A 72,089-nucleotide genomic window follows, 5' to 3' on the forward strand; every position below is an offset into this window, starting at 1 on the left:
TAAGATATGGAACCAACCTAGATGCCCCTCAGTAGATGAATGGATCAACAAAATGTGGTATATATACAGAATGGAATTCTATGCCTCCATCAGAAAGAATGACATTGCCTCATTTGTTAGGAAATGGAAAGACTTGGAAAAAATTATATTAAGTGAAGTAAGCCAAGCCCAAAGAAACAAAGGTCCCATGGTTTCCCTCATTTGCAATAGTTAGTATATGTATGAGTCAAGCAGAAAAGGTCAGATAAGGTGATGTTAGGAAAACGAACCCTAAGATATCTATTTAAATGTTTTTTTTTTCATGCATTTGTTTCTGACGCATTTATATGATTATTTCTTTGTTGCTTGGTATGTCCCTCCCCCACAGTATAACCCCTGCTTTCACTGTATTTGATGTCGGTATAATTTGTGGAGGGGAAGGGGAAAAACAAGTCATTTAAATAAGGATACAGGTGGACCCGTTGCAACAATGAGAAGTACAAGTTGTCATGTCGAAAACGAACTTTACGACTTTGGTGGGGGGGTGGGGGGAGGGTTGAGGGGGCGGAGGCTTGGAAGGGATGGGAAGGGGAAACAAAGGAGGAGGCTACAATGCTTGATAAGAAATCTACTCATTATCTTCCCCATGTAATTGTAACCCCTCTGTACAGTATTTTCACAATAAAAAATAAATAAGAATTAAATTAAAAAATAAAAAATATGGGGAGGTGTCATTCTTTTTAAGGGAGGCATAGAATTCCATTGTATAAATATACCACATTTTCTTGATCCACTGGGTTGGTTCCATATCTTAGCTATGGTGAATAATGCTGTGATAAACACAGTTGTGCTGGTAGCTTTAGTAAAGCCTTGTTTGTGATCATTTGGGAAAATGCCCAGAAGTGGGATTGCTGGGTCATAGGGGAGCTCTATGTGGAGTCTTTTGAGGAACCTCTATACTGTTTTCCAAAGTGGTTAAACAAGTTTACATGCCCACCAACAATGCAGTAGGGTTCCCTTTTGGCCATATCCCCTCCAGCATCTGTTGTTATTAGATTTCTTGATTATAGCCATTCTAACTGGGGTGAGGTGGAATTTCAATGTTGTTTTGATTTGCCTTTCTTTTATAGCTAGAGAAGTTAAGCATTTCTTCATGTGTCTATTGGCCATTCTTATTTCCTCTTCAGAGAAGTCTCTCTTTAAATCTTTAGCCTATTTATTAATCAAGTGGTTGTTCCTTTGAGAATTTGTTGTTGGGAAATTTAATCATTTGAGGTCTAAGTATATTTTAGAGGTTTTTGCTTTGTTGCTATTGTTTTTAATGTACTATGTGATTGTTTTGTTTCTTTTGTATCTTCTTCCCCCATGGTATAACCTCTATCTCACTGTATTTGATTCTGGTGCCCTGCATCTTGTATATACATTTTTCTAATTTGGAGTGGGGAAGGGAAATAACAAAATGCTGAAACAAGGATACAGGTTGACCTTTTGTAACAATGAGATATACAAGACACTATGTTGAAAATGAACTTTACAACTTTGGGTGCAAGGGGATGGTGGGGTAGATGGAGGAGTTGGGGAGGTGGGAAGGGAAGGGATAGTAGCAGAAAAACAAAGAAGGTGGTAACAATGCTTGGTAGGAAATATACTCATTATTTTACTCATGTCAATATAGCCCTTCTGTACAGTATCTTTATAATAAAAAATACTGAGAAAAAGAATATATATATATATAAGTATCATTTTGTCTATTCCAAGATTACTACTTAAGTTAAACACATATTAACAATAAATCTTTACACTCCATCCACTAGAGGGCAATCAATACATTAGACACAGACACCCTCCCCCCCCCCCCCCCCCCCCCAGCACCTCAACTGGGAACCTAGTAAGTTAGAGGATCACATAGATACAAAGAGAGGGAGGTGTAAAAGCAATTCATCTCATCCCAATCACTATTGTAGTCTCACTTTCTTGAATAAGGAGACTTAAAAAGGGCAAATAAAAACAAGCTAGACCCTTTTTTTGCCATTAGAGCATAAAGTCTCTTCCTGATACTTGTAAGAGTGAACAAGTAGATAAGCATACCATCTAAGATAAATGAAATTTAATTCTAAATAAAACACCATTTGAGTTTGTCACACAATTAACTCTACTGCTGATTTTACCAAGAGGAAATCATAATACACATACAGATAAAATGCTTGTCAAGCCATCCTGGTGATTGGACTGTTTCTCTTCTGATTGCATTTTCTACTAGAAAATCTACTAGATGTTGCTAAGGCTGTCATTGTGAATGCAAACATAGTTGACACAAGAGAATTTTAACTTTTTGGTAACTTGATAAAATACTGGAAGACCTTAGAATCAGAAAAAAAGCACATGACCTGATATTATTACAGGGAGTAATCACATCAACCACACAGTTGTCCCTGCGAGAAGTTATTCTGGAATTTACTAGCTATTTTCTACTGAATCATTGTAATGGTGTAGTTCTTAACAGGTTATTTATCCCTTCTCTGTGAATGATTCCAGTAATATTTTTCCATATCATCCATAGGCTATATAAAATTGTCACAAGTCTCCACATACTTCAAGTTCCATAAGAATGTGATATCCTTCTGATTTGGCTATGAAGCCATATACACATTAAAATTTTACTTCATGACATATTCAGTTGTATATGTGTTTCTTCACAAACAAGATACATTTTTACATAGTAAAAGCTTCCTTATGAATTTAGCAAATCTTTTCAATAGATGTATTCAAACCATATTGGACATGATTAGGGGTAACAATGCTTGACAAGAAATGTACTCATTGCCTTACTCATGTAACTGTAACCCCTCTGTACAGCACCTTTACAATAAAATAAAAAAAACATTAGATTTACTACAATTCTCAAAATATTTTGCAGAAAGTGCTAGAATACATGGAAATTTCATTGTGAGACTAGTTTTCATGATGAAACTAGTTCTTAATTGTTTCTTTATTTGATGATAATATTCATTCAGCCAGAGGCTCTTCATACTTCCTGAGATACCGTAGGAATCATTTCCTTGGAAACAGTTGATGAATTTAATACAAGGACCTAGTTTCCTTGTTTTCATTGATATAATGTAAATTTCTAACCTTTGAACTTTTCCAGATTTAGAATTACAGGTGTGTACTAACACATTTTGTTTTCACCCATTTCTGACTTCCTCTATGTTTGTAGTTTTAGTTCCTGAAGTAATCCTTCTAATTTTATTTCTAAGATAAGTGACTATATTATTTTTGACATTTCTATTACAATGTGTATATAATGATTTCCGTCTACTTTCAGGCTCCCAATTTAACGTAAAGGCTGCAATTTTTTTTTGTCTGTCATAGGGCTTGAACCCTGGGCCTGAACGTTTTTCCTACAGCTCTTCAGTTAAAGGTGAGCAGTCTACCATTTGAGTCAAAGCACCACTTCTGATTTTCTTGTGGCTAATTGGAGATAAGAGCCTCATGGAATTTCCTGCCCTGGCTGGCTTTGAACTGAGATCTTCAGAGCTCAGCCTCTTAAGTAGGTAGGATAACAGACGTGAGTTACCAGCACCAATCAAGATTGCAAATTTTTTTAACAAAAGTCATTTATGATACATGGAAAGGAATACTGGCATTGTGATCAATCATAATTTTGACTCAGCACTATAGTCTTCTTAATGAAGTTGGGTAAGCATGTAACCCTTCTGGTCCTCTAGCTTCTCATTTAACAACAAGGGAATCTGTGATGGGGACTGAATCCAAATAATATCAATAAAACAATAGATTCTGCCTCTTTACTAAATCTATATATGCAAACATTTTAAAATTGTTTTAACTCTCAGTCCTTCCCTACCTCCACGTTTACTGTCTCATAATTATTGAAACAACATTTTACCCACATTTTGTTAATGTATATTAATTGCACTGTGGGAGTTTTAGTGTGATTTTTTCATACATACATATGATATACTTTAATCATTTTTAATTACTGACTGCTTGCTTTTTCAAAACGTGAAAGAACATGTTATTGGCTGACAGAAAAATGAGCAAATGGCTACAACATAGAAAATCAATCCTTTATTTTTATTTAACTTCTTATTATCAGAATTTAATCATGTATAGTTTATTGTTTGTGACTGATAAACACTGTGCTAGGCTCAGAAGGAAAACAAGTAATTTTGTTTGCTCTTTGCAGGAACTCCTGATCTACAGAGGAAAGCTATCTTATCTCATGACTGTTTCAAGGTAGATTGGAGTAAGCAATACCACATGGGTACAAATAAAGTATTTTCATCCGTATTAATTTTTAGTGATAAAAGTATAAGGAGAATCAAGAAGCCAGGCTTTTTCTGAATAAGACCTAGGAATTAATGTGATTTGTTAGTGATTAAGCACTTTGTGTAACAATTAAAATGGTCTATGAAGTATAATATTATTATAGTGTTATACACTACTCTGTTGCTTTCAGTACAAGGCAGATTCCCTACTATATTCCTCTGAATGTCTCACACTACATTGTTTTCTTCTCTCTTGGTCTGCTGTTGGTGGTACAGAAAACCCATGCAGAAAATTGGTGCTGTCACACATTCCTATCTGGCCCCATAGTCACCATTCTTAGAGAGGGGCAATCCCTGGTGCAAAAAGATGGGATGGCCTTAGGGACACTTGAGGGAGAAAGTCATCAAATCTGAGCAGAAATCCGGTGAGCAGTAGTAGGTGATACTGAGGCTGCTAAAGGCTGTCAGCTACTTATGCTGCATTGGCAACCTCTAGAATTGGCCTGGATTCTATGAGATCCAGAGAATTGAAGTTCTTTTTAGTATTCACAAGTTCTTTCATGCTACACTAAAGAAAATGGTTAAGTTCAGGTGTTTGGTGGATTTATCCATTACCTTCATGTATTGATGTTCCACTGTTTTGAATCTTCTTAGAATGAAGTGTATTTAGAGATTTTGTATTACTTTGTGTTGTATTTTAAACCATGAGTAAAGTGGAAAAAAATCAAAAATAGAGATTTATAATAAAGCATTTAACATATAGCACTTCCAATGAAGTGAAAGCTGTTGTATTGTTGCTTAAAGAATTTGAACAATATGACTTTTATCTTAAGATATTGCTAAGTATAGCATGTCTCTGAAAAATATAAATGTTCATTGGTGCATAAATGTGTATTCCCACATGAACTTGAAAATACTGGTATAAGTTTTTTTCTTCTCAAATTAGATAGAATATCAATAATATATACCAGTTTTGGAAGAAGTTACCTGGATTCTACCAGGGGTTTCTTTGCAACTGGTGATGTAGGCCTGTCAGTAGTAATTTTTTGGTTTACCTACTTGATTTGATGCTTCTGAAGATCAGGTAAGTAATGCTTGTGAAAATATTCCTATAAATGTAAAACTCTGCAATAAATAATAACCTTATGCTAAATAATTATATTTTCCACCTTGCACAACAAATCCTTTAAAGTAAACATTGTTACTTCATTCACAGCAATAAAATTATTTAACTAGTACACAATTCCAATGCTAGGTAACCTTGCTTCTTGGAAACCAAAACAAATTGCTTTTGAAGAGAAAAGTAAACACTACTTTCTTAGTGATCATTACTAAATTTTAGCTTCTCTGGTTGTTTTTGAAAGTAGTACAGCAGAGTGCAGATATGGGTTGGTTTTCTAATCATTTGAATGAAAATTTAGGTTAGAGAATAATATGACTGTAAAATGTCTGTAAATTTAGATTAAAATAGACACATTAAAACATGAATAAACAGCAATTTTACACTTCATTCATAGAGGAATAATGAAATATAATATAATTCTATCAGTATATCCATTTAAGAATCTTCTTTCCTTTTGAAAATATAATTTTTAAAAATTTCACACATACATGGGTTTTAAATGTATGTTTGAGGTTGTCTTAAAACAATGACCAATACTATAAGCAACAAAAACAAGCTTTTTCATATGTATTGTTCTTCTTGATGTTAATGTAGGTACAATAATTATAAGCATGCATTCATGAAAAGTGTGTCATATCCACATTGACAGTATCATAGCAATACTAAAGCACAGTAACAGTGTGTTCTCAACATTAGCAAACTACATTCAAAAATGCTCCTAAATATATATGCATGTTGTCAAAGAGTAGGATATCAGGGAAGCCAAAGATGAAGGATTTTAAAAAGCAACAGAAAAATGCTTATTTTCCAGAGTGCTAAATCCAAGTTGAAAATTCTGTAATTTTCAAATATATGAATCAAATATATGATGACACTAGTGTTAATTCACAAAAGGGTCTCCATGTGCTTGTTGGAGACTTTAAATGAGCTGGTTTTTCACTTAAGTGAGGAATAAGCACGTAGAGTGAACATCATTCTTCAGCATTTCACTTCATCAGAATGCAATAGAGCAGATCTGAAGGTTTCATTATTCTTTAAGACTACATTAATAAAACCACCACACACTTAATTTTAATACTGTGTATGAATTATTCTGACAGTCAGTTGAAAAGCCAACATATCAATCCTGAAATTAAAAATGTAGTAGAACAAATTAGTATGTTCCAATCACCACAGGCCAAACTGAACAGTTTCTGCTTGAAACTCAGAACAGAGCTATACTGCAGATAAAAATGACAGTTACCAAGAAAGTGGCAGCAAGCTTAGGCCCAATTGACATTGAAATAAACACAATTCCTTTCTACATATCAAAGATTGTTTGTCCTGAGACTTGCCAGTCATTGGCTTACTATATTTTTCACAAATACCCTCCAAGGATCAAACTTGTTGCCATATCATTTAGATTTCCAGTGTCCATTTATGAAAATCCTGCCACATTACCTACAACTCAGATAGTATATAGAACTGGCAATGGTAATCTTTATTTGCCATCTCATTTACCTCTGTGCATATATGACAAACCATATTAAAAATATTTGGAATCAATGTGTGTTGCTAACTCCTTGCTCCATGAAGTAACGCACTGCTCTAGGTTGCATCAGTTCTCTAGGTCTAATCTAGCTTTCCCCTGTGGGCCCAGGGACCCAGGAGACAGATACTGTATCTGTTCCATTTATGAGTAGAAAGATAAATGGTTTTGCCCTTAATAAATTCAGAGGACTAGATGAAGAGCTCAGGACAACTACTTTTTACTCCCTTAAGCAGTAAGACCTTTTTAATCCTCCTCTTTCCCTCCACTAATTTTGCATGAAGTATGCTGTTAGCCACAAAAGATGATAAATGCTTGAAATAGTACAGTAAGGCTGAACTAATGAGAATGTTGTCATTAAATCTGTGCACTATAGCTAAGAGGCAAGACTCAAACTTCTAAGGACACTTAAGTTTTCAACCAGTGCTGCTGATAGAGCACTTATATATTTAGTCTTCATCATTGGGGCTCTCTTATACACAGAAAGATTCTTTGTTATCTGATGTTAGGAAGTTTTTGACTGCCCTTAGGGTTTCAGTTATCTCCTTTGTGCTACAGGCCTCTCAGTGTTCCCTGAGCAGCTGCTGTGTGCCAAGCCTGTCCTACAATATCACACCATGCACTATGAATGCTAACAACTTTTTTGCTGTGACTCTTTTTACAAGATGTTACATTTCTTCAGATAGAGAAGATTAGATTGAAGGGAAAGTCATGACAGTAAAGTGCTTTATATCTTGTGAGGGAAAATCATGTGATTTCCAGAGGAAAAAAATAAGTTTTAATCCATTGAAACAGCTAAAAATATAATACACTAAACTTGACCAACAGTAATTATGATAATCAATTATATTGGTTTTTATATTTTTTATGAATTTGTAAAAGGTACCGATCATTCTACACCCTTTGGGCACAATTAATGACATTAATTAAAAGTTTGGTGTAGTAGAGAGTTAACTTCTTCAACTTAAATACATCCTTCTAGTTTGAAGTCCTATTAGTGTCAGAGTTTAACACTAAGTTCAAATGTTTACTATATCGCTCATCTTTTCTTTTTAAAGTTGACTTGTGGGAAGTTAACTATACCTCTATTCACTCTTTCCTGTTTAATCTGATCTTCTTCCCTTGTCCCAACAAACTTATTAGAGTATTACAGAAACAATGAATGTAAGCTGGAGTCTAAAATTATTCTGATTTTACACCTCACAATATATCAACATTAAGAAAGTGTGTGGGCAAATATATACAGCCATTTAATTGGAAAAATTGAGAGTTCTCTGAAATATTAAAAAAAAAACACTGCTTATTGTTATGTTTTGAATTGAGGAGAGAGTGGAACATGGGAGGGAAGAGAGAATGATAGAAATAAAGAAGGAGAAATAAAGATACCAGGGAAGGAAAAGAGAAAAAGCCCAAAGTAAAATTTCATCATAGAGAATTAAGACATTCAGATGATCACATCAAGGTAACTTGATCTATTAATAATATTAAGATTTTATTATTTGATGTGTTAAATCCTTAAATCTAACAATTTTAAAATAATTTCTTCTTTCCTTTCCCCTCTTCTAGTTGTCTCTTTTACATGACACTTTAAAAGATACTTTGTATGACATCACTACTTCAAGTTTGATTGAAGAAATATGCCAGTATTCATAGATTTCTCGAGACACACAGGAATCTTCTACTGTTTTGCTTTTGGTGAGGGGATATTCATGGGATAAAGGCAGAAATAGAAGAATATGGCCAATTACTCAATTTTTATTACAATAGGTCATTCTTGAATTGAAATTATTAAGGTGGACAACTAATGAAAGCTAGTATAACTACAAAAATGACCATACCATTTTTTGGCAATTATATTAGCATTTATAGACTTAATGATAGCTACATTATATAAATGTTGTCTGAAGTCTAGAGTAAGAAAAGAAAATATTTGAATGTTGGAAGGGTAAAAATTTGAAGTTGAGGAAAGGGCTTCTGTTAATTACCAGTTCTTTGATTTTATTTCCAAACTTCTAATTCATTTCAAATTAACTGACCTATTTAAAATCATATTTGTCATAATAGTCATAATATCAATGAAGATAAATTTTCATGGTCCAGTTATCTAGTTGTCTTTTCATTTTGCCAATTTATTTCAAAACATGAGCAACTGGACATATGATAATTTGTCCTGAATATTTAACACTGTGGTTCACAACATATGTACATGTCTTTGACAAGAGTCCATCAAACCGACAGGAAAATCAAATAGGATAGCACCTCAGCATTCTATGGGACAACAGATGTCATCAGTCTAGATGTTCAGGATTTTTGTAAGTTAAAATATGTCTCAAGTACTTCAGTCTTGGTATTCTGGTAAAGATCTTTTTAAATATTATTCATCTATTCATATTTTCTCTAAGAGAATAAGTAATTCAATTCAAGTATTTATTTCTTATTTACATAACAGAGAAGAACCATTAACAAAAACCAAAACAACATAATCTTTGGATTTCAAATTACGTAGTCATTCCAGACCCTGTTTTAACTGATGTCAATCTTACCTCAAATTATTGACTGCCTCACCAGGTCTGTCAACAGCCATTCATTTCAGTGATAATTTGAAATAATTGGTCTTAGAATGAGTTGTCCTTAGATTCCAATTAATACTTACCCAAGTGGCACCACTTATATACATATAAAATATATTCTAGATGTTATACTCAAGCTGTTTTTATAAATAAAAATTAAATAAAACCAATCATTCTAGTATTTTTAGACACTTGAGGCCATAAATACAATCACATCCAGACTTTATTCATTAATATAAATGAATTGTTTTAAGCAGAAAATGGCCCCATAGTTGAATATGAAGCTTACTAGAATGTAGAGAGGCTGATGAGTGGGCACTAAGTTGTATCTACCTTGATGGTTTACTATTGCACAATAGGATGACTATATATAGTGATAAGATAATATAATAATATAATATAATGTTCTATGTATAAAATATATGTATTCTATATATAAAAACATAGAATATATATACATATATATATATAAAACAGAAGATTGTAAATTTAGTGTTTCATCATTAAGGATGATATATGTGTAAGTAAATAAATGTATTTAGCTGGAATTAAATATTACACATTGTACATATATTTTGAAAAAATCACTTTGAACATCATTAATATGTACAATTTTACTTTTTTATGTATAAGTTCAAACTCATTTGAATCAATACTAATATATCATACCAGAAAATAATAAATCCAAAGAAAATTAAAAACTATGTGTAAAATAGTTTTATCTTTCATAAATTTCATTACATGACATACAATACAAAAATGTCAACAGACATAATTTGCATTGTATTCACTTCAGTTACTGTTTGTATAAACTCTCCAACAAGAATTATGAATGCCAGAAACCAATGGCTCATGCCTATTATCCTAGCTGCTCAAGAGCCTGAGATGTGAGGATTGTAGTTCAAGGCCAACCTGGGCAGAAAAGTCTATGAGTCTCTTATATCTAATAAACTCAGAAAGAGCCTGAAGTGGTCCTGTGGCTGAAGTGGTAGCTCATCCTGAGCAAAAGAAGCTCAGGGACAGAGCCCAGGCCCAGAATTCAAGTCTCAGAAACAACAAAAATTATGAATAAACAAGTTTTTAGCTAATGATATGTATTTCATATGCTCTGAAATATATCTGCTTTTCTAGACCAAATTACTATGATGTCTTCTGTGATATCATAAATTTTTATGCATATTCAAAAATAGGGTGTTATTTCTATTGGTGGTGATGGTGTTGGTGGTGGCGGTGGTGATGCTAGTGATGCTGGTATATATGAAGATTTAATTAGAGTTTGTTTATTTCAAATTCAAGTGAATTGAAATGTGTGTTTCTATGATCAATTATCCTGCATTTATTAGAATATCAACTAGCAGGTTATGTAGTTGAGTGAATTAAAATTAGATTTGGTAACACATACAGTTTTTTTATATAATCAACAAGAATTATAAATGCATCGATGGCTAAACCTGTACCAATAATTAAACTGAGTTTATTTCAGTGAATCGTTAGTCTCATTCTCAGAACTGATGTAGTGCACCTAAAATGATACACTAATGAGAGAAAAGAAACTTGCTTTAGAGAGCTAATTATTTTTGTCTGTAAATATTATATCACTGAAGAAACAGAAACAAGTTCAGTGTTGGTTTCTGTAAGACCAAACATTCTTTTAACAAGGCTCTGAAATCTAAAATTAAAGTGATCACAATCACCACTACAACTTTTTTATTGGAAGAATCTATTCTGAAGACAAAAAAAATTAGAGAAAAGCACTTAGTTTTACAAATGAACTCCTGTCCTTGATAACTACAACAGAACAAAAGTAAACCGGATATAATATTAGAAATTCAAATGTATAAAACATACAGTGACATGGGCTGGGAAGGTGGCTCAGTGGTAGAGCACTTGCCTTGCATGCCTGAGGCCTTGGGTTCGATTCCTCAGCACCACATAAGCAAAAAGAAAAAAGCCAGCAGTGGTGCTGTGGCTCCAGTGGTAGAGCACTAGCCTTGAGCTGAAGAGCTGAGGGACAGCGCCCAGGCCCAGAGTTCAGGCCCCACGACCGGACCCCCCCCCAAAAAAAAATACAGTGAAAAATTTTAAACCTCAGCATGCTGATGACATCTTAGTGTTATTTTATAGGAAAATTCCCTTGGCCCACTAGTATTTGCAGTCAGGTGATTCATTCTAACTTTTTACCAAGTTCCCAAGGTGGATTTAATGTCTTATCTTTCTTTTATATAACCACAGCAGTTGAAAATTCTTCAGTTAAACCCCAACTACAATAAAGATAATTGTTTGGAAAGTCTTGACTTTATATTCTAATTCTGATTTTGTTTTTCATTCCATTATTTAGCAAATTAAAACTAATATTTACAGAACTATTATTCAGTTTATCTAACACTTCTGATTAAGACTAAGGACAAGTAGAAAAAAGTTCTACTATTATTTTCAAGTTGTTAATTATTCAACTATTCTCAGAGCTTGTTTTTTTCTAGATATGCTGGAAAAGTGGAGGTATAAGGGCATGAGAAATCCACAAATATAAATTGAATTAGTGGGAAGAAATTCCAAGTAGGTAAACTGGAAGACATTTTTATTCTTTATATGTGGAATCAATTTGGAGCAATTACTCAAGACAAACACATTGTATTTTTTTATTTTTTCTATTGTCAAGGTGATTTACAGAGGGGTTATGGTTAGATAAGTATGGTAATGAGTGGAAACACATTGTATTTTAACTTTCTTTTTCCTTTGCCAAACTCACTAGTCAATATCATTGCATTGGTGTGATAATCAATGTTTATCACCATTATTAAACCAAGACTAATAAGGGACCTACTCAAGAAATTAGCATTTCATTGTTTCCCTCAAACATTCAACAGGATATTGACAAGCGCATGTAAGTAAGGAAAATACCATTCTCACATAAGTATATGGACTGTTCCCACCAAGGAGTCTAGAAAACCTTATGAGTCACAAGGAATTGAATATAGTACATATTAATCATGCTTCAATAGTGGGTAATAATTAAAACTGGGTTGAGTACTGCTGCAGTCTCACCTAAAATATCGTTAAGGCAACACCAGAAGGAATCAGACCATTTTCAAATAACTTTAACTGCATTCTAAAATCAAGCTCAGGATTATTTAATATGAAAGACAAGATCATCTGAATTTTCAGAATTCAGAATTCAGAATTTTTAGAATTCAATGGGAACTAAAGTGTAGGACCACTTATTTACAAAGCAAATTAAATTATACTTTAACTGATCATAAGGATTTTTTCTTTCCTTACTATCTTTTTTCATGGTGTTTTCAATCTGCTATTTAATATCTAAGTAAAGAAAAAATAAAGATTTTAATTATTTGCCAGATTTTTACTATTCATATTTATATTATACAATGATATTGTAAATGCAAATATAAGAACATTCAACTCATATACAGAGCCTTAAAATCATGTGATTACTCCTTATGCCAGTGAAAGCAGCAAATGCATGCCAAACTCAAGAATATTAGAAACATGCAGGGTTCTCACAAGCATAATGTTAGTCCAAGGAAGTATTATCTTGAAAACTATGTACCATTGTGTATAGGCATCTTCTCTTAGGCACTTGAAGGCCATGCTATCTGACTTGAGACATGCCTACTCACTTGAGCCTGATACATTCTGAGTTTTTTTTTCTTCTTTCAACTGTCAAGATTATGTGCTTCAGTAGCCCCTAGAGAAGAATAAGTATATCCTTTTCCCACAGGTTGCTATTCCAATTCACAGGGCATGGGTGACTTCTGAGAGTTTAAACTTTGTACTCATGGGATGTGCCAGGCAAAGATTTAGGATTAGGTGAATGTTTTACCCATCTTAGACACAATTCTTGCGGAAATCTTTCTAGACAAAATGTAATACTATCAGCCAAGCATGAGGATGACTGATGCCCTGCCTTTCATACAAGAACCAAAGGATATATATAGTTTATCTCTCCTGAGCCCATTCCCAGAGTCCCATTTCTTCAAATAAAATTTTGAAAAGATATATATACATTTTAGGAAGGGAGGAGAATTCAGTCATAAAACTCTACACAAATACTACAAAATTAATAAAATTGAGGGAGAGGTGACTTTGGAGGGATGGGGAAAATGATGAAACTTCTTTGTTTGTGGTCATTTGGGTAAATGCCCAGGAGTGGATTGCTGAGTCATAGGGGAGCTCTATGTTTAGTCTTTTGAGGAACATCCATATTGCTTTCTAGACTCATTGAACAAGTTTACATTCCCACCAAGACTATAGTAATATTCCCTTTAGGACACATTCCCACCATCATCTGTTATAATTAGTATTCTTGATAATGGATGATGGGATCTCAATGTTGTTCTGATTTGCATTTCTTTTAAAATTTTTATTGTAAAGGTGATATACAGAGGGGTTACAGTTACATTGGTAACTGAACAATGTTATCAACACCGTTATTTTCACTCACCCCCCAATTCCCCTCCTGCCCCCTAAAATTATAAAGTTCATTTCAAACATAATATCTACTGAGTATCACTGTTGCATTGGTTCACCCTTTGTCCACCATTTCTGTGATTCTTTTTCCCTTCCCTAAATCAGATAAACACTACATAAAAGAGAAAGGGTACAGAAATAAAAAACAGTAACAACATGAAACCAAAGGAACAAAGGAAAAGTAAAAACTATAACCAAACAGTATACCATAAAAGAAAAAAAAACCCTCCTGATTTCGTTTCTTGGAGTTCATTTCAATAAGCATCATTTTATACAGTCATATACACAAAGCTATTGAGCTATTTTAAACCTCTGTTAACAATATCCTAGATATATTCTAGTTATTTCAAATGAGGGAAACGATGTAGCCTATGTTTCTTCGGGCCTTTTATGGCCAGAGATATTGCATATTTCTACATTTCTTCATGTGTCTATTGGCCATTCTTATTTCTTCTTTGGAGAAATCTCTATAAGTTTTTAGCCCACACTAAAGCAACCAACACAACCATGTTCATTGCAGCACTATTTACCATAGCTAAGATATGGAATCAACCCAGATGCTCATCAGTAGACGAATGGATCAATAAAATGTGATGCACACATACACACACACACACATATACACACAATGGAATTGTATGCTTCCATCAGAAAGAATTACATTGCTCCATTCATAAGGAAATGTTAATACTTGGAAAACATATATTAAGTGAAATAAGCCAGAACCAAAGAGATATAGGTTGCATGGTTTCCCTCACTTGTAATAACTAGATATGTCTAGGATATTCTCAAGAGAGAATCACAATAGCTCAATAGCTATGTGAATATGGCCATATGAAATGATGCTTATTAAAATGAACTCCAAGAAATGAATACAAGAGGTTCTTTTAGTGTACTGTTTGCAGCTATTCGTTTTTTCTTTCTTTGTTTCTCTTTGGTTTATTTCCTGTTGTCACTGTTTTTGATTTCTCTCAGCTTTCTCTTGTATATAAGTTTATCTGATTGGGGAAGGGAAGAGGAACCACAGAAATGGTGGGTCAAAGGGTGAACTAATGAACTAATGCAACAGTGATACTCAGTAGACATTATGTTGGAAATGAATTTTACAACGTGGGGTGATAGGGCAGTCAGAAGGGAAAGTGGGAAAAATGAGGAAGGGAGTATCAATGTTCAAAAAGAAATGTACTCAGTATCTTACTTATGTAACTATAACCTCTCTGTTCATTACATTTATAGTAAAATTTAAATATGAAAATGTATTGGCTGTAGTAAAGAAGAATGAATTTAAGTATAGGCAAAAAAAATAGACATAAATGATAACCTTCACCTAAGGACTAATTGAGAAAACTTAACTGTCATTCTCAAAAATAAAATTTGAGAATTAAAAAGCAGGAGTAAAGTCAAATTAAAAAAATAGAGGATAAGAGCAGTCATTATCTGAGTGAATTGAAACAATTATAAGCAGTGAGTATCTAATTCCCTTCTCAAGTGTGTTCATTGTTAATGTATAGAAAAGCTACTTCTTTTTGTATATAGATTTTGTAGTTAGCTACTTTGCTGAGATGAGACCTAAGTGTTTTAGGGAGAGATTTTAAGGCCCTTTAGGTATAAGATAGCAAACCGATTCTCAAAATATTGCATTACTTCTTTCCATATTTGAGTAAAAATCCAACAACAATTTAAAAAATTTAATTAATTTCTGTGATAAGTATACATAAAAATTCTCAATAAAATACTTCAAACCAAAGCCAGGAGCTGGTGGCTCACACCTGTAATCTTACCTAACAAGGAGGCTGAGATCTGAGGTTTGGGGTTCAAAGCCAGCCTGGGTGGAAAAGTACATGAGACTCTTATCTTCAATAAAACAACTCAGAAAAAGTCAGAGGTGGTGCTGTGGCTTAAGCAATAGAGCTCTAGCCTTGAGCAAGAAGCTTAGGGACAGCGTTCAGCCCAAAATTTCAAGCCCCAGGATCAACAAAACAATAAAATACTGCAAACTGAATTCAACAAGGCATTAAAATTATCACACCATGATCAAATTAGCTTCATTCTAGAGGTGAGAAGACAGTGTAATGTAAGCAAATCAATTAAAACAAGCCTTTGACAAGAATTAAATAGCATTATATAATAAAAATTCTGAAGATAGTAGGAATAGAAGGAACATACCTCAACACAAAAATTCTACTTCCAGTAAACCTATAACAAACATTATAATAAAAGGAGTTAAGCTGGAGCCATTTTGTCTAAAATCAGAAATGAAACAATGTGGCCACTCTTTCCACTCTTATTCAACATAATGCTTGACTTCCTAGCAGAGCTTTAAGGCGAGAGAAAAACAGGACTCAAACAAGGAAGAAAGAAATCAAATTTTTCCTATGTTCTTTTAATTCTGAAAATTTGAAAATCATGCTTCAAAACTTCCTCAGATGAAATTTACAGTTTACAAGCCTACTACCCTTTTCTAGGTCACAAACTTTGTTCCAGTCCTCCAGAATATTTACTTTCATTTGCAATTAAACATTCATTAATATACTTAAAATTTTATTATAAAGGCGAGATTCAGAGGGGTTACAGTTATATGATTCATGTAATGAGTACATTTCCTTTAAAACAGTGTTACCACCCTCCCTCCATCTCTATCATTTTTCCCCTCCTGACTTACCCCATCCAAAATTGGATAGTTCATTTCAACAAAGAGATATATCAGAGACTAAAGAAACTAAAATTGTGTCATTCTTCATAAAGTGTAAAAAAGTAACCAGAGAAAGGTTATTCCCCTTTTTTATTTCTACAGATATTGTAATTTACTGCATAATACAAAAAAGAAATAGTCTAAGGAGCATCTTGCTTCTTCCACAGAACCTTCAGAAAGCTAAAACGCTCACTCGCTCAAACTTTCCCTTCATCAGTGAAATTGCCATGTTGGATTTTGTCTTTGTGGAAGTCATCCTTTTATAGATATAACTTATTTTTAGGGACATTGGTAGCAATATATTTTATCATGAAAACTGAGCCTAAATAAAATAGACTTAGACTACCTTCTCCCTAAGTCTATATTACATATTCTCTCCTTGATACTATTATTATCTACCATGTATATGTACCCAGAATTTGATGGAACACTAGTGTTAGGGAAATGAATTTTGTTTCTATTGGGTGTATCTTTTTTTTCTTTTAGTATGAAACTATTTAGGAACATTTTATAAAACACTTTTGATAAAATGGCTCTAATAGCTTATTTAGAATCATCATGGGCCATTAAGTCTCAATGCTTCTCACATAATAAAGTAACACTTTTCTTTCCAATTGTGTAATCTCTTGTTGCTTTATGGTTTACAGAATGGCTTCAGAATACTGAAGATTTGTTTTTTTTTATTATTGAACCAACACAAACTGTAGAGTGAGATTTTCAGGATAGTAGTACAAATAACACTTCCACTTGTATCCTTGTAGACTGACAATTTAGGCAATAGTAGATGCATTGATGTTCTAGAGCTCAGATTGCCTAAGCTCAAAAGTTGGCTCTATGATTTATTATTATTAATAAGGTAACCTTGGGGAAGTTGCTTAAAAACTCTCTACCTTAATTTTTCATCTATAAAATAAAGCATACCAATACTCTTTTTTTTTTTTTGGTTGGTCGTGGGGCTTGAAATCTTTGGGCTTAGGCACTATCCCAGCACTCGTCAGCTCAAGGCATGTGCTCTACCACTTGAGCCACAGCACCACTTCCAGTTTTCTAGTGGTTAATTGAAGATAAGAGTCTCACAGACTTTTCTGTCTGGGCTGACTTTGAACTGTGATCCTCAGATCTCAGCCTCCTGAGTAGCTAGGATTACAAGCATGAGCCACCAGCACCCGGCATACCAATACTCTTGATATCCTAGTTTGACTTAGTGAATATTCCATAAATTAATACATTTTTTTTAAGTTTGGGAAGTGATTGATACAAAGCAAGATACCAGTAAGCTAATTGTATGTAAGTTGGTGACTAGACTTAACAGAAATTTTAATAAATGGACTGAAATTATGGTGGTTGTGTAAAACAGGAAATTCTATAATATATTTGATGAGCTTCTTGCTATCTACTCTCAGATACACAATATTAACCTAAGATTTAGGAGAATGTATTAGTTGAAGCATCTAATTTGGTATAAACCACATATCTTCTTTGCATTTTATTTTGTTCTTCCTTCAGGCTTGCAAATTATATGTCTTCTTTAAATACGTATTGGGAAAATAACATGAAATAATATTCATGATAATACTGCCTAATGTAAGCTGTATACAACTCTGAGGTGCAATTAGCAAAATGACCATAAACTCAATTACTCAAAGTATAGAAGCATCCCATGGATGACCATATGTACATGCCTTTCATTGCACCATCAGTTTAGAATACTTACTGGCATTGAACTGACATTGTTTGTGAAAATTCTCTTTGTTGATATACCACTGCTTAGCTGCACAACTTAAAAAAGTCACAGTCCTTTTTGTGATTCAGTTTCTTTATGTAAAGTGAATACCTGGATTTCTCTGATACCCAAAGAGTTTTCTAATGCTGTCATTCAAGAATATCAATTAATCCATTAGCATAATTTTATGAGAGGAGGCAATTTTTATCTGTGATGCTTCTAATACCGGTAATGAAAGTACATTTCAACTGAAGTTCTTAAGTTCTATAAATATCGATAGCCAAAACTTATGCATGAAATCAATTCAAATATCCTCTCATTAGCTGTTCTTTCAGGCTTTGATTATACCCCAAGATTTGGCCAGTGCTTAAGTAAGAGAGCCATTCTAATAAGTCTTCAACAAGTTTTATGTATTAAAAGAAGACTTATTTGTGGCCTTGTACAGATGTGTAGTCCCCTTGATGCTTTTCTTGTGGAATTAAATCCAACTCTTATTTAGAACTACTCAAGTTATATCCATGGGAATTCATTATGTGCTGTTCCCCATAGAACAGTATTTCTGTCTGAGCCTTCAGGTGATAGGTAAGTAACTTGAATGAGAAAGTTAAATATTGCTGGCTACCCTGCTTAAGCTGAGCTTAAGAACTATATGAGGTAAGTCATTCAGGGACTTTATAATCTCAGTCGTCCTCTTATAGTAGTTGGAGCAATTACTTTAGTGGCAAATATGGACTAATCATTTTGAAATTTCAGTTTAAGTCCATAGCCCTTTTGAGCAAGAGAACTACTAAAATGACCACAAGAGATTCATGTCTCAAGGTCTAGTGACAGCCCACATCCCAACACTGCTGGCAAATCTTTCAGCACCATAAATGTGTAAACATACTTTCCTTTACTTTCACACTCCAAAAGCACATTGCCAGAGATCCAAGCTGCTTTTCTGGTAGAAAACTATACAGTTCCAGAAATTAAAGAGTTACTGAAGACTAGAAAATAATATCCCTATTCCTGATTAGTTATTAATAGAAAATTGATAGCCAGGCACATTAGTTAGCTCTGATAAGATTCATCACTCATGACTCATTTGATTCATTAACTTATCAGTGAGTTCTACATCTAGAAAAATAACTTCAGGAACATGTGTTATAATACTGTTTTGTCAAGGTTAATTCAATATAAACAATACAATTATGGAGTTCCCCTTATTCAACTAGGAAATGTCATAATAAGTGTGATTTACATGAGGAAGTCTTCCAGGAATAAACATACTTGTAGTTTAACTGCATTTCTATTTGCTGTCTGGAAGAGAATACTTCTGGCCTTAATCATTAAAACAGAAACTGGGGAGTTGTCTTAAAATTCTCTGTCTTTGACTGAAGAATTCCAAGGCGAGGCTATCAAGTGAACAATAGCCTGGACTTAGGATGAGGGCCACTGAAAACTCATTTTCCAGCTCTAGAGCACTGTTTTTGGTTTTATTTATTTTTGTACGTTTTTATTGTAAAAAAAAATGCTGTACAGAGGGGTTACAGTTACACGAGCAAGGTAATGACTACATTTCGTATTGAGCATTGTTGCCTCCTCCTTTGATTTCCCCCTAACATCCCTTCCCACTACCATCCTCCCTGCAGCTGAATTTGTAAAATTCGTTTTCAAAATAGTGTTTTCTACATCTCATTGTCACAGTGGGTCAACACATATCCTTAGTTAAGCATTTTGTTTTTCCCTTCCCCTCCCCGAATTAGAGAAGTGTATACACAAGATGCGTGGTACCGACATCAAATACAGTGAAAACAGGGATTATACCGTGGGGGAGGAACATACAAAGAAACAAAAAAAATCACATGGTACATTATAAATATGTTAGAAACAATAGCAAGAAAGAAAAAAAGATATTTGTGATCCTATCTTGGTATTCATTTCACTTAACATCATCTTACATGGTTACATGTACATAGCTTTTAACCATTTCTGCTTGTCATACACATATACTTGTTATTGCAAATAAGGGAAACCATAGGACCTATGTTTCTTTGGGCCTGACTTACTTCATTTAATATAATTTTTCCCAATTCTTTCCATTTCCTAACAATGTCATTCTTCCTGATGGAGGCATAGAATACCATTGTATATATATACCACATTTTCTTGATCCATTCATCTACTGAGGGGCACCTAGGTTGGTTCCATACCTTAGCTATGGTAAATAATGCTGTCATAAACATTATTGTGCTGATAGCCATAGTATGGCCTTGTTTGTGATTGTTTGGGTAAACGGAAGAAACCCTAGGTCTCCTTCACACAGGCCCAAATTTTCTTAATAGACACCCAGAAACACAACAAATCAAAGAAAGTTGGACAAATGGGGTTGAATGAAGCTCCAGAGCTTCTGCATGGCAAAGGACATAGCTAGCAAGATCAATAGAAAGCCCACGGATTGGGAGAAGATCTTCACTAGCCATACAACAGACAAGGCTCTAATATCTAATATATACTTGGAACACAAAAAATAAATCCCCCAACAACAAATCCTCAAAGAAACAACTGCCCAATAATTAAGTGGAATAAAGTCTTAAAGAGAAACTTCTCTGAGGAGGAAATAAGAATGGCTAATAGACACATGAAGAAATGCTCAACCTCTCTAGCCACGAAAGAAATCCAAATCAAAACAACATTGAGATCCACCTCACTCCAGTTAGAATGGCTATAATCAAGAACTCTAATAACAACAGATGCTGGAGAGGATGTGGCCCGAAGGGAACCCTACTGAATTGTTGCTGGGAGTGCAAACTTGTTCAACCACTTTGGAAAGTAGTATGGAGGTTCCTCAAAAGACTCCACATAGAACTCCCTTATTTTTGTTTTTTTAACAGAAACACTACTGACAGGTAAGCATGAAAACATGCTTTGTATAACCATAGCTAAGTCCCATTTCTATTACTCAAACTTATTTAAAAACATAGTGTTTGTTGAGGAATTTTTTCGTGAAGTACACAAATACTTGTAACCAGAGAACACACCATCTTTTCCTGGGACTTTAGTTTTTGAAGTGCCAGTCTCATTCTCTGGCATATTTTAGGTGCTCAGTAAATCTTTTCTGAGTGACTGCCTTTTTTTCCATACATATAAATTCAGAACTATACCTAATTAGATAGCCTAGAGAGTTAAACTAATTTGGAAATGCTAATTTCTGTGCCAATTCTTATTCACATTTGGATTTTTTTTATACTGCCTCCTCAGAAGAGAAAAACATAACTGCTTCTTTCTGGGGTCATTTGATTTCACAATCTGCTTCTTTCTGAATTGGAGCTTTATTTTCTTCAATCTCAGTTTTCCTAAATGCTAAAACCTTGCATACAATTGTACTTAATATGAAACATTTCTTCTGGAGAGGTTGTTATTATTCTAACTCTGCTAAGGGGTGCAAGATCAAGTTCCTAGATCAGTTAGAATACCTGAAGGCATTCTGTTACTGGCTGGATCTCCATGTCTGAGGTTTAATGGCAAAGTGAAAGTCATCCAGTTCACAAGCTTCTAATCATGACCGGCTGGTGTTTACAGGTCTTTTGCCAATAAATGCATCCAAAAATGACAAATGTAACTGGATCCGAGAGCTTTTGGCTCTGATGCACTGTCAATTAGAAATAAAATGATAGATTCCAGATCTTAGCTTTTTTCCCTTAAGTTGGTTATGTATATCAAATTTCTTCCCTTAAACAATCTCTCAAAATGCAGCAAGAAGGGTCCCATTTGAAAACTTACTCATCATAAAGAGAAAAAAACTGTTTTTTCACCTTTTAAGATTTTCAAGTGATTCCTGCTTTTGCACTCTTACTTTCCAAGTCTTAACATTGCTTTCATAATGAAAATAGACTTGACTGACACAAAGAGAAAATGTTGTATTTTAACTTAATTTCCAGATACCAAAATAACAAGAAGAGAAATGAATAAGCAGATGAGCTTGGTATGATCCATAACAACAAGGCTCAATCTTGTCATCATGATGACTTTTGTATCACTACCAGGCTAAAATTTAGTGTTATATTTAATTGTATTCTTATTGATAAATATAGCCCTAGGTAGCTTTAGTATGGCTACCTGCAAAACTATGTTTATCACAGTATTATTTATCAGAACTTAGATTTGGAACCAACCCAGATACCCCTCAGTAGATGGATGGATCAAGAAAATGTGGTATATATACACATTGGAAATCTGTGCTTCCATCAGAAAGAATGACATGGCCCCATTTGTAAGGAAATGGAAAGACTTGTAAAAGATCATATTAAGTGAAAGCCAGACCCAAAGAAACATAGGTCCCATGCTTTCTCTCATTTGTAATAATTAGTATATATCTAGGATTATCCTAGCAGATGAGCAGAATAGCTCAGTAGCTATGTACTTATGACCATATAAGATGATGCTAAGTGAAATGAACTTCAACACAAGAGGCTTTACTTTGGTGTGATTGTTTTTAATATACTATGTGCTTTCTTGTTTCTTTTGTATTTTGCCCCTATGGTTTATCCCATGTTGTCACTGTATTTGATTTTGGTACCCTGGGTAGTGTGTGTGTGTGTGTGTGTGTGTGTGTGTGTGTGTGTGTGTGTGTGTGTGTGTATAATTTATCAGAATTAGGGAAGAGAAAGTGAACAACAAAATGGTGAGGCAAAGGACAAAGGGAGAACCAATGCAACAGTGATATACACAAGACAATAAGTTAGAAATGACCTATAAAACTGGGGTGGGAGACTGAGGAGGGAAAGTGGGAGAAAAATAAGGAAGGAGGTAAAAAGTTTGAAAATAAAAGTACTCACTACCTTACTTATGTAACTGCAACCCCTCTGTTCATCACGTTGACAATAAAATTTAAAAAGTATAACCCTAAGTGATGTAAAAGGGCAGTTAAAATCTTTATAGGTTATATATCAGAAGAACGAATGAAAACACATTTAATAATATTCAATGGATACCAGTATAAATGGAAGTAGGAAATCTGATGAAATTTTTGGGATGGGAGAGGTAAGGGGTTGAAAATGATGAAAGTGCTGACTCTAAGATAACATTGCATACATAAATGGATATATTACGTTGAAAGTCCCTTGTAAAAGTATTTGAAAATAATAAAATGCATTAAAACATTTAAAAGATAAACTTCAAGTTAAATAGAAAGCCCACAGAAGGGGACAAAATTTTTACAAGCCCTATATGAGACAAGGCCTAATACCCCAAATATACTACGAACTCAAAAAGATAAACCACCCAAAATTAAACCCTCCAAGAAACAACAATAAAATTAATAAATAGGCTAAGCACTTAGAAAATACTTACGAGAAGTAAAAATTGCCAACAGACAAAAGAAGAAATGTTAAAATCTCTGGCCATAAAGGAAATGCAAATCACAACAACATTGATATTCCACCTCACCCCATTTAGAATGGATAATCTTAAGAAAACTAACAATAGCAAATGCTGATGTGCATGTGGCCAAAAGGAACTCTATTATAGATGGGAATGTAAACTTGTTCAACCACTCTGTGGAGTACAATATGGAGATTCTTAAAAAAAAAAAAAAAACTAAACATAGAACTACCCTATGCTCTAGTAATTCCACTCCTGAGAATTTGTCCAATAGATCACAAACAAGGCCACAGTGAAGTTACCAGCACAGTCATGTTCATTGCATCATTATTTACCATAGCCAAAATATGCAATCAGCACAGGTGCCCCTCAATGCACAAATGGATCAAGAAAATGTGGTATATAGACACAAGAGAATTCTCATCTATGAAAAAGAACAATATTGTACCATTTGTACAGAAATGGAAAAACTTGGAAAACATTACACTAAATGAAGCAAGACAGATCAAAAGAAACATGTTGCATGGTTTCCCTCATTTGTGTTACCAGGAATATGCCTAGAAATCTACAAGTAAACACACTGGGTGGTAAGCAAGTGGTTAAAATGAATTAACTGACGTGGAATATACCCTATGGAGAGTTCAAATAGTATAATTCTTTAAAAATTATTAAGTCAAAACCCAACAAAATAAGTACTGGGAAGTGGACTCACATGACGGTAGGGTAGGGCCAATGGGAGAAGGATAGCAAGAATGAAGTAGGAAAGAGGGGAGAATGCAGGCAAGAATTCAGTGATTAAAAAAATAGCAGAAGTAAAACCAGATTTAAAAATTCCATTTCTTCACTAAGATTACATTCAAGTGAGCAGAAAGAAAAAATAAAAATAAAAAGCTAAAACACTTAAGTAACCAGATGGTGATAAGTTCTGTGCTGCAAAAACATTAAAGGGACATGGAGAGTATCAGAAGGGAAGGGTTACAATAAAAATATAAATTATCACAAGAGACGTGAAATGTGAGAAAAGACTTGGAAGAGCTGTAGAAGCAAGACTTGCAGCTATCTAGGTTAAGTGTATTCACATGCAATGGGACATTCAAGTTCAAAACCTTTCTGGGAGAAGCTCTTTTAATGTAGAACCAGCAAGGAGCCAGTGTGGTTGGAGACTCATTTATATTATATATATATATAATTTCCATCACACTCTCTCCATATTCTTTTTAGTTCTTTGGCATTCAACATCCATCCCCAAGCTTAGCACTTGCTATGAACTGAGCAATTCGTTATCTTTTCATGAACTGTATTAAGTAGAACCAGGGCATAATACAGTATCTTGAACATGCTTTCTCTTATTTGAAAATGGAATTTTAAACTCATTTATATTGTTGTATGTGACTCAGAAACATCTTCCTTCTTGTCCATTGTTGAGTAATACTTCTGTACATACATACACAAATTTATTTATATATTCACATTGTGAAATACTATTCAGTTTTTTTATATATTTTCCTATGATAAATGAAGTATTTGTTTTAAATTATAAAACTAATGAGCATAATGTTCACATTCTTATTTTAGTCTATAAAATATAGTTTTGTTGATCCATGAAAACATTAATAATGAGTTATTTGTTTTCATTTTGGGTTATCAACTTCATTGATTTTTTTAAATTATGTTTAAATAATTGTATAAGTGAGTTGCCATTTAACAATGCAGTTTATGAATACAGTATGTCATGATCAATGTTACCCTTTTCAATATTTCACTCATCCCTCCCAAACCCTTTCCTCACTCTTCTTCATTTTGTAGGATATATATTGGATTCCTGTCTGCATATATTCTCCCCCTTCTCCTTTTTGTTTGCCCATCCCTTTCCCGTTGACCATTCATTTTGAATATCTGCTTCCTGGAGTTTCATTCTGCTGAACTTTAATTTTGCTTGTCTAAGAAATTAGACTATTTGTGATCGCCCTTTTTTCTACCGTATTTCACTTAACACATATGTAAACACATACTACTCAATGAATTTACTTATAAGCTTCCACATATAAGAGAAAACACTGATCCTTTGTTGCTATGGACTTGACTTACTCATTTAATGAATCTTTCCCATATCTTTCCATTTCTTTTTATAATATAATATGAAACTTTCAAATGAATGAGTAAATTTTTATTGTGTATATATACCATATTTTCTTGATCCATTCATTCATTCAGAGCTTCTAATTTGTTCTGTTATCTTTTTTGTTTTATTCTTTCTCATTCCTCTGCATTTATTTTGGCTTTAAGTTTTCTTTCCACAGCCACTTTCATGTATACTGAGTATTATTAATGCCATACTATCTTTACGGTAGACGGTATATATTTTCAAGTGTTTTTTTTTAATTACCAATGTAGAAACTTTGTCATTAAAGTAACTAAGAGAAAATTTGTCTATGTGAAAGTACCAATGTAGAAACTTTGTCATTAAAGTAACTAAGAGAAAATTTGTCTATGTGAAAGTACTTTGCCTGAAGTTTAGTTCTACTTAATACTCGAGCAATCTTTGTTTCTTCTTTCCCATTTTATTCCAAACTTTTGCTCCTTAAATTACTCAATTAAATCAAAAAAGAGCAGGATGAACTTTTATTTGGTATAGGAAGAATCAGGCTAACCAAGCTCTCACATTCACAAGTTCATGAAATATTATATGTATATAAGGATATAGTTTCAATATTAATGTGGTTTGTTCTTATAAATCATCTTTATGATACATAAAACCGTTTAGTTACTTAGAAGGAGGGTTAATATTCTTTACTTGTATTTTAATTTTTTATTTTAAAAATAATGTACAGAGAGGTTACAGTTACATAAGTCAAGTAATGAGTACATTTACTTGTGAACAGTGTCACCCCCTCCCTCATTTTCTCCTGGTCTTTCCCAGCCAGATCCCCTTCCCTCTTAAGTTGTACAGTTCATTCCCAACATGGTGTCTGAGGGTCACTGCTGAATTGGTTCACCCTTTGTCCCACCATTTCTGTGCTTCCCATTCCCCTCCCCCATTTATATACACATTTTATATGATGAAATGCACAGAGTTATTGTGCCCTTGTCAACATCTCCTAAGAATGAACTCCTTTGTTCTCACTGTGTGAATGCTTAGAGTTCTGTTTAATTAATCATGTCTAGTATCTTTTACTGTCCACTAGGTTTATTTGGGAAAACATGCAACCTATGTTTCTTTGGGTCTGGCTTTACTTAAAATAACTCTTTCCAAGTAATTCCATTGCCTTGTGAAGTGGCCAATGTCATTCTTTCTGATGGAAGTATAGAATTCCATTGTGTAGATATACCACATTTTCTTGATCCATTCATCCACTGAAGGGCATCTGGGTTGATTCCACATATTGGCTATAGTGAACAATGCTACAATAAATACGGTTGTGCTGGTGGCTTTGGTGTAGCCTGGTTTATGGTCAATTGTATAAATGCCCAGGAATGGGATTGCTGGTTCATAGGGAAGTTCTATGTTTAGTCTTTTGAGGGACCTCCATACTGATTTCCAGAGTGATTGAATAAGTTTACATTGCCACCAACAGTGTAGTAGCATTCCCTTTTGGCCACATCCCTGCCAGCATCTGTTATTGGGGTAAGATGGAACCTCAATATTTTTTTTGATTAGCATTTCTTTATGCCCAGAGATATTGAACATTTCTTCATGTATCTATTGGCTATTTTCATTTCTTCTTCAGATAACTCTCTGTAAGCCTTTAGACCATGTATTAGTTGGGTGATTGTTTCTTTGAAGATTTGGTTGTGTGGGGTTTATGTTTTGAGCTCTATGAATATTTTACATATGAGGCCCTTGTCTGATGCATAGGTAATAAAGATCTCCCATTCTGCAGGCATTCTATTTATCTTGCCAGCTTTGTCATGTAGAAACTCTTCAGTTTGATGTAATCCAATCTTTCTTTGATTTGTTGTGATTCTGTATCTTTACTCAGAAGTTTTGACCTGGGCCAGGAGCCTTAGTGTTTCCCATATCTCTTCCAGTAATATTTTCTGGATATCTTGTTTTAAATTGGGTTTTTTAATCCATTTGGAATTGAGTCTGGTGGAGATAATATGTAAGGACCTAGTTTCTACTTTTTGTGCATGTATAGCCAATTTGGCAAGCACCATTTGTTGAACAGGCTGTCTCTTTCCAGCCTGTGTTTTTGGCTCCCTTACCAAATATTAGGTGCCTATAGGTCTGAAGGTGGATTTCTGGGTCTTCCATTCATCCTCATGCCTATGGTGGACCAGTACCAAGCTGGTTTTATTGCTATGGCTTTGTAATAAAGTTTGAAGTTTGGAATTGCTATTCCTCGAGTACTATTTTTTCTGCTAAGGATTGTTTTTGCTTTTCAGGGTTTTCTATGATTACATATGATTTTATTTATTTAATTAATTTTGTTGGTGGTGGGGCTGAACTCTGGGCCTGCGTTATCCCTCAGCTCTTCAGCTCAAGGCTAGTGCCCTACCACTTGAGCCAAAGCACCACTTCTGACTTTTTTCTGCTTATATGATGCTGAGGAATCAAACCCAGGGCCTCATGCATGCAAAGCAAGCACTCTACCTCTGAGCCAACTTCCTAACCCTCCATATGACTTTTTAAATTGCCTCATCTATATCATCAAAGAATATTGATGGCATTTTGATGGGAATCACATTGAATTTGTAGACATTTGGGCAGTATTATCATCTTCATGATTAATCTTTCTAATTCAGGAACAAGAAGGTTTTTCTGCTTCCTTAAATCTGTTTAATTTCCTTTTTCAGGTTTTTAAATGTTTTATTAACGAGTTCTTTCACATTTATGACTAATTCCTACATCTTTGAGCCTATTACAAAAGATTTTGCTTTGCTCTACTCATTGTAGATTTCAGCTTTGCTCTACCCATTCTTGGCATATAGAAAAGCTACTGATTTTTGTGGGTTAATTTTTATACCTGAAACTTTGCTGAAGTTTCAAATCAGCTCAAGTAACTTGGGAGAAAAATCTGTCTTTAAATACGGGAAGGATCATGTCATCTGTAAAGAAGGAGAGTTTTACTTCTTTATTCTGTATTTGGATTCTCTTTAAGTTTGTCTGTAGCCTTATTAATAGCTCTGGCTAGGAATTCCAGTAATATATTGAGGAGGTGTAGAGAAATTGGACATCTTTGTTTTATTCCTGATTTTGGAGAAAATGGTTTTAACTTTTCACCATTGAGAAAAATACTGGCTGTAGCTTTGTCATATACAATCTTTGTTACATTGAGGAGTTTAATAAGGATTCCAAGCTTTTTCAGAGCTTTTATCATAAAGGGATGTTGGATCATGTCAAATGCGTTTCCTGAATTTATTAAGATGACCGCATGATTCTTGTCCTTGCTCCTCTTGATGTGTTGAATTAAAATATTTGACTTGCAAGCCGGGCGCTGGTGGCTCACGCCTGTAATCCTAGCTACTCAGGAGGCTGAGATCTGAGGATCGCGGTTCAAAGCCAGCCCGGGCAGGAGAGACCGTGAGACTCTTATCTCCAATAAACCACCAGAAAACCGGAAGTGGCGCTGTAGCTCAAGTGGTAGAGCGCTCGCCTTGAGCTGAAGAGCTGAGGGACAGCGCCCAGGCCCAGAGTTCAAGACCCATGACCGACAAAAAAATAAATAAATAAATAAATAAAATATTTGACTTGCATATATTGAACCAGCTTTGCAACCCTGGAATGAATCCTATCTGATCATAGCATATGATTATTTTTCTTAGTTGTTTAATTCTGTTGGCCAGAATTTTATTGAGAAGTTTTGCACTGATATTCATCAAAGAGATAGGTCTAGAGTTCTCATTCTTTGATGAGTCCCTATCTGGTTTGGGGATGAGTGTTATGTTGGCTTCATAGAATGAATTTGGTAGTAATATTTCATTTTAAATATCATTGAAAGTTTGAGGAGTATTGGAGAGAATTCTCCTCTGAAGACCTTATGGAGTGTGGCTGTGAATCCACCTGGTTCTGGGATTTTCTTGGATGGGAGATCTTTTATTACCATTTATATTTCATTACTTGTTATTGGTCTATTTAGTTGTTTTAAATGTTCTTAATTTGTATATATCAATATTTGCTAGGTCTTCTTCCATTTCTTCCAGATTTCCAATTTATTAGCATAAAAGTTTGTAAATTAGTTCCTTATAATGTTCTGAATCTTGCTTGTTTCTGTTGTGAGTTTCCCATTTTTGCCTCTAATTTTATCTGCATGTGTTATTGTCATTTTTAGTCATATTGCTAAAAGTCTGTCAATTTTATTAATTTTTTTCAAAAACATCTTTGTTTGTTGATTCTATGTCTTTAATCTCTAAATCATTTATTTCTGTTTTAATTTTGATTATTTGTTTCCATCTACTGGCCTGGGGTTTGGGTCGTCCCCTTTTTCAAGTAGCTTAAGGTGCAATATTAAATTGTTGATTTGAGATTTCTCCAATGTGTTGATATGGACACTCAGAGTTGTAAATTTTCCTGAGTACTGCCTTTGCTGTGTCCCAGATGAACTGATAGATAACGTGTTGATTTTTGTTAAATACCATGAATGTTTGAATTTCCATTCTGTTTTCTTCAATTCACACTGGTCCTTTCACTATGTGTTGTTCAGTCTCCATGAGTTAGAGAATTTTCTGTGATGGCTTTTGGTGTTAAGCTCTAATTTTATTCTATTGTGGTCTGTCAGATTATAGGGAATAATTTCAGTATTTCTGAACTTGCATAGATATAATTTGTGACCTAATTATGATGTATTTGGGAGAATGTTCCATGTGTTGCTAAGAAGAACATATGTTCTTATGCTGTTAGGTGGCATAATCTGTAGACATTTGTTAAATCTAGTATGTCAATGCAATTTTTTTAGTTCTGAGGGTTTTTCTGTTGAGTTTTTGCCAAGTTGACCTGAGGCAATAGTGGTGTGTTAAAGTCACCAACATTCAATGTGTTTGGATCTTTGAGTGTTTATAAGTTAAATAGTATTTTTATGATGAATTTAGGTGCCACAACATTTAGTGTATAGATATTTAGAATTGTTAGGAGAGATCCTTTTATTAGTTTGTAATGTCTTCCGTTGTCTACTTTCACTAATTTTAATTTGAAGTCTATGTTTCTTAAACTAGCATTGCTACTCCAGACTATTTCTGGGGGTCGTTTGTTTGATAGATTTTATTCCAGCCTTTCCCTTTCAGATTATGTTCTGCATGTATTTCTACATGCATTCCTTTTTAAAACAATGTATTTTTTTATTGTGAAAATACCGAACAGAGGGTTTACAATTACAAAGGCAAGGTAATGGGTACATTTCTTACCAAGCATTGTTGCCTCCTCATTTGTTTCCCCTTCCCATCTCTTCTCATTTCCTGCTGCCCCCCCCCATTCCCTCCTTCCACGGCCCCCCCACCCAAGTTGTAAAGTTTTTCAAAATAACGTCTTGTACATCTCAATGCTGCAATGGGTCCACCTGTTTCACTATTTAAACTATTTGTTTTTTCCCTTCCCCTCTACAAATTATACCAACATCAAATACAGTGAAAGCAGGGGTTATACCGTGGGGGAGGAACATACAAAGCAACAAAGAAATCATCTTATAAATATGTTAGAAACAATTGCAAAAAAGAAAAAAAAAACATTTGAATCCTTATCTTGGAGTTAATTTCGCTAACATCAACTTATCTAAACTTTTCTGCTTGTCTCAGACATATACTAGTTATTGCAAATAAGGGAAACCATGGGACCTATGTTTCTTTGTGCCTGGCTTAATATAATTTTTTCCAAGTTTTTCCATTTCCTACCAAATGTGGCAAGGTCATTCTTTTTGATAGAGGCATAGAATTCCATTGTGTATATGTACCACCGTTTCTTGATCCATTCATCTACTGAGGGGCATCTGAATTGGTTCCATATCTTACCTATGGTAAATAATGCTGCAATAAACATAGTTGTGCTGGTAGCACAACTTGGTCTTGTTTGTGATTCTTTGGGTAAATGTTCAAAAGTGGGATTGCTGGGTCATAAGGGAACTCTATGTGGAGTCTTTTGAGGAACCTCCATACTGTTCTCCAAAGTTGTTGAACAAGTTTAGACTCCCACCAACAATGTGGTAGGGTTCCCTCTGTTTACATCCCCTCCAGCATCTGTTGTTATTAGAGTTCTTGGTTAGAGCCATTCTAACTGGGGTGAGGTAGAATCTCAATGTTGTTTTGGTTTGCATTTCTTTTATGTCTAGAGAGGTTGACCATTTCTTCATGTGTCTAAGGGCCAAAATAGGGACATAAATATCTTTTCTCTTTCTTGCTATTGTTTCTAAAGTATTTATAATGTACCATGTGATTTTTTCTGTTTCTTTTTATGTTCCTCCCCTACGGTATAACCCCTGTTTTCACTGTATTTAATGTCGGTGCCCTGCATATTGTATATACAATTGTCTAATTCGGGGAGGAGAGGGAAAAAACAAAATGCCTAAATAAGGATACAGCAGCTTGACCCATTGTAACAATGAGATTTACAAAACACTATGTTGAAAAAGAACTTTACAACATTGGCTGGGGTTGCAGGGGGGGTGAGGAATAGTTGTGAAGGTGGGAGGGAAGGGATGGTAGGGGGAAAACAAAGGAGGAGGCAACAATGCTCAATAGGAAATATAGTCATTGTAGCCTCCTCCTTTGTTCACACTTCCCATCCCTTCCCAGCCTCCCCCCCCTACCCAATCCTCCCCACCCCCCCCACCAAAGTTGTAAAGTTCATTTTCAACATGACAACTTGTACTTCTCATTGTTGCAATGGGTCCACCATTATCCTTAACCGACTTGTTTTTCCCCTTCTCCTCCACAAATTATATCGACATCAAATATAGTGAAAGCAGGGGTTATACTGTGGGGGAGGGACATACAAAGCAATAAAGAAATAACCTTATAAATGCGTTAGAAACAAATGCATGAAAGAAAGAAAAACATTTAAATACATATCTAAGTGTTGATTTTCCTAACATCACATTATCTGACCTTTTCTTCTTGACTCATCCCCCAACAATAAATCCTCAAAGAAACAACTGCCCAATAAATAATGGGCTAAAGACTTAAAGAGAAACTTCTCTGAAGAAGAAAGAAGGATGGCCAATAGACACATGAAGAAATGCTCAACCTCCCTAGCCATAAAAGAAATGCAAATCAAAACAACATTGAGATACCACTTCACCCCAGTTAGAATGGCTATAATCAAGAACTCTAACAACAACAGATGCTGGAGGGGATGTGGACAGAAGGGAACCTTACTTCATTGTTGGTAGGAGTGAAAACTTCTTCAATCAATTTGGAAAGCAGTATGGAGGTTCCTGAAAAGACTTCACATAGAGCTCCCCTATGACCCAGCAATCCCACTTTTGGGCATTTACCCAAATGTTTACAAACAAGACCACACTAAAGCTACCAGCACAACTATGTTTATTGCAGCATTATTTACCATAGCTAAGATATGGAACCAACCCAGATGCCCCTCAGTAGATGAATGGATCAAGAAAATGTGGTATATATACACAATGGAATTCTATGCCTCCATCAGAAAGAATGACACTGCCCCATTTGTTAGGAAATGGAAAAACTTGGAAAAAATTATATTAAGTGAAGTAAGCCAGGCCCAAAGAAACGAAGGTCCCATGGTTTCCCTTATTTGCAATATCTAGTATATGTATGAGTCAAGCGGAAAAGGCCAGATTATGTGATGTTAGGAAAATGAACCCTTAGATATGTATTTTAATGCTTTTTTATTTCATGCATTTGTTTCTAACGCATTTATAAGGTTATCTCTTTGTTGCTTTGTATGTCCCTCCCCCACAGTATAACCCCTGCTTTCACTATATTTGATGTCTGTATAACTTGTGGAGGAGATGGGGAAAAACAAGTCGTTTAAGGATACAGGTGGACCTGTTGCAACAATGAGAAGTACAAGGTCATGTCGAAAATGAGCTTTACAACGTTGGTGCGTGGGTGGGGGTGGGGGGAGGGGGAAAGATTGGGTGGAGGGATAGGGGGGAGGCTGGGAAGGGATGTGAAGGGTAAACAAAGGAGGAGGCTGCAATGCTTGATAAGAAATGTAAGCATTATCCTGCCCATGTACTTGTAACCCCTCTGTACAGTATGTTCACAAAAAAAATTAAATTAAATTTTAAAAAAGTTTACTTTGTAAACTAGGCAGTATAAGGTATTAACAATAATTAATAATGAAACAGAACAATGATAATATATTATGAAAAGACTTTTAAACATATTATTTATTTCTTGAATTTCCAGTTAATATTTTCAAGCTACAGTTAACCATGGGTTATTGAAGCCATAGAACAGGGAATCATGGAAAATATATTCTAGTGCATTCTGTACCCATCTAGCAGCTAACATTACTGAGGAGATATCTACAGCTGTCTTGATACATATTTCTCTGGAGTTCATCTTCTTTTCATTTATTTGAAACTGTGAAAACATTTAGAATTTTCCATTTAATTTTAGTGTCATGAAATTATATTAGGAAGCTCCTATAAAGGACTTTTTTCATTCACTCTAAATGGTATGTTATAAACCTAAAATTTGAAAGTTTAATCTCTCCCATCAGCTTTGGGATATACATTTCCACTATTTATTCTCTTATTTTTGTTTTACTATTTGGGATTATTTCTAAGAAATTTACTTTCCACTTTCATTTTGTATCTCTCAATTATGTGATTTGCTTGGAAAGCATAACAAGTTTGACAAGAAATGTATTATTACTTTACTTATTTAACTTAGTTTACTTATTTATCTGTAACCCCCTGTACATTACCTTGACAATACATATATGTAAAGGGCTGAAAAAAAAGAATTCCTCAACTATATTTTTCAGACCATAAGAAACTGCCACAATTCCCTGAGGAAAAAGTAGAACTCAAATTAGAGTAGTGATTACTAAAATGAAATATAATTGATAAATCTGAGACTGAGTTTGAGATGTAACTCTCAGTACACCCATATTTTAAAATGGCAGATAGAGCAACTTAAATGTAAAAATTGAAGCATGTGTAGATAAAACAAAAATATAGATTCAGATAAGCAAATTATTCTCTATCTTCTACATATATTTCCTACAAAGCATAAAAATAAGATAAATCAACACTATCAAAAATATATAAATGCAACAAGTGTCTGCCTTACTTTAAAGCAAATTTATAATATAAAAACAATACGTGAAACTTGTAGCCCAGACCCCCTATTATAAACAAATTAAAGCAAATTACAACATAAAAGCAATACATTTAATTTGCAGGCCAGACCCCTATTATAAAGATAATACTTAGAAATCAGTAGGAAAAATATAGATAAGGAAAAAATGTAAAAGGAAACCAAAACTAGCATGCATGTAACCGGATGATGTCATGTTCACTTTTGTAGATATTGAAATAAAAGCAAGTCTGCTGTGTATAAGGCAATGTTTAATATTTTGACCTGATGAAAATTATGTTTAAAGGAAAACAGAGTTAAATTGATTTTGAGCACACTGAAGTCTAGATTTCTGCTAATGTGGTTCTTACTGCTTCATTAAAATTTAGATTGTATTTAGATCGTGAAAAGGACTTTACATATTTGAGGAAAAATATTATGGAAAATATATACTCATTTTCAATTCTGTATAGATTATTTTCTTTTGACTATGAGAATCTCCCACAAGCTATGTTTTAGCAAGTGGAGACTACCTAGAAGACCTGTGTCTTAATGTGTGTGTTCATAGTAAGTGTATCTTGTCCTTGACCTCTTCTCCATCTCTCTGATTCTTGGCCATCATTAAATCAGCAGCTTTTCTCTTCCACACCTTTCTGCCAAGATAGTTTCTTGAGCAACCTATGATGTTTTTTATCACCATTATGATAAAATCTGATGAATGAAAAAAAATGAAGTGATATGTTTAATTTTAAAATTCTTATTTAAATATTATAACAATAGACTTATGAACACTGCAGAAAGTTCACGAATCATATACAGTTGGATAGTAGTACAGAAATTGTCTGAACATTTCTGGGAATAAGAACATCTTTTCATCATTTTTAATGCCAACAAGTTAATCAAACAAGTAAGATGTTCCATAAGATCCAGGTAAACTATGCAACATATTCTCACAATGAAATAATTTATAAACAAATAATCTACTATAAGCATTTCACTATAAAGTATAGATCATATAAAGACTAGACTAATACTTGGAAATTAATGAAAGTTTGGTGAATATTATATAAGCATTGGTATCAACAGTATTTGAGAAAATACTATGAAAGATGAATGTTTTGTAAACTTTATTGCCTTGGAAACTTTTGAGTCATGTTTTCTGGAGTTCTTATGCTTTACTGAGCACCTTAATGGAAATGATCTCCAATATTTGAATAGCAGATGAGATCCATTTGAATGATCTTGCAAATCCCACAATGCAACAGGTAAAATTATGCTGGGAAAAACCACAAAGGAACATGTTAGTAAGGGAATGCTACAGGATGTGTATAAATATGTATTTAAAGCCTGATCATGAAGACATTTTTCAGGTACATACAATGTCTACAATAACTTTTACTTATTTTTCTCTGTTTGTGTTCATCGTGGTAAGAGAAGGGGAAATAAGAAGATTAGAATTTTGAGACATGTGATCTAAACGCCTCCTCTCTAGTTCCTCTATCAGATCTTCAGTGACATTAATATTGCTTAATACAGCTTTTATGCAAGAGAAATAACTTTATGAAAAATAAGCAGCAGCCTATTGGGATAAGAATTAATTCTAAAACATAATCCTCATATTTAAAAATTTATAAAAACTATATGTATATTTATGTAGTGTATGTGTGTATGGAGAAAGATTAAATATGGGATTGAGACTAGAATTTTATTCTCCAAATACTATCATTGAATGTTTGGTTCATTTGACATTATTCCTTAGTTCATCTGCATCTTATAATTTTTTACAATCAAATACATTTCATAATCAGAAAATAAATTATAAATGGCATTTTGCCAATATTATATTGAAATATCTTTCTGGCATTACTTTCCTGTAAATATTTCTTGCTTGTTCATTCAGAATATCTAAAGAGATATGAAATCAAAGATACTTGTGCTTATCACAATATTCAGAGAATTTTTATCTTTTTTTCAGAATTGGAACTGTTGGTATCATTTAAGTTAAAAAAAAATGTGTGTTTTCAAGAGTTATAGTAAAGGAATGCATCTTCATTTTCCTGGTATGATTTTATTTAGATTCTGAAAGGATAAGGGCACTAGCTCAGCCATTTACCATTCCTATGGCTTGAATTTGTTTCTTCTAAGCTTCTTATGAAAAGTTAACTCCAATGGTGGTAGTATTTAGGCCAGGCCTTTTGGCAAAGGATTAGTTCATAAGGGCTCCTCCCTCATGAAAGGACTAATGTCTTATAAAAAGGCTGGACAACATATTGTGTATATGTATATTATAAAACATATTAAAAATTAATTAATAGAAAATGTGAATTTCTAGAACTTTCTTTGAGATCCCTCCAGAAATAAAATGAGGAAGTGAAAAACATTCAAAATAAACATACAAGTGCCTTTCAAGTAGATTGATGAGCAAATGTAGAATCGTTCAGTCAAATAATTATGATTTCTTTCCTCATCTGCATTGATTTGTTTTAGGGATGGTAATGGGATGTGAATGAGCATCTACTACAGATCACACTCTGAAGAACTCCAAAACTTATAGAAAAAAGAATACATAAAATAGGCGAATTTCATAATTTGTTGGCTGAAAAATATTTCATTGGTACATATATTACTTTCCAATTATTCACAGCTAGACTCCCTGTCTTGGCTATTGTGATTAGTGCTACAAGAAACATAGAAGTACAAAATCTTTTTGACATGACTATTTTATTTTCATTAAATACATAATCTTTCTTTCGAAGTATGATCATTGGATGAGATAGTAAATTTACTTTTTATTAGTTGATGATTCTTCATACTGTGTTCTATACTTGGCTGCAGCAAATTTCATTCCCAATAGGAGTTTATAAGGTTTCATTTTTCTTAACATCACTGCTAGCACTTGTTATGTTTTTTATAATAAATGGATTTCTGCCATTTGAATTTTAATCGATGGAATGAAAGGACATATATAATCTATCTTCTTTCTCATAAGTGGGAGTTTAAAAATCAGTTGAGTGTGAACCAGAATAGTCATTGTTAGAGGTTTGAAAAGTAGGGACAGGAATAATATGAGGCTGAATTTAATCGGTATGTTGTATAAAGATGTGGTCAACTATAGAGAATTCTCTTAATATATGCAATTGATATATTTTCCTAAAATTATAACAATTATTATTGTTTACTAAGGAAAGAAAAGATAATTCTTCAAAAACATAGATTTTCTTGCTTTAGCTTATTTTTAACTTTGGTGTTACACAAGTAAAATATAGATGCAGAAGAGTATACACAAAAATTATAGCTTGCCTTATGAGAAAATTATCCTTGTAATCACTGGTGAAGGCAAGAAATGTGCCTTTGTCAACTACCCACAAAATCTTTCCACATGCCCTATGAAAATCACAGCTCCTTATCTCCTCTTCCCAAAAAGTATCTTGAATTTTATTTACTTGCATTTCTTCATAGGTTTTCCAGTCAGATTCTTTTCTTCCCATTCTTTAAATTTTATCTGCCCAAAACCTCAAGCCATTTTAACTCAGTTTTAATGACTGAACTATTTTAGAATTGTTCATATTGATCCTCTGACCTTTGTATTTTCTGAAAATAGACAGTTGCATGTAGAGGTATCATCAGATTTAAATTTGGTCTACTTGGCAAGTCCTGATTTGATACTTTCAACTGAGAATGACTTGATATTGGATTTCATTGTTTTATTCATTGATGATTGTAAATGGTAATACTCTATCCTATTGTTTCATAATCAACTGGAATAATTTTACATAAAGGCATTTTATCTTATATTTGGTTACCCAGTGGCACAAATCATAAATAAATGACAGGAAATATGAATCTATCTCTATTGTTTAAAAGATAATCATATCTTCCATTTTCCTTAGGTAATTTATCTTTACTCAAGTTTATTATTTAAATTTCATCAGCTTGAATTAAAATTCAGGATAACTTTGAAAATAAATTATTTCATTTTAACATTTTTAACTCCTTTCTTCTGTAACAAGAATTCTGGATCTTTAGGTAACAGGAGTGGTCTATGGTGTAATCATGTAAAACTGATCATTTGTTTCATCACACTTATGAAAGACAATAACAATACTAATTCTACTATTATCAGTTATCACCAATCATGATACTAATGAAGGTACATTGCACTCATAACCTGCTTTGTTAAATGGCAACTGTTTTATACAACTATTTAAAAATAATTTTTAAAAAATCAAAAAACGAAAAAAAGTTCACATATACGTAATCTGTAATATCCTATCATTTTAAGATTTTTCCATATCTATATTCTGAGATAATATAGATGTATTTTAACAGAATTGCTTCTTTTTAAGTCTTACTTATTTTTAAATTTCCAGATATGTTTGTATTCTTTCCACCAATCTGTACGTTATTGTTGCTCTGATCATTTGAGTTCTCTGAAATTTGTTCCCTAGTGGATTTTTTTCTTTTGGTCGTGAGTGGGGCTTGAATTCTGAGCCTGGGCTCTGTCTCTGTGCTCTTCAGCTCAAGACGATCACTCTACCACTTGAGTCACAGTGCCACTTCTGGGTTTCTAGTGGTTTTTATTGGAAATAAGAGTCCCATGGACTTTCTTGCCTGGGCTGACTTTGAACCGTGATCCTCAAATCTCAGCCTCATGAGTGGCTAGGATTACAAGCGTGAACCACCGATACCCAGCCCCTAATGGATTTTTTAAGGCATACTATTGGAACCAATATTTCTTTTTTTTAAAAAATTTTATTTTTTGTGAACATACTGTACAGAGGGGTTACAATTACATGGGCAAGATAATGAGTACATTTCTTATCAAGCATTGCAGCCTCCTCCTTTGTTTACCCTTCACATCCCTTTCCAGCCTCTCCCCACCCCATGTCTCCCCCCCCACGCACCAAAGTTGTAAAGTTCATTTTCGACATGACAACTTGTACTTCTCTTTGTTGCAACTGGTCCACCTGTATCCTTAAACGACTTGTTTTTCCCCATCTCCTCCACAAATTATATCGACATCAAATATAGTGAAAGCAGGGGTTATACTGTGGGAGAGGGACATACAAAGCAATAAAGAAATAACCTTATAAATGCGTTAGAAACAAATGCATGAAATAAAAAAACATTTAAATACATATCTAAGGGTTGATTTTCTTAACATCACATTATCTGACCTTTTCTGCTTTACTCATACATATACTAGACACTGCAAATAAGGGAAACCATGGGACCTATGGTTCTTTGGGCCTGGCTTACTTCATTTAATATAATTTTTTCCAAGTTTTTCCATTTCCTAACAAATGGGGCAGTGTCATTCTTTCTGATGGAGGCATAGAATTCCATTGTGTATATATACCACATTTTCTTGATCCATTCATCTACTGAGGGGCATCTGGGTTAGTTTCATATCTTAGCTATGGTAAATAATGCTGCAATAAACATAGTTGTGCTGGTAGCTTTAGTGTGGTCTTGTTTGTAAACATTTGGGTAAATGCCCAAAAGTGGGATTGCTGAGTCATAGGGGAGCTCTATGTGAAGTCTTTTCAGGAACCTCCATACTGCTTTCCAAATTGATTGAACAAGTTTACACTCCCTCCAACAATGAAGTAAGGTTCCCTTCTGTCCACATCCCCTCCAGCATCTGTTTTTATTAGAGATCTTGATTTTTGCCATTCTACCTGGGGTGAGGTGGTATCTTAATGTTGTTTTGATCTGAATTTCTTTAATGGCTAGGGAGGTTGAGTATTTCTTCATGTGTCTATTGGCCATCCTTCTTTCCTCTTCAGAGAAGTTTCTCTTTAAGTCTTTAGCCCACTTATTTATTGGGCAGTTGTTTCTTTGAGGATTTGTTGTTGGGGGATTTAATTTTTTGAGTTCCAAGTATATTTTAGATATGAGACCCTTGTCCGTTGTATGGCTAGTGAAGCGAAAACGCTCCTCAACGGAAAGAACACTGCTGGAGGAATATCAATACCAAATTTCAAACTCTACTATAAAGCCATAGTAATCAAAACAGCTTGGTACTGGCATAAGAAAAGACCTCAGAACCAATGGAATAGAATTGAAAACCCAGAAATGAACCTACAGACCTATAGCCATCTAATCTTCGATAAGGGAGCTAAAAAAGTTGAATGGAAGAAAGACAGCCTCTTCAGTAAATGGTGCTGGCAAAATTGGTTAACTACTTGTAGAAAACTAGTATATCACCCTACACCAGAATCAACTCCAAATGGATCAAAGACCTCAGAGTCAAAGCAGACACTCTGAAAACATTACAGGATGGAATAGGAGAAACCCTAGGTCTCGTTGGCTCAGGCCAAAATTTTCTTAAGAGAGACCTGGAAACACAACAAATCAAAGAAAGGTTGGACAAATGGGATTTCATGAAGTTGCAGAGCTGCATGGCAAAGGACATAGCTAGCAAGATCAATAGGAAGGCTACGGATCGGTAGAAGATCTTCACTAGCCATACAACGGAACCAATATTTCCTAAGCTCTTTCCTATCGATAACTTGAGAATATGTGGAATTCAGGAAATTCTATTTTCCAAGAATCTATCATTTGGTTTTTGCAATGAACATTTATACTTCACCAAGGATTAGGTCCAAATTGGCCTAAATTAAAAATGCAGGTATTTCTGACTGACTTTCTTGAAAATTATAACGGGGATAATGGAATGAATGTACTTCCTTGATAAATTTTGTAAAAGCATGAGTTTCAGCTGATTGATTTCTTAATATTTCTTCTAATGTGAATTTCTTCTAGTGAGAATTTCTGAACGTGGAAATATGTTCTTCCTAAAATAATAATTCTAATTTATATCTGGGAGACTCTTGTGTTAGTGGATATGTTGCTTAGAATAGAGTCAGAGGTTGTGATTTTTACAGTGACTCCACTCCTAGAAGTTAAAAACTCATTTAGTCAGATTTGTATACTTTACAATGGCTTTCATTTTTTTTCTTAAAGGAGTCACCTAAACAAAGTTTTAGCAGTGCCACAGAATGGGCTTGGGTGATTTGTTAGAAGATGGAAATAAAATAAATAGGTTGAGGAGCTCTAGAGGTATACATAAAATTATAGTAATAGAGGCGAAAAAGTGAAAAAAATATGATTTTGAGGAAGGAGAATGTATTTATCTTTGCATTTTTTTAAGTCGGTCATTAGTTTGAACTTTGGGCCTGCGTATTGTTGCACTATACCACTTCAGCCACAGCGCATATGTTTGCATTTTATACCAAGGAGAATGAATTCAACACAGGTACTACAGTAGAAATCTAAATAAGAAGGCAATACCTATGCAAGAATTCAGTTCTTTGTACTGTAAAGAAAATTTCTCTGGCTAGGATTCTTTCTTTCTGTGATATCCAGAAAGTGTTTCTGCTGTGATAGTGATAAAAATTTAAAACTTTACTTATTTGTGTATTTATCTATCTTTATGACAATTCTAGGCTTGATGATGCTATATTAGATACATTTGACGCATTCTGCATAAATTAGACTAGGCCTAAATAACTGGGCTTTTCTGTGGCTGACACTGTTAGGCATGAACAATCCCAAATATACCCAAAGAAAGAGAACAATAAGTGATAATGGCCTCATATTCAATGTAGGAATATGATGATTTTTTAAACCTAATGAAGAGATGGTTAAGACTTAGTAAAAGTACTCAAGGAGTAAGTACAGGGATTTCTTACTTGCATTCTGGAAGAGGATCTACAGCCATTTAAGATCTACATTCTTGTTAAAAGAGATTTTACCTTAATTTAAAGAAAAACAGCAATAATTTACTAAATGAAATTGGCACCTTCAAAAGTGAATTTCCAGACAGTGAAAGAAATTTATAAGAGACCAGCAGAGAAGATTTGCATCTGTGAAATATTTTATAGAATGCTTGGAGAAAGGAAAGGGACTTATACCCTACTTTGAAAAGAGATTGAATACAGTGTATATGGTTTCAGACATATTCTTAATCTGAAATTCAACCTGTATCTGAACCAATAGATAAATTTTTATTACGAATTCCTGTTGCTTCTTGGCACTTCCCTGATATTTGAGATTAACCAAGGGAAAATAGTAACTCATTTTATGATTTTCTTTAAAGACTGATCCGTGGTATAAGGAGGGTATAATTTCAACACAATGTAATATTACTACACATTAGAAAATCTGTATTGCTGTATATAATCCAGAACTCTTTAAATATTAAGATACAAAACTGATAATGCTTAAATTTGTGTTTGTTTCCTTAAGTAAACAAGCCTTAAAATATTCACACAAAATAATATATAAAATTATAATGAAATAAATTCAGTATGTAGCTGCTTAGATGGCCACAATGTTTTACAGTAACACCCACATTTTAGGGAGATGTGAAACTTTAGAGGGATGGAAAAGTTGGTGCCTTAATTATGATGTCAATGTATTTGTATATTTCTTCATTGCAAAAGATGTATTCATTGGCCTAAGATGAGCAGAGTAAATGGAACCTATATGTAATAGTTTTATGATTTCCTCTAATGAAAACTATTTTTAAGGACTCAACATTCAGATCAATTATTTTCCCTAATTCTTATTTAACTTGGTGGATCTCATGATTTTGTGATATCTTTACATTCATTAAATTATTGAGGACCCTAAAAACCTTCTTTATGCCTGAGCTATGATGTTGGTAATTACTTAATCTAGAGAAAATTTGAATTATTTCTTTTTTAATGTATTTGTGTTCACATTGGCATAATATTTAATATTTGCATAAAAATGAACTATTCTGGAAATTGATATTGTTCCAGTAAAAATAGGAGGAAGTTGGAAACAGAAAAATTTAGTTCTTATGAACTACTCCTTTATGCTTCAAGTTATTATTTCATCAAATATTAATGTCAAGAAATAGATATTTTTCCCAGATTCTCAAACTTATTAGGATAAAGGTTTGAGAAGACTTCCTTATGATGTTCTGAATCTTGGTTGTATCTATGGTGATGTTCCCTGGTGATGTTTCCATTCTCAACATTGAGTTTGTTTATTTGCGTGTATTCTATTCTTATTCTGGTAGAATTTGCTAAGCATCAGTCAATTTTGTTAATTTTTTTGAAGAAAAATCTCTTTGTTTTGTTGATTCTTTCTATGGTTTTTTTGGACTTTAATTCATTTAATTGTGATTTAACTTTAATTATTTGTTTCCATCTACTGGATTGAGGTTGGGATTCTTGCTCTTTTTCGAGGAGTTTCAGGTGCCTCATTAAATTGTTAGTTTCAGATCTCTGCAATTTTTTGATGTAAGCACTCAGAGCTATAAACTTGCCCCTGAGTACTGCCTTTGCTGTGTCCCAGAGAAGCTGGTAATTTGTGAATGCATTTTTGTTAAATATCATGAACATTTGAATTTCCTTCCTAATCTCTTCCATGACCCACTGGTGGATCAACAGTGTGTTTTCAGCCTCTGTGTGTTATAGGATTTTCTTTGGTGGCTTTTGGTGTTGAATTCTAATTTTATTCCCTTGTGGTCAGAGAAAATGCAAAGCATAAATTCAATGATTCTGAATTGGGACAAATTTGTTTTGTGACCAAAATGTGCTCTATTTAGAAGAATGTTCCATGTGCTGTTCAGAAGAACATGTATTCTGATGCTGCTGGGTGAAATATTCTGTAGATGTCTGTTAAGATTAGTTGGTCTATGCAGTTCTCTAGATCCAAGCTTTCTCTGTTGAGTTTTTGCCAGCTTGATCTACCCAGCAAGAATAGTGGTATGTTAAAGTCCCCAACAATTAATGTCTTTGGACCTTTGTGAGATTTTAGGGAAAGTAGAGTTGCTTGAAAAAAACTGGGTGCTCCTTTGTGTGGTGAATAGATGTTTAGAATTGTTATATAGTCCAAAAGGAAAGATCCCTTTGTTACTATGTAATGTCCTTCTTTATCTCATCTCAGTAATTTTAATTTGAAGTCTATTTTATCTGATATTGGGATGGTTTGGCAGCTGAATTCTACAAGGCCTTTGAAGCAGAACTCACACCAATACGTCTCCAACTCTTCAATGAAATTGAAAGTGAAAGTTCACTACCAAACTCTATGAAGTCATTATAATCTTCATCCCCAAACCAGGCAGGGACTGATCAAAAAAAGGGAATTATAGATCCATTTCTTTAATGAACCTCAATATAAACTTCACAAAAAAATTTTGGCCAGTCAACTTCAACAACTCATCAAAAAATTATACTCAATGATCAAAGCGGATTCATTTCGGGGATGCAAAGCTGGTTCAATGTATACAAATCAATTAATATAATTCATCAGATAACCAAGAGCAAGGAGAAAAACCACAAGATTCTCTCAATAGTTGCAGAAAAAGCAGTTGACAAGATCCAACACCCCTTTATGATGAAAGCTCTGGAAAAACTAGGAATCCATGGAACATTCCTCAATATAATAAAGTTTGTAAATGACAAATCTACAGCCAGAATTATACTTAATGGCCAAAAGCTAAAGCCATTTCCTCTAAATTCAGGAACGAGACAAGGATGTCCACAATCTCAGCTCCTCAATTTAGTTTTAGAATGCTTAGCTAGAGCAATAAAACAAGATGCAAAAGTAAAGGGACACAAATAGGGAAAGATGAATTAAAACTCTCCTTCTTTGCAGATGACATGATCTTGCATTTTAAAAACCCCATGGACTCCACGCCCAAGTTAATCAAGCTGATTCAAAACTTTGGCAAAGTAGCAGAGTATAAAACTAACCCTCAAAACAAACAAACAAACAACAAAACAACTAGCCTTCAAAAATTAATAGATTTTCTGTATGCCAATAAGGAGAAGAGCATGGCAGAAATCAAGAAAGCAACTCTTTTTGTAATATCCCCACAAAAAATAAAATAACTAGGAATTAACCTAAGAAGTGAACCACCTCTATGATGAAAACATTAAAAACTGGAAAAGAAAATTAAAGAAAACTAAGGAAGTGGAAAAATTCCCTAACTACTGGATTGGGAGGATTAACATTGTGAAATTGGCAATACTGCCAAAGGCTATCTACAAATTCAATGTGTAACCTATCACTATCCCAATCTAATTCTTCAATGAAATAGAAGAATAAATCCAAAAATTCATATGTAACAATAAAAGACCCTGAATTCTTAGCAGAAAGAACAAAACCGTATTAATCAAAACATTTTGGTACTGGCACAAGAACAAACCTGAGGACCAAGGGAATAGAACTGAAGACCTAGATATGAATTTTAGCCACCTAGTCTTCGATAAGGGAGCTAAAAAATAGAATGGAAGAAAGACAGCTTCTTCAGTAAATGGTGGTGACAAAATTGGTTAAACACTTGTAGAAAACTAAAGCTAGATGTTAACATATCATCCTGCACCAGAATAAACTCCAAATGGATCAAAGTAGGTAACTAGAAAGAATAGAAGAAACTCTAGGGCATCTTGGCACTTTCCAAAATTTTCTTAATAAAGACCCAAAACCAACCAATCAAAGAAAGGTTGGAAAAATGGGATTGTCTGAAAGTGCAGAGCTTTTGAATGGCAAAGGACATAGCTAGCAAGATCAATAGAAAGTCCACGGATTGGGAGAAGATCTTCACTAGCCATACAATGGAAAAGGGTCTCATATCTAAAATGTACGTGGAACACAAAAAATTACCTCCCCCAACAACAAATCTTCAAAGAATCAACTGCCCAATTAAAAAGTGGGCTAAAGACTTAAAGACAGGCTTCTCTGAAGAGGAAATAAGAATGGCCAATAGACACATGAAGAAATGCTCCACTTCTCCAGCCATAAAAGAAACTCAAATTAAAACAACATTGAGAGTCCACTTCATCCCAGTTAGAATTGCTATAACCAAGAAATCCAATAGCAACACATGCTGGAGCAGATGTGGCCAAAGGGGAACCCTATTGCATTGTTGGTGGGAGTGTAAACTTGTTCAAACACTTTGTAAAGCAGTATGGAGGTTCCTCAAAAGTCTCCACATAGAGTTCCCCTATGACCCAGCAATCCCACTTCTGGGCATTTAACCAAATGATCACAATCAAGGCTGTACTAAAGCTACCAGCACATTTATGTTTATTGCAGCATTGTTCACAATAGCTAAGATATGGAACCAACTCAAATGTCCCTCAATAGATGAATGGATCAAGAAAGTTATATGTATATGGTATTCTATGCCTCCATCAGAAACAATGACACTGCTCCATTTGTTAGGAAATGGAAAGACTTAGAAGAAATTAAGCCAGACCCAAAGAAACGTAGATCCCAGTTTCCCTTATTTGCAATAAGTAGAGTAAATATAAGATAATATCAGTGAGGCAGAAAAGGTCAAATGCTATGTACATATGACCATATAAGTTGTTGTTAAATGAAATGAACTCTAAGATAGGGACACAAGAAGGTTTTTTGCTGTTGTTTCTAATGTAATATGTGGGGTTTTTGTTTCTTTTCTTCCCCCATGGTATAACTCCTGTTTTCACTGTATTTGATTCTGGTGATCTGCATCTTGTATATACATTTTTCTAATTTGAGGAGAGGAAGGGAAATAACAAAATGGTGAAACAAAAATATAGGTTGACCCATTGTAGCAATGAGACATACAAGAAACTATGTTGAAAATAAACTTACAACTTTGTTGGAGGGAGGGAGAAGTTGAGGAGGAGCGGAAGGAAGGGATAGTAGGAGAAAACAAAGGAGGGGGTAACAATGCTAGATAAGAAACGTACTCATAACCTTATTCATGTAACTGTAACCCATTTGTACAGTATCTTTAAAATAAAATATTTTTAAAATATTAATATTTATGATACATATATTCACCTCATCCTCAACACTATCTTTAAAATGTGATACATCTCTCTTACTCTCCCAAAACAAACAGGCACCCTTGCTTATGGGGCAAGAGATAGAGATAGGCTTTTAAATTATCGAATTAATAGGAATTGAAAATGTTTACATGTTTTCAGTTTATAATAAAATAATGTTTCAGAGATAATTTGGGGGCATAGTTCCATGATTTGAGAGCCCATTTAATAAATTCAAATTTCTGAATTTAAATCCAAAGGAAATGGGAAGGGGAATCCCAAAAATCGTGAGACAAAGGACATAGGATGAACCAATGATATGATGATATTCATATGACACTATGTTGGAAATGAACATTACAACTTAGAGGGAGATGAATATGGAGTGAAGGAGAGAGGTGGTAACAATGTTTAACAATTGTAATCATTTCCTTACTTATGTAATTGTAAACTCTTTGAACATCACCTTAACCATTAAAAAAAAAAGCAAGATCAATCCCCCAAATAAGATGAGGAAATTAGAGAGATCTGTCCATGTAATGTGCTTTCTACAATTAGCATTATTTTATTTTTTTAATTAGCATTATTTTATTGTATAGTAAAACTTAAGTGGTAAATATGTTCTTCCCATAGTAAAAAAATAACATGGAGAAATTGTACCAAATACAACAAATGGATATAAAATGGAATGCAGAAATAATGTGCAAAAAATGAGGCTTTGAGGAATGGCAGGATAAAGGATAAAGAAGTTATATATGTTAATAAGAACTCAACTACTGTGTATAAATAATCCAGTAAACAGAAATAATATACAATATAAGGTCATTAAGGTTAATCAGGTTCAGGTTATTATTATTAATATTATCATTATTAGTGTGTGTGCTTGTGTGCATGTGTGTGTGTGTATGTGTGTGTGTGTGTGTGTGTCTCAACGCCTTGGCTTGAACTCAAGTAAGTCTCACTGGGGACATTTGCTCATGACATGCACTGTACCCTTTGAGTCATATCTACAGTTTGGGTTTTCTGGCTGGTTAATTGGAAGTGGAGTGTCATGGACTTTTCTGCTAAGGTTAGCTTTGAATCTTGTCTATCTAGATCTCAGTATCTTGAGTAGCTACAGTTATAGCCTAGATCCACTTGAGTTTGTTTGTTTTTTCCTAATGGACACATACTAATTGTACAAATTAATGGAATTCAATGTGTTTTGATACACTTATATATTGTGCAAAGATCAGCTTAAGGTAGGTACATATTCATCTCTTCAAATACTTATCATTTATTTGTGGTGATGATATTTAAATCCTCTATTCTAGCTATGTGGAATATTTAATCCATTATATTTTTTATTCACTTTAACATGTATTTTAAATAAAACAGAACGTATTCTTCCTTTATATCTGCAATGTGATATCAGTTGACTAAATTTTCCTACTCTACTCTTCTCATTCTCTAATTATCATTATTCTGCTCTCAACTTCTTTCTACTTTCTACATGCAGGAAGATTCTATGATACTTGTCTTTGCCTGGCTTTACTTTTCTTGTTCTGGTACCATGGTTTGAATTCACAGCTTATTTGTTCATAGTCAGTGCTTTACTACATAATCCATGCCATGGGTTCATGGTTTTCTTAGTTAAAATATATGGAATGTCACAGTTTTCTTCCTGAGTTGCTTTTATCCATGATCCTTAAGTTCTCATCCTGCTAAGCAGCTAGGATTCCAGGTGTGAGTTAGCAGTATGTTTGGTTTATTTTACTTAATACAATATCTAAAAATTACCTTCATGTTGTTACAAATGCTGAAATTTCATCATTTTTATGGTTGAATAATATTCAATGATGGATACATAGTATCTTTTCTTAATTCATTCATCTGTTGATAGAAAGAATCATTATCTTGTTGTTTGTTTGTTTGGGGGGGTTGTTTGTTTGTTTATTGTTGGTCGTGGGGCCTGAACGCTGTTCCTCAGCTCTTCAGCTCAAGACTAATGCTCTACCACTGGGGCCATAGTGCCACTTCCGGCTTTTCTGCTTATGTGGTGCTGAGGAATCGAACTCAGGCTCTCATGCATGCAAGGCAAGCACTCTACCACTGAGCCACCTTTCCAGCCCCACATTATCTTGGCTATTGGGAGTAATATTTCAATACATATAGGAATGTTGGAATACTTTTGACATATTGATTTCATTACCTTTGTATATCTCTGTAGTGCTATTGCTGAGTAACATTAGTTTCATTTTTAGTTTTGTATTGATATATATATATGTATATATGTATATGTTATTGTAAAGATACTGTACAAAAGGGTTACAGTCACATGAGTAAGGTAATGAGTACATTTCCTATTGAGAATTGTTACCCGCTCCTTTGTTTATCCCCTACCATACATTCCCTCCCCACTGCCCTAACACCTCCCTCCCCTCCCACAAAATTGTATAGTTCATTTTCAATATACTGTCATGTACAACTCATTGTTCCAATGGGTCAACCTGTATCCCTATTTAAGCATTTTGTTTTTTCCCTTCCCCTCCCCAAATTAGAAAAAAGATGCAGGGCATCGGAATCAAATACAGTGAATACAGGGGTTATACCCTGGGGGAGGAACTTATCAAAGAAACAACAACGAAAAACTTACGTAGTACATTCTATATACATTAAAAGCAATAGCAAGAAAGAAAAAAAAAAACACTTGTGTCTCTATCTTGGGATTCATTTCGTTACCATAATCTTACATGGTCATATATGTACATAGCTTTTGAACTTTTCTGCTTATCCTAGACATATACTAGTTGTTGCAAATAAGGGAAACCATGGAACCTATATTTCTTTGGTTATGGCTTACTTCACTTAATACAATTTTTTTCAAGCCTTTCCATTTCCTAACAAAGGAGGCAGTGTTATACTTTCTGATGGAAAAATTGCATTACATTGTATATATATATACCGCATTGTTCATTCATCTACTGAGGGGTATCTGGGTTGGTTACACATCTTAGCAATGGTAAATAATGATGCAATAAACATAGTTGTGCTGGTAGCTTTAGTATGGAATTGTTTGTGATCATTTGGGTAAATGCCCAAAAGTTGGATTGGTGGGTCATAGGGGAGTTCTATGTGGAGTATTTTGAGGAACCTCCATACTGCTTTGCAAAGTAGTTGAACAAGTTTATACTCCCACCAACAATGCAGTAGGGTTCCCTTTTTACCACATCCCTCCAGCATCTGTTGTTATTAGAGTTCTTGATTGTAGCCATTCTAACTGAGATGAGGTGGAATCTCAATGTTGTTTTGATTTGCATTACTTATGGCTTGAGAAGTCGAGCATTTCTTCATGTGTCTATTGGCCATTCTTATTTCTTCTCCAGTGAAGTTCCCCTTAAGTCTTTAGCCCACTTATTTATTGGGCAGTTGTTCCTTTGAGGATTTGTTGGTGGTGTGTTGAGATTTTATAGTATTTTATACAATGTCTGCGCTAATTTACATTTCTACCAACCACGTGAGAGATATTTTTTCTCCACAGTCTCTATAGAAATTGTTGTATTTTGTGTTCTGGTAGTAGCCTCCATAATTCCAAAAATATGATGATAAATTATTATATTTTAATTTAAATAACATTTTGCAAAAATATTTCACATTATAAAAATGAAGGGAAAATGCAGTATTTTTTATGTTTTTTTGAAAATATCTTTGATGTTTCACTTACTGATGATGGATTCTAAAATTGTTATCTACAATAAAATTGATTCACTGTGTTATGGTGGTTGAAGAAGATAATGCAAATCTTTTCCCTTAGATATGGAACTAGAAAACAAAATGTTTATTAACCATTTAGGATCTGCATATTATTCCACAAGACAAGGCCAAAGTCCAGAATTCAGTTTCCTAATAAGGAGTGGTAATATAGAAAATATTTAATATAAACTTCTAACAATCTGATTAAAATCATTCGGAAAAAATTTCAATTTAATGTCAGTTTTACTCATAGTTCTATTTGATACAGTATGTATTGGTCATCTCTTTAGAGACTTCTATTTCAAAATTTATATACCTTGTAATGTTATTTGTGCTACATAGCAAATATATTTCTTTTATATACTTTCCTTCAAAAATGAGCATTTCTTGTTTCTAAATTACAATTTCTATACTTTTATCATAAACTTCCTTGCTTATTTGAATTATCCAAGTTCTGAATCTGACTAGAGCTTATTTTTTCCCCACATTTTATTTTATCATCAATTAGTTGTACATGATTTCATTTTGACATATTTATATATGTGTACAATATATCAGGATAAGCCAAGCACTGGGGGTCCATGACCATAATCTAAGCTAAGACCTGGAAGATCACAGTTCCAATCCATAGGTCAGAAAAGTCTGCAAAAAAATCTATCTCCAATTATTCAGCAAAATGATAGACTACAGGCATAGTTCAAGTGGTAAAGTGACAGTCTTCAACAAGAAAGAGGAACAAGAGCATGAGGATCTTATTTCTAACTCTGGTAAGAGCACAAACACACACACACACACACACAAATTGATTAAACTCATACACTTCATCATACTCCTTCATTCCCTTCCCCATTTTCTAAATAAATCTTATCAAGTTTCAATGTTTGATTTTCACATGTGTACATAAAACCTTTTGACCATATTTATGCTCCTACACCCTCTATATTCACCTTCACACCTCTGATTAGTATTCCTGTACTGGACAAGACCAGGTTTATCGCATGTCATTTATTATTTTTAGTGTATGCTAATTTTGAATGGGTTTTAATATGGTATCTCACACATTCATATACAAATTTTAATGAGAGTTACTCACTTGCTTTTAGTATTTCCATCCATATTACTTATATTATTCAACATCTTTTGGATTATTACCTAAATGTGAATTATTTGGCAAATAGTATGTTTAGTGTTCTTCAAATCTAAAAAATTAACTTCCAAAGTTACTATATAATTTTTCACTAACTGTAGCAATAAATGGAAATTGAATTTAGGGCCTCTTTTCAGCATTTGATATTGTTGGAGTTCTGGGATGCAGTAATATTTCATTGTTTTTAAAATTTCTTGTTTTAATATGTTAGGCAACTTTACACATGCATAATTCTGTTCTGCATGTTTCATTTGGTGAGATTTTTGTTTACATATTTGCCCTTTCTCTTATTAAAAAGTTTCTTATTTTTGACTTTTTTTTTTTACTTTTAATCATTATTTATATATTTTAGGTACCAAGCCTGTATCTGGTAAATGTCTTACAAGTGTTTACTCTGTCTGTTGGCTGTTCTTGAAATAATTTTTTCAGTCTCTTAAAAAAATGAATCAGGTGACAATGACTCATTCTTGTAATCTTAGCTACTAAAGAGGCTGAGATCTGAGGATCACAGTTTGAATCCAGCCAGACTAGAGAAATCCTTGGAGCTCTTGTCTCCAATTAACCACCACACTATCAGAAGTGAGCACAGGATGACCCATTGCAACAAGGATACCCACAGGACAGAATATTGGGGTGGTGTGGGGAGGAGTATGGAGGGTGGGGGAGGGAAAGGATAGTGGGACAACAACAAGGGAAGGGGTAACAATGATCGAAAAGTAATGTACTCATTGGTTTATTCATGTTATTGTAAGCCAGCTATGCAGCATCTTTACAATAAAATTTATTTAATAAAATAAAATAAATAGAAAAAAGTGTTAGAGCACTAGACTTGAGAAAAAATGCTCAGAAATAACACCCAGGCTCTGAGTTAATGGCCCTAGGATCTGCACACACACACACACACACACACACACACATACACACACACACACAAAACCCCAGACATTACTAAAGTTTGATATTCTGTTAAAATGGCATTTTCCTGAAATCCATCCAAATCTTGTTTGCATTTTCAAGTAGAAAAATTTACTGAATATTTGCTGTCATTCATTCATCCATTCATTCACTCTAACTTCTGTGGAATCAACTGTGCTGAGTCTAAGTAATGTGGTAGACATGAAAAATAACTGGTCAGAAACACATGCATGAAAGAAAAAAACATTAAAATACACATCTAAGGGTTCGTTTTCCTGACATCACATTATCTGACCTTTTCCGCTTGACTCGTACATATACTAGATATTACAAATAAGGGAAACCATGGGACCTACGTTTCTTTGGGCCTGGCTTACTTCACTTAATATAATTTTTTCCAACAACATTAGTGCGGGGGGTGGGGAGAAGGAGAAGGATTGGGATTAGGGGGAGAGGGGGGAGGCTGGGAAGGGATGTGAAGGGTAAACAAAGGAGGAGGCTGCAATGCTTGGTAAGAAATGTACGCATTATCCTGCCCAAGTAACTGTAACTCCTCTGTACAGTATGTTCACAAATAAAATTAAATTAAATTAAAAAAAAAAAAGAAAAAAAAAAAGAAAAATAACTGGTCAGATATGTCCTAAAGGAGCTCAGGTTCTATACATGAAAGACATAATATCGAATAACCCAAACAATATATTTTTAGCACACATTTCACCAATTCACTAATTGCTACTAGAAAATATTAATGCTCTTCTAAACAGCTTAAGTTATTCCTTAAAATTAAGTTAGTTTATTATATATTTTGAATAAAAATAGATAAAATGTGACCAAAAGTAAAATATAAGCTCACTTTTATATTCTGTGAAGCCTATTTCCTTTTTAGTATGCTTTATTTAGCACATGAATAAATAAGCATCAAATAAATATTGCTATCTAGGAATACTTCAAAATAAATAATAATTCTGATTATTATTAATATTAACTCTAACATGTTCCACATACAAAAGATAAAATGATATATGTACTATACCCCTAATTCTGACATTAATAATCCTTGTGAGTTCCTTTCTTCATTTTAAAGCTGGAATAATATGTTCTTATCTCCCACATAAATGTACTAGGAGAAATGAGTTATACATATTCTAAGCTCTCTGAATAGTAAAAATAATGCTAGATAAATGTGGTTTACAATTCAATCTAAATATAATTCATATTTATTATATAAAATTAAAATACACTGGTGAGAGAAAGGAAGAAAGTATTAACTGACTGAAGTTCCCTACTTGTTTCTATATACCGTTCATAAAACAGTGTGGGATACTACTGTACACACTATTCTGTGTTGCTATTCACACTGTGAGACCTGGGAACTCGGTGTCTGGTAGGAAGAAAGGGACCATACCATGCGGATATAGACAAAGTTTATTAAAACATCATACACTTATATATGGCATAGGGGCATAGAAGGTAAGGCTGTAGTCAGGGCCTAACCCCAGGACAGGAAGATGACCCTAAAGGTAAACAATTCTTGGGGAATGTGGACGATTAGCAATCTTTAATTGGAGAGTCATTCAAAGTAACAAAAGGAAGCAAGGCCCAGGTAGGAGTTCATTAAAAAACACAGAAAGGAATCTTGAAGCATATTTCTACACAATTAACTAGGAGGAGAACGAATGGCATTTCCCAAAAACTCTCAGGACCTTTGCCCCACACAGAGGAAGGGGCGTCCCCCTCCCCCACAGAGGAATGCATGCCAGCATGCATCCTCATGGAACAGGAACTCAGATGGGGTCTTGCGAGACTGCCTCCGACAATTCTGTTTTCTGTTTTAGTTTTAAAATGTGACCATCTTTCAGTGTCAACCAACATTTCACACACACACAAAAATAACATGAATATATTAGTATAAATGTCATTATTACATAAATCCCTTATATTTGGAATTGTGGGTTTATTTCTATGTTTTTCACTATTATAAATTAATCTACAGTATCACTTAAAAAACACTTAATTCTTAGAACTTACCAGATATTTTTACTAAGGAAATTTGGTGTTTAATTACCTCAAGCTTATTTTAAAATGTTCCCCAAACTTTCTTAGCAGATTCTTTTCTTAGCAGAACTTATTTGTGCAAAACTGCCCTTTTTTCCAAATGTACTGTATAAAATTTCACTTCAAAAATTATCTTGATATATTTATAGGAACCATTCTAATATATTCACAACAATCCTATGAAGTAAAATTAATATCTTCATCTTGTGGATAAAGATATAAGAACACAGACAAATGAAGCAATATATTTGAAATCACAAAGCTGACAAATTATAGGATTCACTCAAGTTGATAAAATCTGACTTTAGAGTCTATTTCTCTTCATTGGCCTTATGTATAACATGTGTGTACTTTGATTATTGAGTATCTTTATTTTTACTCTAATTACCTTTAAAATGGTATTTAATCTGGTTCACATAAAATAGTATGCAACCATAAAGAAAAATGAAATTGTCTTGTTTCGAGGTGGAACAGAGATTATCATGTTATAACTAATAAGCCAGGTTCACAAAGAAAAAGATTACATGTTTCACTCATATATAGAATCTGGACATAAAATATAAGCTTATGGAAGAATATGCATATGTATTTGGAGTTGTTAGACTAATGCGATGAGAGGAGGGAAGTAGAATAAAATGTTAGAGGGTGAACAGTACATTGCATGCAGGAATAAAAACAGTATCAATAATAGGTGTAGAGGGATAGAGAATGTGAGAGTAAGCAGTGGGATAAATCTTGCTAAAATACACTATATACATAAAAAATGAGCTATGCCACTTGTGTGCAGGGACAGGAGAGGGAAATGGGGAAGCAAAGGAAGCATTGACATTATCTAAGAAATATTGTACTCATTACCTGATATTTGGAATTTTAATCCCTTTATATATTTCCTTAATAATACAGATATATTGTATTTTTAATAAAGATACATTCTATTTATAAACTGCTTTGTTAAATGAAAACTCCTTTCTACTTAAAAATAATTTAATCTTTAAAAAAGTAATCACCATATGTAATATTATTACACAGTCATGCATAAGTAAAATAGACTTCTTAATCTCTTATACTCTATAAAAATTATGTATGTAATGTATGAATATATATTATTTTATGGATACATTATGTATGAGTATATAATAACAATATTTCATGACATTTACAGCTTTTATGGCATTTTTAGGCAAATTCTTAATTTGAAATGTGCTTTTCATAAATCTTGTTTAAGAATTTCTATACATTGTCTTTAATTCCTATTTTATTATTGTGCTCAGTATGTCCATAATAAAAGAAACAAATTAGTAAGTTCCAACTACTCTAGGGCAAGATTTAATTCTGCACAAGGAAACACTACATGCCATTTTTAACTATGCAAGGTACTTACTATAAGAAGTATTTTTTTTGGGGGGGGGGTCCGGTCATGGGGCCTGAACTCTGGGCCTGGGCACTATACCTCAGCTCTTCAGCTCAAGGCTAGCGCTCTACCACTTGAGCCACAGCGCCACTTACGGCATTTTTCTTTTTGCTTATGTGGTGCATGCAAGGCAAGCGCTCTACCACTGAGCCACCTTCCCAGTCCCATAAGAAGTATTTTTTTATGAATGTATCTATTTAAAAGAGAATAAAATTACATAAGGTAATAAGTACATTTCTTGTCAAAATTGTTACCCCTTCCCTCATTCTTCTCTTACTTTCCCTCCCTCCTCCCCACCACCAAGATCTACAGATCATTTCTAACATATTGTCGTGTGAGTATCACTGTTGCATTGGTTCCCTCCTTGTCCTTTGTCTCACCATTCTGTTGTTCCCATTCCCTTCCCTAATTCAAATAAACATATATACGATACCAGGCACCAAATGCAATCAAATACAGTGACAATGGGGATATACCATAGGGGGAAGAACATACAAAAACAAAAACAAAAAATCACATAGTACATTAAAAACAACAACAAAGAAAAAAATAAAAAAAAAAGAGAATAAAATTATCAGATAAAGTCTGAATGACTAATCTTTGACTTTTCCTTGGTCTTTGTTATTTATTTTCTATGCTAAATATAACCTCTGTCTTCAAAATGATAGCTGAATTCTTGATTCAGCTATTTAATTGTGAATATTGCCAATTGAGAGTTTCAAGGTACTCTCAAACTTAAATATATGAATTAGAAATCCATATCTGCATTGAGAGGCAAGTGAATATATACCACTTTTTCTTGATCCATTCATCCAGTTAGGGGCATCTGGGTTGGTTCCATATCTTAGCTAAGGTAAATTGTGCTGCAATGAACATGGCTGTGTTGGTAGCTTTAGTGTGGCCTTGTTTGTGATTGTTTGGGTAAATGCTCAGGAGTGGAATTGCTGGATCATAGGAGAGCTTTATGTTTAGTCTTTTGAGGAACCTCCATACTTCTTTCCAGAGTGATTGAACCAGTTTACACTCCCACCAACAGTGTAGTAGTGTTCCCTTTTGGCTACATCCCTTCATACATCTGTTATTATTTGTTTTCTTGACAATGGCCATTCTATCTGGGGTGAAGTAGAATATCACTGTTGTTTTGATTTGCATTTTTTTATTGCCAGAAATGTTGAACATTTCTTCATGTGTCAATTGGCTATTGAATGAATCAAGAAAATGTACTGTATCTACACAGAGGAATTCTATGCTTCCATTAGAAAGAATAACATCACCTCATTTATAAGAAAATAGAAAGACTTGGAAAAACTCATATTAACTGAAGTAAGTCACACCTAAAGAAACATAGGCTCGATGGATTCCCTCATTTGTAATAATTAGTGTAAGTCTAGGATAATCTTAGCAGGGGATCACAATAACTCAATCACTATGTACATATGAACATAGAAAATGATGTTACTTGAACTACAAGATATGGAAACAAGGGTTCCTATTTTAATGTTCTGTGTGAAGTTATTTTTGCCTTCATTTTAAATTTTTCTTCCCTTTGGTTTATCCGCTGTTGTCACTAATTTTTATTTTGGTAACCTGTGTCTTGTATATATGCATATGTAATTTGGGGAAGAAGAGGAATAACAAAATGGTGAAGCAAAGGACAAAGAGTGAACTTATGCAACAGCGATGCACACAGCACACTATGATAGAAATGAACTTTACAACTTGCGTGGGAGAGAGTTGGTGGAGGGAAATTGGGAGAAAATGAGGAAAGTAGTAAAAATACTCAACAAGAAATGTATTCATTACCTTACTTATATAACAATTACCCCGCTGAAATAAAAATAATAATTTAAATAAACTTAATAATCACTTGTTTTTGGAAATACACATGCTAATCATTAAAATATGAAAGAATAATTTGCAATAGTAAAAAAAGAGGAGAGACAATGAAAAAACAATATATGCTATCTATGTAGAAGTGAGGCTTAGGCAACCTAAAACATGTTTGCTTAATTTCTCCATTGGTGTTTAACAAACATTTAAAATAGTGCATAGATCTACTTCACCCACTCTAGGAAGTGTTTACTGTTTCTGCTTTAATTTATTCACTAAACTTTCATAAGTATTATCCAATCAGCAATGGTGAATGATTTAGAGTTCTGCATTATTTCCATATTAGCATCTCTACCAATTTTTGATCAAATGAAATCAAATATAAAGAAGATATATGTGGCCTTTGCAATCTCAATAATGTCAGGGGGTTGAAACAATAAAACTGTATTTGGAAGTAAAAAATATCACCTGGTACTGTCCATTTCATAGCAAATAGGATGGCCAGATGCATTGTCTATTATTAATAAGACTTTAAATTCCAGCTGTTTTTCTCTCAAGTATTTTACTTTGCCTTTAGGATGAAGCATTAGTGGAGACATTCCATAAACATGATTTCTTTCCCCCACCCTTTCTAATGCTGCTAAAAGATAAGCAAATAATTTTCATTTTGGAAAATGTGTGGGTTCTCAGTTTTATACACTATGTCTGGCTTTGTCATATGATGTGCAGCACTGCTCCAGAAGACAAGAATAATTCTATTCTATGCTTGTGTCCTGGTGCTTCCTTTGTTCTTTTGTGAATATTGGTTCTATCTGGTATCATCTTCCAGAATAGACTACCTTCATTATAATTGAAGCCTTGGTATAAATGATACATTTTGTCAATTATTGTTTTTCTTTTAAGAATGTGGCAACAACCTCTTCATCAACAGACCAAGTTTTTCCAGTTTTTTTTTTTTTTGTATGTTTCAACTCAATCCTATTCCAAATCTTTGTAACAATCCCTATTTGCAGATACTATCTCTCACTTCAGGGAATCCCTTTGAGAAGTGTCTACAGGCTTGATGCACTTTAGGTCAACAACTTACTATTACAACACATTTTCTGTGCATGTGTTCACCTCACAAATTGAATGAATTTTCCATCTTAACTTAAACATGTATAAAATACTATGACCCTAACTACTACACTTTGAGATGTAACAGCAATACAAGCAGGAATTTCTTTACTACTTCACAAAAAATAGATTCATTCTTACTGCAGACCTTAACAACCTCAGTACATCCATTTTCATTCCTTATTAAATTGGAAAGTTTTACCTTTGTAATTTAAGGAAACATGATTTCTCCTTGGCATATTATACTTCTCTTGTTCTGTGGCTCCATTATGAAGTAAAATTAGTATTACTGGAGCACAGAATTATGACACAAGGACAATCAAGCCGATTAATTGATGAAGTTACTGATAGGTAGTTACTAATAGGTAGGTATTAGATATAATATGGATATGCAAGACAAAGAAGTGATTTCATGCTCTGAGAAAGCAATCAGGATTCCATAAAAGATCATGTGTTTTAAAACTTTTCAAATTCCTTGTAATATTTTCAAGCAGTAGTTGACTGGACATATGTAGAATCTCTGTAAGAAATACTGGTAATCAGGTTAAATATTGCATAGGAGATAATGTCATATCATGATTCCTATTTCCAATTAATTGAGATTATTTTTTCTAGCTCATGGAAGTATTTCTGCCATGAATGGATTGACTGATATAAGAAAAATGCAAGATTCTGGATTTTATCTTTCAGTCTATATGTATATACTTAAACGAGTACAAAATGCATTCAATTAAATAATATTTGAAAACAGAGATTGATAATTGTTTTGTATTTTCCAGTTTTGTTCATCTTAAATTGCATTATTTTTTGTCAGTTTTGTTCTTCTTAAAATGCCTCAACTATTTTGTAAAGGTTTTTGAATGTCCAGTAGAACATGGCAACATACATTTTAAATTTTACTATTATCTATGATGCTTCCTAAAAAAGATTTGCAGATAAGACTTCCTAGATTAGTTTTCTTTCTTTCCTAAGTGCCTTCTTATCACAAATGTTCTTTTATTCTTTTCCTTTTAATTTTTAACTTTGAGTAGTTTACAAAGGGTTTTCAATCCAACATTTCAGTTTATGAGTACAATACATCGATCAATGTCATTGCCACAAATATGCTTTCAAAATTATTTGTCTATGTTTTCTGAGATAAATATAAAAATTTTCTACTTTTTCAAAAATGTGACAAATTATATTGATGTGAACAAACTGTAGAAATGATTCCTGAAAGAGTGATAAGGCAAGAGAAAAACATAAAGAGGATCCAAATAGGGAAAGTGAAACTCTCTTTGAGGTGTCATGATCCTGTATTTAAAGAAACACATAGGTGCCTCTCTCAAGTTACCTGAGCAGATACAACACTTCAACAAAATAGCAGGATATAAAATTAACCCACAAAAATCAATAGCTTCTATGTATGCCAACAATGAGAAGAACAGAGCTCAAGTCAGGAAAGCAACTACTTTTGTAATGCCCAAAAATACTATGAATTAACCAAAGAGGTGAAGGACCTCTATAAAGAAAACATTAAAAACCTGAAAAAGGAAATAAAAGCAGAACTAAAGAAGTGGAAAAACCTCCCGTGCTGCTGGATTAGGAGAATTAACATCGTGAAAATGGCAATGCTGCTAAAAGTTATCTACAAGTTCAAGGAAATATCCATCAATATCCTAACAGCATTCTTTAGTGAAATAGAGGAAGCAATCCAAAAAATTATTATGGAATAATGAAAGACCCTGAATAGCAAAAACAATCCTTAGCAAGAAGGAGAGTACTGGAGGAAGATCAATACCAAACTTCAAAGTCTATTACAAAGTCATAGTTATAAACAGTCTTTTACTGGCACATGATCAGGTTTGAGGATCAATGGAATAGAACTGAAGATCCAGAAATGATCCCAGAGAATTATGAACACCTAATATTTGATAAGGGAACCAAAAAAATAAGATGGAAGAAGGACAGCCTCTTCAACAAATGATGCTGGCAGAATTGGCTATGCATGTGCAGAAAACTGAAGTTAGATTTTTATATATCACCTTGTACCAGAATCAATTCCAAATGGATCAAAGACCTCGAGGTAAGAGCAGATAAGCTGAAACTATCATAGGAAGGAGTAAGGGAAACACTAAGGCTCCTTGGCACAGATCAAAATTTTCTCTATTTTAAAGACTCTAAAACAACAAATCAAAGAAAGGCTGGATAAATGGGATTGCATTAAATTGAAGATCTTCCTCATGCCAAATGACATAACTAGTAAGATAAATAGCCCACATATTACAGGAAGATCTTCATTAGCTGTACAACAGACAAGGGCCCCATATCTAAAATATACTTAGAGCTCAAACAATTAAACCTCCTCAAAACAAATCCTCAAATTAACAACTACCTCATTAATAAGTGAGCTAAAGATTTACAGAGAAACTTCTCTGAAGAAATAAGAATGGCCAATAGACACATGAAGAAACTTTCAACATTTCTCACCATAAAAGAGATGAAAATCAAAACAACCTTGAGATTCGACCTCACCCCAGATAGAATGCTCATTATCTAGAAAACAAATAATAGTAGATGCTGGTGGGAACACTACTACAAAAGGGAACACTACTACATTGTTGGTGAAAGTGTAACTTGTTAACTACTCTAGAAACAATATGGAAGTTCCTCAAAAGATTAAACATAAAAGTACCCCTATGTTTGAGCAATTCCACTCCTGGGCACAAACAAGGCCACACTAAAGCTACCAGCACAACTATGTTCATTGCAGCATTTCTTATCACAGCTAAGTTATGAAATCAACCCAGTTGCACCTCAGATCAATAGATGAAGAAAATGTATGTATACACAATGGAATTCTATGCCTCCATCAGAAAGAATGAAATCACCACATTCATAAGGAAATGGAAAAAATTATACTAAGTGAAACTTTATTTGTAATAATTGGTATATGCCTAGGATAGTTCTAACAGAGGATCACAATATCTCAATTGCTATGTACATATGACCTTATAATAGTGCTAATAGAAATGAACTACAGATGTGGAAATGAGGATTTTTTGGTTTTGTTTTCATGTGCTGCATATAGTTGTTTCTTTTGTATTTTAATCCCATTTGGTATACTCCTGTTTTCACTGTTAATATTTTTTAATTGCAGTACCCATTCTAATATATATATAAGTTTATCTGATTTGGAGATGAGCAAGAGAATCACAGAAATGATGAGACAAAGGACAAAAGGTGAACCTATGCAACAGTGATACAAGACACTATGTTGGGAATTAATTTTACAATGCAAGGGAGAGGGGAGTCAAGGGAGATGAAGAGTAGGACTAAAGGAGGGAATGAGCAGCAATGTTCAACAAGAATTGTATTCATTTCCTTATATGTAACAGTAACCCTTCTGTATATCACTTTCACAATAAAAAAACTGATGTTAAATTATCTACACATTATTTAGACAAACTGTCATTTTATTTTCTGTAATATGTATTTACAGTATTTGTATCGCATATAATACATGCTATATATTATGTATGTATTATATATGTTATATAATATATTTATATATGGATTTGGTGTTGCTCCAGGGACTTGAACAAAGGACCTGGATACTGTCCATGAATATTTGTTGCTCAAGGCTTGTTCTCTACCACTTGAGCCACAGATCTACTTCTGACTTTCTTTTTTGAGTTTTTTTTATTGTGAAAATACTGTACAGAGTGGTTACAATTACATGGGCAAGATAATGAGTACATTTCTTATCAAGCATTGTAGCCTCCTCTTTTGTTTCCCCTTCCCATCCTCCCCACACACCCCCACCCAATCCTCCCTGTCACGCACCCTTCCCCACCCCCCCCACACCGAAGTTGTAAAGTTCGTTTTTGACATAACGACTTGTTCTGACTTTTTAAAAGTAGTTTATTGACAATAAGAATCTCATGGACTTTCCTGTCCAGCTGGTTTTGAACTATGGTGCTCAAATCTCAGCCTTCCAAGTAGCTAGGATGATAGACCTAAGCCAATGGTGCTCAACCCTAACATTTAAAAAAAAAAATTTCATTTGTATTCATAAGAAATAAAATTTCTGGAATCTCATTTTTCTTCTTAAGCTTTATTGAGTCTTTAATTGCTGCATCCTTTTATTGTTTACATATTTGCAAAGGTCATCACTTTATTGTTCTTTCAAGTATTCTTTGAAAATCTTGACTGCTTATACCATTGTTATGATTATGACTGGGATAGTTGATAATTTCCCTCAGCTAGCAAAGACTGTTTTTTCATGTTTCTTGTATATCTGATGCCTTTGCTCTGGATCTGGGTATGACAGGTTGCTTTCTTCTGTTTGCTAGCACAACCACTAGGTTATATTCCTTATAAGTTGCTGAGTGAACATTGTGATAGCTATTGATCTGATTTGTACCACACAACAAAATTCTTGGTAATGTGGTCGTCTTTTTCTTCCCTAGTTATTGTAGAGATGTGGTACGCAGACCATAAGAGAATTCTGTGTAACCTTACAGGTGTGTGATGACTGTAGACATTCACAGCTTTGATCTTATTCCATCTACATGAGGTGTCATAGGAGTGGGTTAGAACCACAAGCACCACTGTTCACTGTGAATATTGACATAATTTCTGCTATTTTGTTCTTTTTTAGTTTTTGATAGTAAAGATACTGTACAGAGGGATTACAGTTACATGAGTAAGGTAATGAGTACATTTCCTATCAAGCATTGTTACTGCCTCCTTTGTTGTTCTCCTACTATCCCTTCCCTCCCCACCTCCCCACCTCTTCCCTCATGCCAAGTTGTAAAGCTGTTATTTTTTTTTTTTATTTTGTCGGTCGTGAGGCTTGACTCTGGGCCTGGACACTGTCCCAGAGCTCTCCTGCTCAAGGAGAGTGCTCTACTGTTTGAGCCACAGCTCCACTTTCGGTTTTCTAATGGTTTATTGGAGATAAGAGTCTCACCGAACTTACTGCCCAGGCTGGCTTTGAACCTCGATCCTCAGATCTCAGCCTCCTGAGTAGCTTGGATTACAGGCATGAGCCACAGACACCCGGCAATATTTTGTTCTTATACTGCTCTGGGAAGCTATAGAAAATGACCTTTACAGCTGAAGAGCCTAGTATTTAATTACTTATGTATGCTCTGCTAGCATTCAGAATTTGTTGGAAGAGGAAAGCTGTAGTTGCAATGACTGTTGAATTTTTATATGTAGATTATCTGTTCAATAAATTTATCATGTACATATTATAAAAGATATACATGAATATATGTATATATATATATATATGTATTCATACTTCCTTTTTTTCTTTATGATAGTTCACTTAAAGTTATCCTAATTTTTGACAGGTATTTTTATGTTATTTCATATTTGTTCTATTCAGAAAGCATAATTTCTCTTGATGTATATTCAATTGGGTTGATTCCACTACAAATGAATTCTATTATTGAGATTACTTATCAAACTTTATACTATAATTTTATTTTAAAAATTCTTTTACAACTTTTATGATCTCTATAATAAATCATTTCCTTAATAAAATAATTTCCATGATAACAGTATTTGATGATTAACTATCACTATACCTTCTTTAATTCTTTCAGTATGGTTTGCTTTAGAATTTTTCAGAATATCCCCATAGCTGTTTTGAAGAATTTTTTTTCTAAATGATTATATGGACTCAACAATGACCATTTAGGTTGATTGGTCTTTTCCCCTGTGTAATGCTCACAATATCTTATTTTTGCATGAATCATAATATCTTGTTTAAAACTGAAGTTGTAGACACTATATTATAGCTACTCCAGATATTGTTTCCATCAGTCATGCATATTATTGTTATTTGCTTATCTATCTAGCTATTAATTGAAGTATTTCAGTGAAGGATGATTCCCCCTCACTACCCAATGTTTGATGTGCTTCCTATAGACCACAACAGTGTCCTTAATTCCTGTAGTCTTTAACCTTCCTGTATACTTGTATTTTTATGTGAATTTTTTATTGTTTTCTTTTCTTTAAAAAAAATCCTTCTTAGATGGCCAATAGACAGGTGAAGAAATGCTCCACTTCTTGAGCCATAAAAGAAATGCAAATCAAAACAACATTGAGATTCCACCTCACCCCAGTTAGAATGGCTATAATCAAGAAATTTAATAATAACAGATGCTAGAGGGGATGTGGCCAAAAGGGAATCCTACTCCACTCTTAGTGGGAGTGTAAACTCGCTCAACCACTTTGAAAAGCAGTATGGAGGTTCCCCCAAAGGCTCCACATAGAGCTCCCCTATGACCTAGCAATCCCACTTTTGGGCATTTACCCAAATGATCACAAATAAAGCGGCACTAAAGCTTACAGAACAGCTATGTTTTTTTGCAGCATTATTCACCATAGCTAAGATATTGAATCAACCCAGCTGTCTCTCAGTAGATGAATGGATCAAGAAAATGTCACAGACACACACACACACACACACACACACACACACACACACACACACAGGAATTCTATGCCTCCATCAGAAAGAATGACACCACCCCATTTGTTAGGAAATGGAAAGACTTGGAAAAAATTATATTAAGTGAAGTAAGCCAGGCCCAAAGAAACATAGGTCCCATGGTTTCCCTTATTTGCAATACCTATTATGTGTCTAGGACAAGCTGAAAAGGTCAAAAGCTATGTACATATGACCATAGAAGGTGATGTTAAGTGAAATGAACCACAAAATAGGGACATGTGTTTTTTTTCTTTCTTGCTATTGTTTTTAAGATATTTATAATGTACTATGTGATTTTTTTGTTTCTTTAGTATGTTTGCCCCCCATGGTATAACCCCTGTTTTCACTGTATTTGATTCTGATGCCCTGAATCTTGTATATACATTTTTTTCTAATTTGGGGAGGGGAAGGGAAAAAACAAAATGCTTAAATAAGGATAAAGTTTGAACCATTGTAACAATGAGATGTACAAGATAATATGTTGAAAACGAGCTTTACAACTTCAGCCGAGTGGTGGAAAGGTGTTGGGGAGGTAGGGAAAAAAGGGATGGTAGGGGAAAAACAAAGGAGGGGGAACAATATTCAATAGGAAATGTACTTATTACCTTATTCATGTAACTGTAACCAGTCTGTACAGTATCTTTACAATACAATACATATATATTAAAAAATCCTTCTTAGGTTTCTGAACTTCTAACTTATTTGTTGTATTATCATACTTAAGTTTACCTTACTAGTATGGTAGCTAACTGATCTATTCTTTTTGACCTTTCTATCTTTGCTCTATGACACATTATTTCAGTGAGCCATTGAAATTTGGTACCCTTAGGTGGGAAGCATGTTCTCTATCCTAATACTGTTTTCTAACAAAATTTTGAGCTATTTATTATGAACTAGAGAAGGTAAATTTGAGAAGTGAACCATCATGGCTAGCCCAACCATAGTCTTCCTATGTGGTAGTATCTTTGTTTTGTATGTGTATGAATGTGTATGCGTGAAACAAAATGTGCCTTCTAGTTGTTTCTTTTCCCCATATATTCTGCAGTTCCCATTGAGAGATAATGAGATATATCAATAATGACCACTTTCTGAGGCTTGTGCCTCAGTGAGCTGGACTAAGTTGCAACTCAACTACTAAGTGCATTTTGAATAGCTTTCCCATAACACAGACATAGAAAAATGGGAGAATACAGATTTTATTAGCTGCCTCACATGAACAAAATGGGAATTGGGAATACAGAAAGATATGCTACCTTGTGGCTGGTGATATTTGTCCAAAAAGCCACACATAGCATGGAACTGTGGGAAATTGTATCTGCTAATGTTCCTTGTCTGAATAAAGAACACTTACACTCTAATGAGCTATGAAATATGAGAATAATCCCATATGTCATGATATCACTAGAATAATTTCTTAAAAGTCAGAATTTGGGTTAATAAGCACCACACCTATTTGGAAGTTTATTCCCTTCCACTGTTGTTCTTTTTCTTTTTCTTTTTCTTTTTAAATGTGTTTTTGATTTGTTCCAAAATATGGGATCAAACATCACATACATTGAATGAAAACCTTTATTATTGCTGCCCATTTTTTACTCCAATTCCATAACTCTTTCTACATATATTTTTGTGCTATAAAATTCTATTGTGTTTTTGTATATGTGTGAATGTGTATGAGTGTGTGTGTGTGTGTGTGTGTGAAAGAGAGAGAGAGAGAGAGAGAGAGCTAGAGAGAGAGAGAGTGCTGGTAGTTCAACTCTGGACCTTGCTTTGCACTCTTACTTGGCTTTTTCACACTGCTGAAACTCTACCACTAAACTACACTTCAAGTTCCATATTAAGTTCTGTATTATGGAAGAAATTCTACTTTAGATTGTGAACATACTGAATAACCTTTCCTTCATTTCAAAATAATAATTTATATAAGTAAAGAATTATGGCTTTATGGCTATTTTCTTTAAAGATTTCAAGATGGCCACGTTTTTTTCTGTCTAGTCTGTTAAAAATGTAATTGCTAGTCTTCTCTGACTTCTTATAGTAAAGTCAATATTTCTAAAAGCAGTCTACTACCATATACCTTCTGTTACTATTCTTTGAATTTACTTTGCTTATTGTTCAAAGGCACATTGAACTTGTAGATTGATGTCTTTAAGCAATTAAGGAAAAACTTTAGCCATTTGGTCATTATTTGACTCTTTTCTTTCTACTGCTCCAATCGTGATAAATAAAGACCTTTTAATGAATCTAATGCTTCTATTATGCTGTATTTTGCAGTTTATTAGTTGTTTATTCTGTGGATTTTTCCTAATAATCATCTTCCAATTCACTGATGTCATTATATGAATAGTAGCTAACCCATCTCAATATATTTTATTCCAGGTATTATATTTCCAGAGTTAGAATCTCCTGGTTGACTCCTCCTTAATAGATTATAATACTTTGATGAAATTATTTATTTTTAAAAATCTATATTGTTCATATTGCTTTCATTTTTAACAAATTAGTTATAATTATTTAAACTTCATTATAAATAATGTTCACATCTGCAACACTACTAGTCATCTTTTGGTCTTTTCCTCTTTGTATCATGATCTAGTATTTGTTTTTAATTTTTAAATTTTATTATATTAAAGTAGTTTTAGAAAGGTTTTGACATTTAATACAGCCATTTATGAATGCAATTCATCTTGATCAACATCATCCTTTCAATATTTTTACCCATGATATATAATTTACTTAGCACTTTTGACTTGCTGTTGGACATGTTAACTGTTTTTGGTGGAAGTTTAACTCTTTGTTCTACTAAACAAATATAGTACTGATTGATAAACTTCATACAATCTTTCATTTTCTTATTTGGGTCTAGGTTGAAGGTTTGGCTAACTGATCTATATTTATATTATAGTTATATTTGTTCCTTCATGGTCTTCAATTAAGAGGCCAGTGTATTTTCCTGACTTTTATCCCAAAACTGTTTTCCTAAGAAAACTGCCAAAAGAAGTCACTCCTCATGTCTAAATATTTCCCATTTGGTATTTAGATTCCAACCCTCACATAGACTTTGTAATGAGCAAATGTTCTGAGGATAAAACTAGCTATTGACCTGAGGTTACCCAGGTTTCTACCAAAATTCTTGCCAAATTTTCTGTCACTTTTGAATTGCAGTTCACCAATCATATCACTGTTTTCCTGGCCTTCGGCTTCTTATCAGTGCCCAAACCCAGTACAAGCTAATTAAAGACTGATAACATGTCTGAGATTATTAATAGTTTGCAGTACTACTGCTCTAGTTTCCCTAAACTCGGTAGTTTAATAATGACTGCACAAAGATTTTTTTGTAACTTCTCCAATGTAGGAACAGTGATCTGCTGTTAGATATTTCAAGTGACCTGCATTACTTAATTTAATTTGGGTCTGCCTTGCTATTTTCTTTAATACTATTACATTTACAGAACAAAGCACAATACACAAATTATGCACTTATATATGGAAACCCTGGTTTGTGCCTTCATTCTTCATTAGACTGTAGCATTTTTCCTCTACATCCTATACTCACCATCTGTCACAGTACCTAAAATGTAGAAGGAAGTCAATTATTAAATAAAATATTCAAATATTGCTTTATTTGATTATTATGAACTCTGATCTTAAAGGTATTTTAAAGCATAAAGATGTGAAATTGTTTTAAATAATTTATTTCATTTAAAGGCTTTTCCATATCAGAGTTGCTGTGATTCCACCCCAAATCTAAATTAACAATGATGAGATATTCAAAGAATATTCCTTAGTTTCACTAAAAGCTAAAGATAGAGACGATTATTATCACTTGAAGAAACATACTGTGATGTATGAAAAGACTTAGACATAGCTGGCTTTCTATACTATGTAAAAAGGCAACATTACAAACTTACAAAGTGCCAGTGATTCCTTAAACTTCCAGTATGGATTTATCCAATGGTCTTTTTACTTTGTTAGAGGAATAGATGATATGACCAGGTCAATGTAGTGGAATATCCTTGTAAACATATACATCCTCTAGGGTAAATCAATTTCATAATCAATAATTTTGAAGATTTTGCAAAAATATTCCATAATTTTGTCTAAATAAAAATATGGTTAAGCCAGGCACCCATGGTTCATGTTTGTAATCCCGGATACTTAGGAGGCTGAGATATGAGATTGTGTTTCAAAGTCACTCCAAACAGGAAAGTCTCTGTGAGATTCTTATATCTAATTAGACACTCAAAAACTGAAAAGGGGCACAGAGATTCAAAGTGGTAGAACACTAGTCTCAAGCAAAAGAGCTCAGGGACAGCACCCAGGTTCTGAATTCAAGCCCATAACCAACAAAAAATTCTTCATTTTATGGAATATGCAATGAATTCTTTACTGCATCCTACCTTCTCCCCCCACTCCCATTCATTTGTCTACCATTCTCCCCTTGGAACCACTTTCCCTCTTGCATGTACTCATTTTCTGTTGCTTATTTTGTTTTCTTTCTTTAAAATTGAAAACATGATGAGCAGGGGGGTTACAATTATATAGGTAAGGCAATAAGTACCTTTGTATTTAATCATTGTTACCCCATCCCTCTATATGTCCCAATTACCCCTCCTTATACCTCTCTCCAAGTTCTACTGTTCATATCCAACATGGTGTCGAGAGTATCAATGTTGGTGTGGTTCAACTATTGTTCTGCTGTTTCTGTGATTCTCTTTCCCTTTTATATATTGGTTCAACTATTGTTCTGCTGTTTCTGTGATTTTCTTTCTCTTTTATATATTGCATTATCTATTATGTAAAACATGAGGTACAAAAAAACTAAGAGAAATCAAGAAAGAAAAAACAACAATAGAGAAAAAGAACAAGTTATATACAGGTTTTAATGAGAATCTCTTGTTTCCATAAGTTGGCATGTATGATAATATGCTTCTTTATATGCAGTCCTATGCACTAAGCACTTGAATTATTGATAGCCCCTGTTAAGAATATCATATACATATTCTAGCTCTTACAAATGAGGGAAATCATGCAATCTGCTTTTCTTTGGGTCTGGCTTACTTCTCTTAATATTAATTTCCAAGTATTTCCACTTCCTTATGAATGGAACAATGTTATTCTTTTTGATGGAAGCATAGAATTCCATTGTGTATATGTACCACATTTTCTTGATCTATTCATCTACTGAGGGGCATTTGGGTTGGTTCCATATCTTGGCTATGGTAAATAATGCTGTGATGATCATCATTGTTCTGTTGGCTTTAATGTGGCTTAGTTTCTCATCATTTAGGTGAATTCCCAGAGGTGGGATTGCTAGGTACCCAAACAAACCCCCAAAGAAACAACCACCCCACTAAAAAATGGGCTAAAGCCCTTAAAAGAGACATCTCTGAAGAGAAAATATGAATGGCTAAGAGACACATGAAGAAATGCTCAACATCTCTGACTATAAAACTAATACAAATCAAAACAACATTGAAGTTCCACCTTACACCTGTTAGAATGTCCATAAAATCAAGAAAACTAACAACTAATGCTGGAGGGGACTGATTATCATGAGTGGGAGTTGAGATACACGGACTTGTCATTTTTCTTGTGTTTTTGCGACTTGTTCTGCCCATTTGGTTTGAAA

The sequence above is a fragment of the Dipodomys spectabilis genome, unplaced genomic scaffold, assembly GCF_019054845.1.
Source record: "Dipodomys spectabilis isolate Male_0828 unplaced genomic scaffold, ASM1905484v1 ptg000356l, whole genome shotgun sequence".
Lineage (NCBI taxonomy): Eukaryota > Metazoa > Chordata > Mammalia > Rodentia > Heteromyidae > Dipodomys > Dipodomys spectabilis.